Source organism: Columba livia, chromosome 2 (genome assembly GCF_036013475.1).
Source record: "Columba livia isolate bColLiv1 breed racing homer chromosome 2, bColLiv1.pat.W.v2, whole genome shotgun sequence".
Classification (NCBI taxonomy): domain Eukaryota; kingdom Metazoa; phylum Chordata; class Aves; order Columbiformes; family Columbidae; genus Columba; species Columba livia.
Genome location: NC_088603.1, coordinates 126,278,024 through 126,347,600, shown reverse-complemented (window position 1 = coordinate 126,347,600; position 69,577 = coordinate 126,278,024). Strand labels below are relative to the sequence as shown.

Below are 69,577 nucleotides of genomic sequence, written 5' to 3'. Positions count from 1 at the left end.
TCTTTCTGTCTTGCTGGTGCTCCTAGGTGAGCTGTTCAGACATTGACCTGTGTGTAGTTAAACAGATCAACCTGTCTGCAAGGATATGTGTAAGAAAAGAAAACAAATGATGGAGCAAACAGATGAGGGAACAAACGAGGCATGTCTGTTAGCTCTGTTTGTTCAGCAGCAGGGCTGAGATCGACCTTTTAGAGATTTTCTTGGTTTAGTGCTTCCTATATATGGATGATGTAGCATTAGGGACATTGAGTGTGTACTTATGTCCTCACAGCGGAATACCAGAGCAAGAGGAAAACACGCTGTTCTTACAGGGCAGTTATGATGGAAGACAAGAAAAGGGTGACTGTAGTGGCAAGTAATTGTTCCCTTTGTTCTTTTTTTTTCTTTCCTAAGGGGCTTTCACCTTAGGTGAACTTTATTTGAAGGGGAGAGTGGTTAAGATTCTCGCTGGTATTTAGGTCTTGCGCTGTGGCTGTACAGGAGCACAATAGCCAGAGTAGCAAGAGAAGAGTCTCTGCTGCAGAGAACTGAACTTGGGAAGAATGTGGATTTACAGCTGCCCAGGGGCTCCACCACCACAGCAATGTCACGGAGGGGCCAGGGCTGTGTATGCAGGTTGTGGTCTAGACTGGAAGCTTTTCCCAGGCTGTCAGCAAGCCAACCCATCACTTGCAGGAGAAACATGTCTTTCGCAAGCTGCCCAGTTTATGTCAAACTGCATGTGAAGCAGGAAAAATGGATTCTATCAGCTCAAAGAAAGATTTGTAGTGTTTTAACACACACACATGCAAAAAAAGGACTAGAAGAGACCTCCAATGGTTCAGCCTCCTCAGCTGTTAAAAGCTGCTGTTTATGGCTGTCCTTTTGTTATTATTCCTACTAGCTATCTCTTCTTTTCAAGTGGCAGAAAAACGCTAGAAATGGTTGCATATTATTGTTAGATAACTGAGGTGGGTTTCACTTAAAATGGATGCTTTTTACCATTTTAAATTTCAGACAAGGAACAAAGAATACAAGAATACCTTGTTAGAGCTTTGTCCATGTTCATGAGCAGGTTTCTGTCTCCAGGCACACAAATTCCCATTTTTTCAAACCAAGTTCCTGAAGGAATGATAAGGTTTGTCTTCAGGGTACTAGCTAAGCATTAATATTTTTAATAAGTGTAGGCCTTTACAAGGTATAAGTATTGAATTTACTTTCTTCCAGTAAGGTACAGTAGTACTTAGATGTTTTATTGAACATTTGAAACATGGACCAACGGCAATTAAGATGAAGGTTCAACTCAAATGCTAAATATAAAGAATCTTAAATGCTTTATTGAAGACCTGGAACTTGGTGGCCAGATCACATCTGGGGATCCCTATCTAACTACCATTGTGCCTCCAAGGAAAAATCATCTTCTCCAAAGCACGGCCATTAGGGTTTCATATCAATACCTAAATCAGAACAGGCAGAGGAGAGTGGAAGTCACCCTTCCCACAGCCACCATTTTAAGTTGGTTTCACTTGGTTATATTTCCTACAGTGTTGGATGCTTTGAATTCCATACTTTAGTTTGTACTTGTCAGTGTCATGAGTAAGTCTAAATCAGATTTTGCAGAATTGGAGCCCACCATACACAGATATTCAGGTGAGGTGCCCAGCCTCAGAGTGTAAACAGAGACATGTTCTCTCCCTCCTTCCAAAAACTAAATTGGTTATTCTTTTGTCATATCCTCTTACTCAACTGCTGTGGCAAATAATGCTACTGTTAAAGGTTTAAGTATGTTCTCCGTAAAGTTCAAGGTTAATTAGACCAGAAGGTTCACTGCCCTTCAGGTTTTGTTACTAGATACGATGTGAGGTTCATCCATTCACACCACAAGTCTGTTTAATGTTTGCTTGCAAAGCAGAGCCTATTTCTGCATTCAGGATCCCTGCTGCTATGATCTGCTCATCATATGGTCACCAGTCACGTTGGCTACAGCATCTAAAAGTCAACCTCTGCAAGCAGAATTAACTAAAATAATGGATATTCTTTAAATCAGTAAAAAATTATTTAAAAATAATAAAACTATCTTTAACATGTTAAATAACAATTTTCAAACATACACCCCAGAATTAGAATCTATTTCTCTACAAAAAGATGCAAGAAAAAAGGCAGTATGGCAAGTATTACGAGGGTGCTACATAATTATTACATCTAGATACCTTCAAACAGAAAACCAAAGGATACAGCAAAGAAAACATGAGAGGATATATAGTCATCCTACTCACTGCAACATGTAATAATTAAGCAGATCATAAGTTAGAGGCCCTAAGCAAAACCTTAAGTCTACTTTTGCTTCTTAAGATAGTTCTATAAAAGGGAATTGGGATTAAATTTTAGTGGTATAAGAAAAACATACATCATGTGATGTAACAATGAAAGTCTCCAAGAAGTTAAAATTGAATTAACTTACCAAAGTTTCAGTCTAAGAAAACATCAAACTTAGAAAATAGATATATTTAATGAAGTGGGGAGTTTTGTTTCTTCTCTCTTTTAATTTTCATTCCTGCTGTGGTTGCTGTTTTGGGGAACAAGAAAGTCCCTGCCTCAGATGTTTCCCATGAGTTATCAGGAAGTACCAAAGATGAGGCAACAGCTTTCCCAAAAATAAAATCTCAAAACATACCACAAATTCATGGAGGTGTTCTTATTTGTCTTAATATAGGAGTGTAATTTTTTAAAATAAGAGCATAAGCCTTTTGAGTGAGCAAGAGTAGAAGGAGGGATTAAGTGTGAAGTGAGGGGTTAATAAAGTTTGTATAAGTGAAGTCTTTTTTATATATGCATAAATCGGAAGTGTTGTTGCTTAATGCTCACTCTTCATTAACACAGGCACTCTTTTGACCCTGCTGATAGTAAGAGTACAACTTAAAAACTAAAATATTTTTAGAATTTTCCTTCTGCTTTCTCATCTTTACTGTCTCCTGTTCTATGAACTTTTCTTCACGGTAATGCAATACAGATGAAACCAGATTAAGGAACCTGATGAAGTCTCTTCTGTAGGGTAAACTGGGAAAGACCTGAAGTTACTAATATTTTTTGTTTGCTTGTTTGTTTGTTTTAAATAAATGTGCACACAGAAATAAACATAGTGAAATACAATGGGCATACAATGAAAGGATAACTGGACTGGGCAAGTGAAGGAGAGATACTCATGTTACTAAGCCCTGGGGTGTGCAACATGCTGTAACTCCATTCTAAAAACATCTGGTTTTCATCAACTCTTGCAGAGCTCCAGCAGGAAGGACAGAGCGAGTGTCCCAGATGTGCCAACCACCTGGTACATGGATCTGCTCTCAGCAGAGTGTGCTTCAAGCACCGGTAGTTACCTGCATCTGAGGTGGCTTCTTTGCTGGTTGGAACTGCTGGAAGTTTATCAGAAATCCTTTTACACACGATAGGAGGTAACTGCTCACACAAGCTCTATTTGAGAAGTGTCTGGGGTCCTAGGAAGTGACTGAGGCACAATATTTGAACTAGGGATTAGATAAACCTAAACCTATGTTAAACCAGTAGTAAAAATGCCATGGTCTCCACTCTAGAATGTTTTCAGACCCTATCCGTTTTTAGAGTTATTTGGAGAAACTATGCACTGTCTCTCCTACATCTAGACTTCAACGGGAAAGTTGTAGGCACAGTTGCGTATCCTCTAGTTTCTTCTCCATTTTATTCAGACAACTGTAGTAAAAGTCCCTGCCTGAGGCCTTCTTCCAGGGGTCTGTGGTGTGCAACAAGGAAGAGGGATTGCTTGGACTCCCCTTCTGTGGACCTGGGTTTTCCTACCTTGCCAGAGGCTGCTTGTGTTGTCTGTCCCACATCCATCTCTTTCCCCCTCCACTATCCCATTGGTTCACTTAATCTCTTTAGGCCCCTGATACTTCGATTCATTTTTCCTTCATGGATGTCAGAGAGCCAGTGAAGTGCTTTGGAAGAGCTGAGTTGGGAAAAACACTGTTGGAAGGGGTAATGGCTTCAGTCAAATATTCTTTGATCTGTAGGTTATTATAAAACTAGCTGAAACTCTCAGCTCTGCCAACGCACGTACAAGAAGGTGAGCTCTTTTTCTCAAATTCTCATTTTGCTTTTTTCTAGTTTCCAACATGTCTTTGTTTGTCTTTGTCAGGAACATTCCACCAAATTTCACAGTTCACCTTGAGCGCTGGTCTGCCTGCTCATGCTGCAAACAGGCAAGCAAAACTTAACTTTCACAGGGCTGGACTTAGCAGTCATAGACACAAACAGAAGGACAGCGAAGGGTTGGGAGTCAAGCAGATTATTTGAAGCAATATAATTTCTGACATATTTTTTCTTGTATCTTCTTGACTCTTACTTCCAATCTGTATGTGACTCAGTTACCATGCTCTTGCATGCTTAGATGAGCACACCCACTCTTTCATTCTTTCTCTCACATCTTTTTTTTTGTTTCTAGACCATGATTATTTTTGGTTCATCTAGCTTGGACTTCTCCCTGTTGGTTCACATGCTTCTTGAAATGAGGTACCAACACACACTGTGCTCGCTGCAAGTTGACATGTCTAACCTGTAATACTCATGCTCTGAATCCTTTAAAGCGCTTTACTTTTTCGTAACAATATGACATGGCTGACTCACAGTTTGTGATTCAGTGTATGCCCTGATCCTTTCTGAGGAACATTTCCAATAAATTTACTCCCTTATCTTGTGATTATAAGTGGGAATAAAGTATTATATATGCTAATTTCTAATCCTGTTTATTTCACCAGATAATTTCAAGATAATTTTGAACTATAAATTTCTCCCTCAAAGTGCTTGCAACTCTTTCCAGCTTAGTGTTTCCCATGCGTTCGAGAAGTATAATCTTACGTGTAATTAATTAATAGACTGAGGACAGATGCCCACATAACTTCATTTTGATATGCTTTTACAGTTTGGTAGTGACCAGCTGCTCTGTGTATGCCATAGTTACATAAGTATGCTATAATCACGGCTTTTCTATCTAGTACAGCAGTAGTCTATTGGTGTGTTTTCTGCTAGCTTGATCATAAGGTGTAATGTGAGAGGATACCCAAACCCATGGATGGATGCCAAGATAACACCACTAGCACTCACTCTTATGCGTATGGCCTGCTCTCACTGAGGGAAAACAGGTTGCTGTAATGGGCCGCCATTGTCAACCCTATAGTAACAACCTGTTTGCAGAACGTACTTCTTATATCCTTTTACTCGTGTTTTACTTTCTGCTCTGGCACTGTTGGATTTTTTTTTACCATACTGGGTTATTTGATTTAGGTTTTTTATTTTTGATACGGTTCTTTCTGAGTTTTGGTGACAATGCCATTGTTTAACCAAGTTGATTTTTCTGCACTTTACTGTTCCTTGGATTGAAATGGTTTGGGCACATCTAACCTCTGATTTTTTTCAGAATTATTTTTACTTGTACTTTTTTCCCATTAAATCTCGCCTAGCAATGTGGAAAGTTTAAACATGTTTTATTAAAGTCCATTGTCTTTCTTTATTGCTCTTGTCATTCCATGAACAGTTATGCAACTTGTTTGCTGCTTTTGTTCACTCAGCTAGATCTGTGCAGATTCAAACCTAGAAAGCCTTCCCTATATGATGTCTTATATCTTCTACGTCAACAGCATCTCACCCAAACATTCTACCTGTTAGCCAGCTTTCTCACGTTGCACCCATTTACCAGCAGATACCTGTTAATTTGAGTAGTGAACTTGGTGGTAATGATGGACCTTAGTAGGATGGTTTTTGAAATCCTCCTCTTAAAATTATATCCCCTGCATTTTCCTTACGCTGTGCTCCGCAGTAAAGTCATACCACAGCGGGCTCTTCCCTCTGCTTTCTCTTCACCCACATTTTGTAGCATCACACAGAATCACAGAATCACAGAATCGACTGGGTTGGAAAAGACCTCAGAGATCATCGAGTCCAACCCTTGGTCCAACTCTAGTCCGTTTACTAGATCATGGCACTAAGTGCCATGTCCAATCTCAGTTTAAAAACCTCCAGGGACGGCGAGTCCACCACCTCCCTGGGCAGGCCATTCCAATGCCTGACCACTCTCTCTGTAAAGAATTTCTTTCTAATATCCAGCCTAAATTTCCCCTGGCAGAGTTTAAGCCCAGGCCCCCTTGTCCTGTTGCTAACTGAAGATCTCCTTTTTAATTATCTTGATACTTCTTCTGTTGATGTCCTCGCTGCCAGCTTGGACTACTAACAGGGGATAGTAGTCTGAGGGCTGAATTAGCTCTGGAAGTCTTCTATTAATGTCCCTCACCCTGGCCCCAGGAAGGCAGCAGACCTCCCTGTGGGATGGGTCTGGGCGACATATAGGGCCCTCTGTTCCCCTCAGAAGAGAGTCGCCGACTACTACCACTCTTCTTTTTTTTTTTCCTCTTACAGCTGCAGTTATGATTCTTTTTGTTGATGAGGTCCATCCAGAGGGCTCTCCAGGTGGATCTTCTTGGCATGGTGGCGTATAATCATCACCACTCATCACTTGGACTCTCAGCTTTGCTTTTATTTGCTTAGTCAGATAAAAGGCAGCAGAGTGACGAAGCAGTTGTGCTAATTTATCCCTCGTGTGGCCTGGCAGCTCCTGGGCTCGGGGAGCAAGTTCCCTTGGTGAGCTGAGCTGCTGCTGACACCTACTGCCAGAGCTGAGTGCAGCAAAACAGCCCAGGAGAGGGCTCTGACACCAATCCCCGTGGTTCAAGGGATGGAGCTTTGCATTCAGACTACCAGTATTGTACGTAAAGAGAAAAATATCATCCATAGTTTAATAGAAATAAGAGTAATACAGATAAAAATTGGCAAAGTCTCCAGGAGAAATCTGGGGGATTTGTTGCTGGTTTTCTTGTAAAATTAGTCAAGAGTTAATTGAAAGTCACTTAATGCATTTTCCATGGTGGAAGCTATTGACTTTATGGCTAGAAGTAAATACAAAGGCAAAAAAGTTGCAATTTTTTTTTTTAATAGATAATACATCTTCATTGTGACTATGAAGGGGTTTATAATCAGGTTAAAGAAAAAGCTCCACAAAGCAATTCTTGCCCAGTAGTAGGAACCTGCTTGTTTGTCTTTGCAAACCTCCTTTCCACTTATTTCAATACCTAGAAATCACATACAGGATGAGGAACTGTGGTAGAAGATTCCACTTACTGGAAGGTAGGTAGTTTTTGTGAACCGCAATGAATGAATTCATTGCACTTAAGAGCTGTAGTTTAGACCTTTATAGGTGTAAAAAGGATTAAGAACCAAGCTTCTGAGCTATCAGAAAACTAGAAATTATTATAACATCTGGCTACTGGTGTTTGTGCATTTTGAAAGATGGGATATTATGTTCAGTTGCTAAAGGACAGGGCAACAAACCAGTTTGAAGGGTTCATCTAGTTTATATTTGAACTGTAATTACATCTAGGTTAAAACCCTCAGGAGAAAAATCTGAGGGTATAATAGATTTGTTTGGTTTTCCTTTTTTCAGACCATTGATCCACCGTTTCATATTTGTGTACCAGGTCCTCTCATGTGTCTTCAACTCTGAAAAATACAGGCTCTCAACCAGGCAAATGCTTTAAGCATAATCCCAAGACAGGCATCCCTCCTATATGTTTTCTTTAAGAAGCATTCAATGTTTTTGTAGCCCCTTTACATTCTTGACTTGGGAATTTTTCTGTACTGAAAATGGCTGCTCATTCTTCTCTACCAAACTGGGTATTTGAGGAGAGAATTTCACTGAGAACCAGACAGTAAATTGGGATGCTTAAATACACATGAATGTCATATAGATTTAAGTAGAGCTTTAACAGATCAGTGACTGCGCATATGCTGCCAACATATAAATCAATACGGGAGTGTGTTAGTTGCTCAACCTATTTTATTTTGAGGCATTTATCTTTTAGACTAATAGGATTGTACTGTTCCTTCAATTTGTATTTGACAGAGCACTATGGAAAACAGATACATATTCACAGTAATTGCCATTGAGACTTCCACGTAATCAGGTTACACATCTAAACTAATAACACTTACATTTTCCTCTTTTTTAACGGTCTATCGCCCTAAAGATTGATTTTCTATTGACAGTTGCTGGACACTGACAGTCCTGATGAATCCATTTTGTTTGCCAGTTGTGCTGGGATCAACTCTCAAAGAAGTGTTCAGAATAAGAAATGTGGGGCCTTAATTTTGCAGAGGAATTTACACGCAAAATCTATTCAAGTTCTTGCAAGATAGGGCCTCAGAACCCTTTTGAGCCAAGAAATAAAAGGAAAGCACAGGTAAAAAACCAACGGTGCATCTGTTGAGCAGCTTGTCTTGGATGCTGAGATTGTCCCTACATGGGACTCAGCTGTAGAGCTGTTCTTACCAGACAAGGCTGTACCCGAACAAACACTGGGAACGCTGGCTTTGCAGCAGCGAAGCTTTTGAGCAGGTTATTTGGATAGTTGTAATTAGTATTAGAGCCTCTGCCCTTTTCATGTTGTTTTCCTAATGTGCTGATGTTTTGCTGACACACATACCACATTTTGAGCAGCCCAAATTTGGCCTTGTGTGTAGGAATGACATCAGTGTTAACAAAGCGCAGCTATTAGTGGTGTGAAATGCAGAACCTGTTGCAATGGCAGCAGTTCAAGCTCCGACTCTTTGAAAGCACTGAAGGAAAACAGTTTTTCATTTTGGAGATCATTGTAAAGCAGCAGAAGAGGGACATGGGAATTATTCAGTGGGACGTATCCGGGAGAATAAGCCAGATGCTGTTTTCTAACCACCATCAACTAACTATTAATTAACCCAAAGGCTTATGAAATCTGCACCGAGGTTGCTCAGTGGTGATCCCTGCCCTTCCAGAACACTGTGCTGGGCGCACGCTGCCTCTGAGGACAAGGACACAAGGAGGTCTGTGACCAACACCATAACTTTGGCACACAGCAGTGAGCCTGCTGGTTGGTGCTCAGGCTTTTAGCAACACCTGGTTGAGTAAAGGGCGATGAAGTATGTACAGTTCTTCAGCAGCTTGGAAGTCAGTGCAGGATGGGTTTAACATGAGTGATAAATACAGAAGTCTTCACTGCATGGAACTCAAAGCTGCTGTGTGCAGGTGAAGCACATACTGTTGTTGACTCCTTGTAGACAGCTGGTACTACTAATAGTATTTATGACATTTTAAGTACTATCCCGTTGGGGGCCTACCCGTGCTTTTTAGGCACTAGGGTATCACATGCAAATAGAAAAAAGCTGCATTCATTGTGGGTTGTGATGGTAGTGCCATCTTCCCTCTAGCTCACACTTGTGTTTTTTCTCTCCTCTTTCTCTAGTGTAAGACTGAAATATAAAGTGCTTTTAAGGCCAGGTCAGGCAGAACTGCTAGTCTTGCAGGCTAGGCAGGATCAGCTCTGCTAGGGATCCAATGCAGATAACGCAGATAACTTCCTTTCTCCATAATGCATGGTATGGAGAGCACACTGAGCTGTAGCTGGAGGCTGATGATAACTTTCACTTCTTGACAAAATAGAGTATCTTCTGCTTTATCATGACCTGGTCTTTGGCACGCTGCACAAGCCTTTTGTTTCTGTTCAGCTGGAAACTTCTGTCATCGCTCTTCCAAAGAAACAAGTCCCTCTGAAAAATAATTGCTTTTCACCTGGGAATGACCCATTTCCTAAGGGTGAATGACAAAGAAGAGAGGCAATAGAACTGAGTGAAGATCAAGCTTAAAATTTTAGATCTTGCATCCTGGGCCTGAAATGAATGCCTGGTATTCTGCCTGGCAGTGCTCGGTTCTCATGAACAAAGCAGCATGGGCGCAGTTATATCCTGTTGCTGACAATTACTCTTCTGACCTATTATGAGTGGATTTAACTTTAATCGGTGTGATCTTCAAGTACGTGGTAGATTTGAAAGTAATCTTACTTCTCTGACTGTGAAGTTGCTGCTTGCATTGCCTGTGAAAACAGTGCGGTTATTGCACGATCTCTGGCAGGACCATTGCTGCATCTCTGCAGCATAAGCTACTCACAAGGCAGACACTGGATTTCCCGAATTTTCCTTTAAGGCTGCTTAAAGATTTAGCTACTTGTATGAACTGTATTCAGTGATATAACACGTAATTTTCTTATCCTGTTTGCCAGGTACAGTGTATAAAGCTTGTAAATAAATATGCATTTGATTTGCATAAATTATTAGCTTGCCAGAGAATTGTGATTTTTATCGACGTTTCTGTAATGGAAGTTTATTGTTGCAGAAATTGCTTGGGCAATCAATCATGATGATAAGTCTGCATGTAGCTGGAATGCTTGCAAATGTCATTCATTAAAAAAATTCATGTTAATTAGGGTCAAGTCATCATAGAAGATAGATTTCTCTATTGAATTTCATTTATCAGTGAAATTAATGTAGGGAATAGGAAGGAGAAATACTTTTGACTTTACAGTCATAGTTTATCAAGTGCTTTCATAAAAACATCTGGCTTGAGAAGTAAAGAAAACATCAAAATTTCTGTCGGTTTTGACAGTAAAAAGCTAATTATTTCACCAGGGTGCTACCTATTATTTAACACAAAGTACAATTAAACAATGACAGAAGTGTTTATCTCCCGTAAGTGAAGAAATGGATCGCTCCAGAGGCTGGCAGTGTTACAGAAAAATTATTTGATGTTCCTTCAAAACACAGGCTGGGTTAGCACAGGATTGTCACCATCCGATGCCCTGAATGGTGCCCATTCTCAAGAGCTTCCACACAGTTTCACAGAGGACAGAAGGTCCCCTATGTGCATTTTTACTGCGTTCCCGCTACTTATGAAGGGAAGAAAGGAATGAATGGCCAAAGACTGCTGATTTATCCCCAAGTACAAGGCACATTGGCAGGATTATGTAGCTGCTGCTGCTACCTTACTGTCATACACATAAAAAAGCATTAGTAGCAGGCAAGAATGAAAATCAGTCTCATAATTTTCACCTTTTCCTCTTCAAACCTGTCCCAGATTTTGAAAGATCAGATTAAAGATTATGCTGTGGCATACATACATTTACACACACATATGTATTTTCTGTACTTACTGTAACTGGGCGGGAATGAGCATGCACAGCTCGGCTGCTGTCACTGGAAGGTGGCAGTGCTCAGTCTGTTGCAGGGCCATGCCTGGAGCCATTTTTTTCCTCAAGCCTGTGATGAAGCACACAAACAGTATTTTTCTGCATGTATTAATCATCGGAATCTTTGTAACTTAAATGTCGGCTGCATAAATGGCTTTTCACAGATTAATGAAAATGAAGCATACTCTTTATATTGGAAAGTGCAAGCACAGTATGTTCTCTATGATTTTTATCATAATTTTAAAACTTTTGGGTGACTATAGAATAGGTAAGGCCTTGGGATGTAAATGCCAGGTGTTTGGTGGAACTGGGATGATTGAGGAGGGAGGAAGCCGTCGTTTTTGCCCTTTTATTTGTAGGGCTGGGTCACTTTGGTACTTGGCAATACCCATTGAAGTGCCACCTTGTCCTCCGTAAGTTCAGCTTTTGTTTTCCTTCTTTAGAGGATAAACCAGTGCCTGGAGAGACTTCCAGGCAACTTAAAAAACCCCATGTGCTGGTCCTCCATAAGTTCAGCTTTTGTTTTCCTTTATTAGAGGATAAACCACTGCCTGGAGAGACTTCTGGGCAACTTAAAAAACCCCATGTGCTGGAAGTAACTCTCCTTGAGCTCTCGGCACGAATATGCTGCCAGCCCACTATAATTAGGCTGGAAGTTGTGAACATTATTCCCTTTCATTTTTGTGAAGTATCATTTCAGACGGCCACTGGAGATAACATAAGTGTCATTCCCTCATTATCTCCTGTAGCACCAGCAGGAGGGATCACTTGTGTTAACAACTTGCTCTCGCGTCTCCTCGTGTGTGTTTCACACTATCAGCAGCCAGCAGCTGGGGAACACCTCTGTTTAGATAGCTCACCTCCCGCAGTACTGGCCTGGACAGAAAACCCCACCGAGCGGGTCTCGAGCTCCAGAAAGCCCGGGGAGTTCACAGAGCAGGCACAGCGCTGCCACCAACACCATCCCCGGCTGCGGTGATGGCCTGGGCAGGCACTGCGTGCTGGAGCCCGCTGCCCATGCCTGCATCCACGGCTGCCCAGGAGGACACGCTGCCAGCCATGCTGTCGGCAAACCTCCGTGCCCAGGGAGCCAGGCGCTCAGCCCTGGGCACTCAAACACCCCTGCGCAGCAGCGAGGGGCAGGCTGGGGCCCAGCCACCGGCTGTGCCCCGTTCTGTCAGCCCCTGGCTGGTGACAACCTGTTGGAGCTCGGCCAGGCAGCGCTGCGAGGAGACAGCGCTGAAGCCGGGGGACAAGGCCCGGCAGCAAGCACCGAGCTCCCAGTGCCCAGGCAGGGTGAGCAGCCTCCCTCCGGTGCCTGCCCAGAGGGACAGGTGACACAGGGGGAGCCTTGAGCCAGTGTTGGTGCTGGGGGGGGGCAGGAGAGGAGTGTACATCTCGCGTTGTCACCTCAAACATAGCAGCGTGCCCCTCCCCCACACCCCGCAGCGGGAAGCGCAACAAGCGCTTGCAGAGCGCCCTAAGTGTGTCCCTGCCGGCTCCCTCCCTCCTCCGCGGCCCGCCCGGGAGAACACTACACTTCCCAGAAACCCCGCGGGGCGGCGCAGCCGGCACGGCGCGCCCCGCCCCGCCCTCCGCGTACCGCAAGGCATCACGGTCCTTGTAGTCTTCGCGCTCTCCCCTCTCCCTTCCCCCGCCGGGCCTTGGCGGCGGAGCGGACTACCGCTCCCGGGCGCCCCCGCGGCGCCGCGCCTGCGTCGTTGGCGTGGAAGTGCGAGAGGCCGTTGCGTTGCGGGCAACGGCTCAGGCAGCGAAGAGGCAGTGAGCGGCGGCGCCGGCGGCTTCCGTGTTTGCCGGTGGGGGGGCAGGCGGGGGTGGGGGAGCGGAGCGGCGGCGGCGGCGGCTGCGGCGGGAGAGCGCTCGGTGGATGGGCGGCGGGCGGACGGCAGCGGCGGCATCTGTCAGGTGGCGGACGTTACCCGGGGCGTAGGGGATGAGCCTGTGAGGGCGGAGGAGCGCGGGTGGGGGTGCAGCCCGGCCGGAGCAGAGCCATGTCTCAGCCGCAGCAGCAGCAGCCACCGCCGCCGCCGCCGCCGTCTCCTCAGCAGCAGCCGCAGCCGCCGCCTCCGGCCGCCTCCAAGAAGCGGGACCGACGCATCTTCTCGGGCACCTGCCCCGACCCCAAATGCCAGGCGCGACTTTTCTTCCCGGCCCACGGGCCGCAGAGCAGCGGCAGCATCGAGTGCACGGACTGCGGGCAACGCCACGACCAGCGGCAGCTGCTGGCAGTGGAGGAGGTGACGGACCCCGACCTGGTGCTGCACAACCTGCTGCGGAATGCACTGTTGGGCGTCAGCGGTGCCGGGCCCCCCCGCAGGAACACCGAGCTCGTCAAAGTCATGGGCCTCTCCAACTACCACTGCAAGCTTCTGGCCCCCATCCTGGCCCGCTACGGCATGGATAAGCAAACTGGCAAAGCCAAGCTCCTCACGGAGATGAACCAGGGGGACATCTTTGACTGCTCCCTCTTGGGTGACCGTGCTTTCCTCATTGAGCCGGAGCACGTCGAAACCATTGGATACGGAAAGGACCGCTCTGGCAGCCTCCTCTACCTGCATGACACCCTGGAAGACATCAAGAAGGCAAACAACAGTCAGGAGTGCCTCATTCCTGTCCACGTGGATGGGGACGGCCACTGCCTCGTCCACGCTGTCTCGCGGGCACTTGTTGGCAGGGAACTGTTCTGGCATGCTCTGCGAGAGAATCTAAAGAAGCATTTTGAGGAGAATCTGAGTCACTACAAGGCGCTTTTCCATGACTTTATTGATGCAGCAGAGTGGGAGGACATCATCAACGAATGCGACCCTTTGTTTGTTCCTCCAGAAGGTGTGCCAATGGGCCTTAGGAATATTCACATCTTTGGTCTGGCCAACGTGCTTCACCGGCCTATCATCCTGTTAGACTCCTTGAGCGGAATGCGAAGCTCCGGCGATTATTCAGCAACGTTCCTCCCTGGTCTGGTACCTCTAGAAAAATGCATGGGAAAAGATGGCATGTTGAACAAGCCAATCTGCATTGCATGGAGTAGCTCAGGACGTAACCATTATATTCCTCTAGTTGGAATAAAAGGTGCTGCTTTACCTAAACTGCCTAGGAAGCTGCTTCCTAAAGCCTGGGGAGTTCCTCAAGACCTCATCAAAAAGTACATCAAGTTAGAGGAAGATGGTGGGTGTATTATTGGAGGAGACAGAAGTTTGCAAGATAAATACTTGATGAGGCTTGTTGCTGCCATGGAGGAGGTTTTCATGAGTAAACATGGGATCCATCCCAGTCTTGTGGCTGATGTACATCAGTATTTCTACAGAAGGACTGGTGTAATAGGAGTCCAGCCTGAAGAAGTCACCGCAGCTGCCAAAAAAGCAGTGATGGACAACCGCCTTCACCGGTGCCTCATCTGTGGGGCCCTTTCAGAGCATCATGTTCCTCTGGAGTGGCTGGCTCCTGGGGGGAAACTCTATAACCTGGCAAAAAGTACTCATGGCCAGCTGAGGCCTGACAAAAATTACAGTTTTCCTCTGAACAGTTTGGTGTGTTCTTACAACCCCGCAAAGGATGTCCTGGTACCAGACTACAGTCTGAGTAGTTTGACTGCTTGTAACTGGTGTCACAGTAACTTAGTGCGTCGTGTCAGAGAAGATGGATCCGTTTCATATTTGGATGGAGACAGAACTAATACTCGGTCTGCCGGTGGCAAATGTGGCTGTGGATTCAAGCACTACTGGGAAGGTAAAGAATATGATAATCTCCCTGAAGCTTTTCCTATTACTCTAGAGTGGAGTGGAAGAGTGGTGAGAGAGACAGTGTACTGGTTCCAGTATGAAAGTGACACATCTCTGAACAGCAATGTGTATGACGTAGCCATGAAACTCGTTACCAAGCACTTCCCTGGTGAATTTGGTAGTGAGATTCTTGTTCAGAAAGTTGTCAACACAATATTGCATCAAACTGCCAAAAAGAACCCTGACGATTATACTCCTGTAAATATTGATGGTGCTCATGCCCAAAGAGCTGATGATGTACAGCAAGGACAAGAATTAGAGTCACAACTTCCAACCAAAATTATTTTAACTGGACAGAAGACAAAAACTTTGCACAAGGAGGAGTTGAATATGAGCAAAACTGAAAGAACTGTTCAGCAGAACATTACAGACCAGGCTTCCATAATGCAAAAACGGAAAAGTGAAAAATTGAAACAAGAGCATAAAGGGCAGCCTAGGACTGCATCTCCTGGGGCTGTTCGTGAGGGGCCATCATCCGCACCTGCTACACCAACAAAAACCCCGTATTCTCCAACATCTACAAAGGAAAAGAAAATTCGAATAACCACAAATGATGGGAGGCAGTCAATGCTTACCCTGAAGTGCACTACCACCTTCTTGGAACTACAGGAAAGCATAGCGAGAGAATTTAATATTCCTCCGTATTTGCAATGTATTCGCTATGGCTTTCCTCCTAAAGAGCTTCTGCCTCCCAAAGAAGGCATGGAAAACAAGCCTGTTCCTTTGCAGCATGGTGACAGGGTCGCGATAGAAATCCTGAAAGGTAAGGAGGAAGGCAGGCAGTCTGCCTCAGCGCACTCGGCCCACGCCATGAAGCATGAAGATGTTGCTGTGACCAGTAAAATCTCATCGAAGGAACTGCAAGAGCAAGTCGATAAGGAGATGTATTCTCTCTGTCTTCTAGCAACACTAATGGGTAAGGTTGACTTCAAGTTATACTTTAAAATTGTATTTTTAAGTAGAAGATAAGATTTTACAAACTCTAGTTACACGCGTCTCTTTTTGCCTTAAATTTAGTGGTGGAGAAGGTTAGTTCCTTTATTCCTCTATTAGAAGAACATTTAACATGTTGTCAGTGATTCATTGAGTGCTGTGACTTTTTAAAATGTGTATATGAGATACATGTTCTTTCTTTGGTATGAAGGCCTCTTCTAAAAATTGCTGTTTAGAAGTTGTTGCATTTCCTCTTCTTTCTCTCTATTGTTTCTCCTGTCTCTCATTAAGCACACACATCTGATGTGTATGTATGTGAGCTACATACTCTCTTTTTTCCCTACATCTCCCTCAGGCTTCAGGAAATAAATTCAGAGCAGAGGTGAGCAGGGAACGCTGAATATCTGCTCACCTTTGTAATGAGATAAAATCCTAGCATTTCTCCCCACAGGGAGTTGCATTGGTTTAAGCATATCATCACAACATGGTATCCTTAGCTAATCAGCTAATTTTAAGTGAAGATCTGGTCTTTTTAAAGAGCTGTGAGAAGTATTGTTGCAGAATGTAAGCAGAAGAGAAACTGAAAGAAGCCAAGCACAGATTTGAATCCCAAAGGTAGACAACAGGGGCGTTGCAAAGCTATGCTTATGAATTGTCAGTCGTATAAACCTGGCCAACTGTTAATAATTGAAGACGAAAGGACTTTTCTCAGGTGCCTGTGGTTTCTCTTTTTGTATTTAGACTCAGGAGACTTGGACCTTCATTTGTGTACTCTCTTCATCAGGTTTCATAGTTCTTGCTGTTTACTGGCAGGAAGTAGGACAGTAATTATACATTAAGTCCTATGAACTAGTTGAATAGTAATGCTTACAGGTTGTTTTTTATTTTTTGTGGGAGCCTTCTCTTTTGCTGGAGGGATTTGGTGTGGCTGAAGCATGTGATGTTTTAGAAACAAAATAATTACATAATCACAGACTGGTATAATATGTCAGAAGTTCATAATGCAGAACTTTGCTTCTTTTCCCCACCTGATTGTTAACTCCCATGTCTCTTGCAAGATAGTGTGCTGAATCACTAGCCAACTTGTCACCCTGACATTTACACCGCGGTTCCAAAGTGCAGCAAGAGGTTAGGTTTAAAAGCTGTCTTAATTGTGAGATGAAGCTTAAAAGAGTGCTTTCCTGTTTTCAGAAAATGCTCCTGAAAATGTAGTTATTGGCTTACAAAAATCTCTGAGGTGCTTTAAAAGTATCTCAGTGACTTCAGCATTAAGGTGTCTTTTTTTTTTTTTTTTTCACAAGTATTTATCTATGAACTGTGAGCTGAGCATGTATTCAAGAATCATTTTTTGTCTTTCACTCTTGTTACCGTTAGACTCTGCTTTCAAAGCACAGGTTAGAATAGAATTTACCTCACCGTTCTCTGACTGCATCCTTTTTGCATTACTAATAGAAGTAAAAGTGTCAGCAAATGATAAACCAACCACTTACAACAGCTTTATGCAGCTACTGAATAAGATGCTATTTTTATATAATCACTTTTCTCATCAAGGCTTCGCTTTCTTTCAAAGATACTTATGGTAAAAATCTAGACAGTTGACTACTTACAATTGTGATTTTTTTCAATGGGGAAATGAACTCGAAGAAACTTCTTAAGTCTTTGCACTTTGTTAAGAGTGTTGGGGTGGCAGTTTCTCAAGGTGGCATATTCAGCCTTTCTGGGACAAGAAGCCTCAGCGTTTCTCAGTTATGTTTCTGTACTCCTAAAAACCAATGCTGCGAAGTTCTGAGAGTCAGCTTATCCTGAGTGTTTCTGCTGTAACTTTGTTCTGCTGAAAGCATTCATCTAATACAGTTAGATTAGAATGCGTAGAGGCAAGATGCTGTTGAAATAGCTCTCTCGGCCAGATATGTTTTGTTTTTTTCAAATGCCCATAGTGAAAGTGTGTCTTCCAACATCTATAATTGTTCATTCTGGATGCTTAAAAGTTTTTCTTTCATACAAGGTCTCCTGTAGGCTGACTTGATGCTTCTTTATTATTTCAGTTATTAGAATCTTTCTTTTCTGGTCTCAGCTAGTTAACATATTAAAAATTTAGACTATGTTCTTTAATTTTTATGTATACAACTTAAAAATAAGCCTTGGGAAATTAGAAACTGTAATTTCTGGACTACATAGCTTTACAAAAAAAATATGCATAATATGCTTTCTCCCCTGTTTTTATTTAGCTTCAAATACATAATTCAACAAAGAAATTACTAAAGGAATTTTAATTTTACATTTACATTAACATAGTTAAAACACTACATTTCTAAACTGATTTTTATATACACCCATGCAGAAGCACTCCAGATACATGCAAGACACGTACGAAGCTATTTTGATTGGTTTGCTTTGCATTGATGAATATGTCAGTACACAAGAAATCAAAATAGCCAGATTTAAATTAAATTTATTAATTGAAACCAGGTTTTGCTTGGATTTAAACAATTCGATTTTAAGCCAGTTGTATTTCCCTGTAACCTGTGTTTATCAACTGAGCTTTTGATTTGTTTTGCACTTCTCTGTGTCCTCTCTGCTGTACAAAGTGATGGTCTTGGGCTTCCCCTGCCGTAGGTTAGTCTGCACCTGTGGTTTTTCAGCAGTGTACGAGGTGTGTGGTTGGGTAGGATGGGCTTCATTTGTTGCTGTACCTTAATCTTGTGGGGCTGAGGTCTGGTCTGGGGGAGTGTGTACAGCTGTGGGAGTAGCATGGAGAACATTGTCTCTTTGATAAATTTAGTGTCTTGAGTGAGATTTTAATCTAAATGATCACCAGAATTAACTTGTGACCTATAAACATCTTACATCTTGTGATAAACAAACCCAAAACAAACAGTAAAACCTAACTAGCAATAAAAATGTGCAAACCTCATATGTAATTTGTTTGAATCAAACATGTTAATTCCTGTGGTCTGGGAAAGTCCAGTTGTAATTGTGGTGTTTTTTTTTTTTTTTGTTCCAATCTGAGATCTCTTTATGAAAACAGCATTGTTAGTTTGTATTTCTTTCAGTGGCTGATGCTTTTGTTTTGTGAGCCCTGCTCTCCACACTTCTCTGCATGTAGTCCTTGCTTAGGTTGCATAAAAGCCTCTAAGCAGCAATGCTGCTCTGGTGCAAGGCTTGAAATATCATGCTCTGAGTGAACAGGGAGTGCCATGAATGTGTGAAACTGGGCTTCTTCTAGAAGCCTGTGGTTGTCTTGTGTGAGGAAAGGGGACTCCTTCACCCGAGAATGGATTGCTGGGTGCAGCAGTATGGGAGCCCTTCATACGGAGCCAGATGCTGTGTGGCTGCTGGCTGTGGCATCCCCAGGCCTCAGTCAACTGATGACCGTATTCTGTTAGTTATCTGTGTAGTGGTTATTTTGATTCCGGTGGGCAGTATTTAAACCATCAGGAAGACTTCAGCTTGCTGCTGCTGGGGGGGAAATAAGGAGTCACAGCTGGGATGCTCTGGAGCCATGGACTATAGGGGTGTGTGTGTCAAAATGTAAATGAGAATAGGGGTGTGGGGATAGCAGTGAACCTTTTGAAATAGCAAAAATGTCAGAGTGTTATCAACTGTAATTGTCCTCCCTCCATGGATCTGTTTGAAGAAGAGGGAAAGCACAACAGTGGGGAGGTTTGTGCTGGTTTGACTGAGAACGAGTTCATTTCTTCATGCAGTTAGAAACCTTTCTTTTTCATAGCTAGCACAGTCTTTATTTGGAGTTAGTTTGAGAACAAGAGAGAACACCCCAGCACAGAGTTAATGTTTTTAATTGCACAGGTCTGAGAGCCCAGGGCGTTCTGAGTGCTCTGCCCACAGGTGTGAGGCATTGAGGAAGGAGACCATGGATGGGGCAGAGCTTGACTGACATCCAGACTGATCAATTAGAGTATTCCATCCCATTAGCTTCATGCTTCATATTTGAGAAAAGTCAGGACCTTTCGGGTCTCTGGCTCGCGCTTTCTCTTTCTTGCTCTTTTTGGGCGTTCTTGCTTGCTCTGGGGTGCAGCTGGGGGAATTTGATTCAGGACATTTAGTTCAGCCTTTTTCTGTTTTGCAGAGGCTTCTGGCCTTTCTGCCTTTTTTCTCTCTGAAATCAGCTGTGGGACCAGGTGCTGTTTCCTGGGATTGGCTGCTCAGTGTGTTCATGAGGAATTGCCTTGAGTATCTTTTATTTCTATTTCATATATATATGTATATTTACTAGTAGTGTATTAGTATTTTGATATTTTATTAAACTGTGTTTGTCTTAATCCAAGTTTCCCCCTTCCCTTTTGATTATTTCCCCTATTGGGGGTGGGTGAGGGAGGGGGTGAGTGAGCAGCTATCATTGTATTGCTAACTCAGGTTAAACCATGACAACATTTTTTTTTAGTGGATCAGTGAAAGATGGAGAGGAGCTCCAAATTTATTAGCAAGTCAGTAGAGAGGAGTTATCAGGATAAAGTCAAAAGAGAAGACCTCCTTGTTCGGTAGATCATGGAAAATAAGAAAGACCAGTGGTTGGTTTTAGCTGGATGTTCTTACTGGGAAGTGAAGGCCAAATCTGTGAGCTCGATGTGCAAATGAACACAATGAATCAGAGCATATATGGTTCAAGGGAATGCATTTTAAATGAATCAGGTTATGTAGGTCTCCTGTCTTTAAAGTATCTAAAGGCAAAACACGATGAAGATGCACTGCACCTTTTTGTAGAGAATGGAGACTTAAATAACACCTGAAGTGGAGAGGTGAGCGACAGAACCATGTGGTGGGGGGACAGATGAGCAGGGGAGTGTGCGGGGTCCTGTGCCTGTCGGGAGGGGAAACAGAAAAGTTGGCGAGTGGCTGGAAGGGTTTCAAAGCCTGACATGGCCCATAATGCCACTGTCACAAGGGTGAAACCCACAGGGTGGGATTTAGATGTGCCATATATTCAGTATGTGGAAACTGTTAAAAACAACTATTTACTTTTATTTTGCTGTCAACAGCAAGCAAAAAAATATTGGTAGGTAATATTTTATAGCCTTGCATATTCCAGCCATCTCTATTCCAAATAGTAAGTGCATCCAGTTGATTTTAGTTAATGATTTACATTCTCCAATTTTAATAGAAAATTGAGAGACATGGTTATTGAGATTTCAGTGCCTAAAGAAGGATGCGATTTCTGTTTGAAGCATCTCAGTATATTCCCTGAGTGTTTGATATAAAGTGGGAAAAACAATTTTATATGAAAATGTATACACTCAGTAGCTGTTTCTGCATCAGGAGAATGGAATTTATCAGTGCTTTTTGTTGACAGCTACATCACACGTCTTCTCCAAAGCAGGTAAGTGGTCAGCAAAATAAGGAAAAGGGTGCAGGTAAAAATAGAGATTTAGCAGATTCTGTTAGGTCACTGATATTCTGTCTTTGTAACACAATTTTTTAATTCTTTTTATTCCTTTCCTTATATACTCTTGTTTTTTTGTTTTGTTTTGTTTCTTTCTTCTCAATGGCATTTAAAGTTGTCATATTTCAATGCCATTTTTGGCATCTTTGAAAAATGCCCGTTACACAGAACCGCTGGGGCCTCACAGTTGGCATTTTGTTTGTAACTCTGAAGCGAAGCAAGGTGCAGACACAGCTTCTGCAGAGCTGCCTGCCTGGACGTTTGCGTCGCAGCTACAATATAAAGTCTCTTGTATGGCAGCTGTGAAGTGGAGATTTTTGAGAAGGTGTAGGGATATAGAATAGAGGTTTTATTTAATGTGCAAGGGTACTTGCTTGAATCTTGGAAGTGTGTTAGCAATTTCCTAGTTTTATGTTGAAAGCATAGGCTAGGAGGGGATTGGAGACTTGTGCGTCAGGCCTGGCAAAGAACCAAGAGCTGCAGCTTGGATCAAATCAGGTTCAGGAAACTTTGTACTAAGAAATGTAGGATATTTGACTGCAGACGGTGGTTATATTTTCCTGAAAGTTTCTCAATATCCTGGGCTCCTCTTCTGTAAATTTGCAATAAAAATTCAAATTCTTAATTGCATAGAAGAGAGTGAAGATTCATCTTTTAATTCAAGAAGTTACATTTTCAGTCATTGTCTATAATGTTCAAATATGTCTGTTTAATTCTAATGATTGTGTTTGATTTCTACAGGAGAAGATGTTTGGTCTTACGCAAAGGGGCTTCCTCAGTTGTTTCAGCAGGGTGGAGTATTCTACAGCATAATGAAGAAAACCACAGGTATTTTTTGGTTTTGTTTTTATTCTTTTCTTCATCTGTTTTCAAACCTTTCAAGTGGAAAATTTATATTAAGTCACTTGTAAGCATGAATATATATTTATTTTATTACCATGGTACATTTTCATAATATTGTAGAACTCCTTATGCTCCCTCAGAGAGCTTAAGACTGGGGAATCCGACCAAGACTAGTTAGTTAAACTTAAATGTTGTCTTTTCTGAAATTTTCTCTACAACCATACATCTCCATTTAAACTTATTGAAGTTGTTTTTACAATTCAGTAAGTCAACTGATTTTTTTTTTAATATTTTATTTCCCACCCCCTGGAAAGATCAAACAGAAGATCATAGGACCTATTCCTGTTATACTGTAAAACACTTACTGGAGAAGCAGTTCATCTTTCTAGTGTGCTTCTTAGGAGATATTTCATACAGGGGCACTGCAGGTTTTAAATTTAAATGTTTGGTTAATTTTATCTTTCATATTCCTAATACTGTTGTTCAAAAGCAAAGCTACCCCCTTCCTGCATTACTAAATGTTGCAGCTTGGACTGTGTGTGGGATAACCAAGCAAGCAGTTAGAGCGTATCTGATTTTTAGACAGCTGTACAAATACTACCTGCAAAGAATAACATCTGTTTCTTTAGAGAAAAAAGTACTATTCCGTTATTTTTCTCATTTAAAATTTATTTTCTTATTGAAGTCTTTGCATTCATAGTTTAGCTTTTGTGGTTTCATCTGTAATAATGATTCCTTTGCTGCTTTCTTACAGTTTTTTTTTTTTTCCTAGGCAATTTTATCAAACTTAACTTAATTTGGATTATTTCTGGAAACAGTTACTTTACCACGTAATTTCTGCTCTGTTTGCAGTAACTGAAGTGCGTGGTATACTCAGTGCCCGCTATCTCTCACTGAATTATTAGCCTGGGTAATAGAATTAGCATGCAAGTGTCCTATAGCAGATCTGTTTCCTTTTGGTTTTCTTGCTTTTACTATGCTTGTGCATTAAAGACTGGTGTGTTGTTTGTGGCAAGTGAATTAGCTTAAGCAGTGCCTGATGGAAAGGACATTTTGTCTGATTAATGATTGGCCAGAATGGAGAACCTGAAATTAATCCAAGGGATTTTAACCCACCCGGTCATTAGCGCACACGAAAAAGCCTGACTTAAAAGTCATTTCTACCAACTGACAATGTAAGAACTGAGACTGAGGGAGATGATATTCTGTATTTAAACATTATTGCATTTCTGTGCGTGCAGGTATTTTTTGCTACTCTGGTAGGTAGAATTACTTTTTTCAGCATTAACATATTTGTATGATTTTAACGTTTTATGAACTACTGAATTTCCACATTAAACAATTAGAGTGTGCAACATTTTTTTTCCCACTTAAAGAAGCTCCTTATGTATTTGTAATATTTTAATTAATGTAATAGCTATTATACTGGACTTCTGGAACAAAGCTTTCTTTCAAGCCTAGGTACTGTTAATCAGTTAAAATTTGATTTAGTAGATTTCATTTAAGATCTTATTTTGAGATTTCAGGATTGCAATTTCTGAGGCATTTTTGGTCTATCCTAGAAGCTGTTGCAGCACTCTCTTGTGAATGAAGGTTGAGCTGGTAAATGATGTATTTGAAATATATTCTTCAGGCTAAGTTAGACAGATAGGTGTGTGGGGTTAAATTTGGTTCTGTGTGTGTATTGGCTGTTTGGTTATTGGTTCCCATCGATAAGTAAAGAAAGGAGCTACATGTCTGAAGTCAAAATAAAATCTCGTCTGTAGATTCTCTTTCACTGTAGAAGTATGTGAATCAGAAGCTGTGGAGGATGAGAGAGATTGGTCAGTTGGTTCATTAGTATAAAACCAGTTTACTAATGTTTGAAACTGTTTGAGTGACCTTATTGATGCCCAGGATACTTGTTTTGACAGCATTGTATTTGATAACACAAATAGGATTTGCTTGTTGTGTTTCTTCCCTTCTGCACAATTTCTGGTGTTTTTCTTCAAGAATTGTAAGAAAATATGAAGAAAAAAATCCCATTAATTTATCTATTCCTGGCACTTAAAAAAAAGTGTTTTCTTTTTAATTGTAGCTCTCCTTGCATAGCTGAAAGGAGCTGAAGCGAAGCGGGTTGTTGCAGCCAAGTTTTCGTCTGCAAATAGATTTAACTCATAGAAACTTGTTGTCACTTAAGCAATACCTTACTGATTTTAGTGCAGCCTGTATGGGATAGAGTTGAAAGAGTTATTTTGTATTTTATGATGATAAACTGGAAAACCAGATGTTGCTCACTTTTGACACAGAGCAGCTTCAGAACTTAAATTTGTTTGTGAAGTCTCAATTTTAGCAGACAATGGGACAGTGGGGCAAGTAGCAGACAGTGGGACAATGAAACAGCAGATCAAAAATATTAAACCTCATGTTTGTTTTATAGTGGTTAATAGTTATAATCTCTGGGACTACTGAGCACAGTAAGCTTGAAACACTTCTGCTTGTCTAGCAACTGTTCCTCTCTGAGAAGACAAATAGCAAATTTGAAATTCCTCAGGCTTAGCAGCCGTTGTACACCCAGAAATCCTGCTACAGTTCTAACTAGTATGGAAGTGGCCTTTAATAGTACTGCTCCAGATAGATGTTGATTTGAAATGTGCCCTTCCACAGTTTTCTGGGGGTTTGTTTGGTTTTGTGTGGGTTTGGGGGGTGATGGTAGTGATGGGGTTTTGCTTGTTTTATGTTACTGCAAACATATACTATTTCTTTAACTTCTGTTGGATTATAACTTCAAGTCTCGGCAGAGTGGTTATTTTACGTAGGAGTACTACAGTCCTGTCTCTTCATTAGAATCACTGTAGAAAGCAGCAGCCTCTTAGAGGTATCCTGTGACTGCTATTGTATGGCATAGAAGCCTAAATTGTTTTCCTCCCACGGCAGAAAGTTTCAGTGTGTTTGTTTTTACAAACTTGATGCAATAAGTTGAAATACAACAATTACTGTGTATTCAGAGCATGCCTTAAAAGATGTTAGCACTTTGAATAACTTTTTCTGTCTTTATAGGTTTGGCTGATGGCAAGCACTGTACCTTTCCGCATCTGCCTGGTAAAAACTTTGTGTACAATGCAGCAGAAGACAGGCTGGAGCTGTGTGTAGATGCTGCCGGGCACTTCCCTATTGGTCCTGACGTCGAAGAGTTGGTTAAAGAGGCCTTAAGTCAAGTGCGAGCAGAAGCTACTTCCAGAAGCAGGGAAGCGAGCCCTTCACACGGAATGCTGAAGCTGGGTAGTGGTGGAGTAGTGAAAAAGAAATCGGAACAACTGCATAATGTAACTGCGTTTCAAGGAAAGGGCCATTCCCTAGGAACTGCATCTGGTAGTCAGCAGCACGATCAAAGAGCCAGGGAAACACCACTTTTAAGAAAGCATAGCACAGAAACGGACTTCAGTCCTTCTGCTAAAATTGAGCCTTCTGTATTTACAGCTGCTTCTGGTCACAGTGAGCTTATCCGAATCGCGCCGGGAGTTGTGACAATGAGAGACAGCAGGCAGCTTGACCCCACTTTGATTGAGGCGCAGAGAAAAAAGTTGCAGGAAATGGTCTCTTCTATTCAGGCTTCAATGGACAGACATTTGCGGGATCAGAATGCAGAGCAGTCAGCATCAGGTGATTTATCTCAGAGAAAAGTAGAGGCAGTGAGTTCAACTGCTAAAACTGGGAGCTTTCAGGCTGGCTTAACCGAACCGTTTTCTGCACCAGGTGGCACTGAACACTTGAATACCGAATCAACTGATGGTAATGTGGTGAATTCTGTGGGATCAACATTCCCTGCAAGGTCTAAAGCACAAAAGGGAAATTCTGTTGAGGAGCTTGAGGAGATGGATAGTCAAGATGCAGGAATCACTAATGCAACTGAGCCAATGGATCACTCTTGATAGGTTAAAATCTAATAAGGATAGAAGAAATTACTGTTCAAATGTCATGTTTATTGGCTGGGCCACACAAAGTGATTAGTTATTAAATCTTGTATGTATGTCAAAGATTATATCATCTTATTCAGTGCATGATAAGCGTGTGATTGGCAATAGCTTTCAATATTACCATACTGCTGCCCAGGCTGGCTCTGTTACCTGTAAATTAGTTATTAGGAAATGCACTGAGATGAATATCTGCTGTAAATGTGGGTTCTTGAAAATTCTTTTTAGTTCCTTAAAAGTCTTAAATTTTAAGCCCATGTAAAGTTCTTACCGTGCTAGTTTAAGGTTACTGGAAATGCTAGAACAGGTGAAACTAGAAAAGTGACAAAGTTAATCCTGTCCCAGGTACTTAATTCCACACAAAAATACACTATAAACATGAATGATACATAAATTTCAAAAAGCAACTGAAACTAAAGTAAATTTGATAATGCAGCATATACAGTAATTTAATTGCATTGTGCTGGCATGTCCTCTCATTTAAAAATTTTTTCATTCATACAGCAGGATAAACTTGTCAGAAACTTCAGAGTAAGTGTAACTTTAGTAAACTCTCTAATTCCTGCATATTGTCAGTTTAGGCAAGTTAGGAAAAAGGCCACTTAGTGTAGGATGAAGACAAAGTGAATGTGATGTGGTTGTGCATTGCTGGCTGAGCCAACACAACCATTTTGGTGCTCTGTTACTGAGTGGTAGCGTGGTTTTATTTCCTCCCAAAAACCGAGCTAGTCAGATGCTGTGCAACTTTTCATACAACTACATGAGAGAAGTTGGCAATTGCAAGAAACAACAAAAGTTCAATGGCAAATCCATTGCTTTTAAGAGACTTTGGTTACTAGTGTTGGTTAGTAATGGCAAAAATTAAATGACAGCTGTCCTCTTCAGAGCAAATTAACAATTTATTGGAAAGAAATGACTCTCTAACATACATTATCCTAAAGTGTTCAGTGATAACTGAGCTTTTGGAAGCTCGCTGTTGCCTCCATGGAAACAAGGAACACATGCTGTTTCAGTGTCTGTAGGACTAGCCACCCCTGTTAGCCTCACTTCAGCTGGTGATGCAGGTTTCCACTTCAGTAGCGTGTTCATCAGACCTGCAGTGCTAGTTTTTAAGAAGCAGCCGTTGTGCTTGCTCCCTAAGGATGGAATGTGTCTCTGATACTGCACTTTGCTTCCTATCTTCATAGTCATATTTAAGTGCACTATTGTTGCTTCCTCTAATGGTAAAATAACATTGAATGGATGAAAGATGTTAATACAGCTTCCAAGGAATTAAGAGCATTTAAATAGTGAAGTCTGTGTTTGTGCACTTGTGGGTTTCTACCAGTTCACAACTGTTGCTTGTATTGTATATGTTTGTATTCAGAAAAGCCTCCTCACTTTTTACATTTCTAATCACTTAAACAGTTCTAAGCACTAGTATGATAAAATGTCCCATGAGACTGAGAGAGGATTTATTTTTGTATGTAAAAATTAACTGAAGCAAGCCACTTAAAGAATAGCTCCCGTTTTGTCCAAGAAAATTAAAACACCTCTGATCATTAAGGTTTTATGTAGAGGGAAAAAATATTTTATGATTTAGTACACTCCTTATAGGTAAAAAATAAGAATAATCACCTTTTTACAAATAAATGAAACATTTTAAGATCTCAAATTGCTAACCTGTAAGTTACCATTTTGGAAGCTTGGAATGTATGAAGTACTTTGGCTGAGAAGATCTGACCTTGCAGAGGCACTGATGAACTGGCAGGGCTTATTCAATGAGAAACAGGTTGCACATGCAGCGGCTGGAAGCCTGCCATGACTGAAACGGAAAACATTTAGTCTCCTGTGAATCAGCCTGGCTCTCTGAAGGCTGCTTCTATATAGAAAATGTTGAGTAGAGGCTTGTGCTTTGTCACAGTGTGAGGTTTAGGAAAGTGTAGCAGCGGCGTGTTCCTGGGAAGGAGTTTAAGTCAGGAGGGGCTAAGGGGGAGGATTGTCCTGGGTCTCTTATATTTTAGACAAGGTAGCTATCACTTAGGCATTTTTAACCTTTTATTTAGAAAAAGTGTCTTCCTAGGCTGAAAAAAAATATGGGCAGTGTATATGAGAGAATTTTAAGTTTGAAATAAATGGAAATCTTTATTGCACATCATCTTTATTTCAAGGGAAGATGCTCACTTCTTTCATGCCTTTCTGGTAAGACTACAGAAGTTTGTGTGCCTTTTACTGTGTAAAGAGGAAGGCTTGGTTTAATTTTGACACACTTCCCATTTCAGCAGTAATTTGACATTTTCCCTCTTACCTAAACAGAAATAGACAGAGATAATAGTTCTGTTTGACTCACCCTTTGAGTCATCTCAGGTCCACTCAAGTCATGTAGATCAGAACTCTCCAGTTTCCAAAACAAAATTGTCACAAAAAGGAACGGTAAAATGATGTCAAAATCGCAAGATCCACTGATTGAATTCCTCTGGTGTAAAGCAGGATTGTGCATATTTCTTTGCAGTGTTCTTATTTCACGTCGCTTTCTCATGCATCTAAATATCAATGTTTTTGAGAAAGATGGCTTTGATACTCTCAAGCGAACCTGAACTTCATCTACATGCTGGTGAGATGTGTAACTGTACAGAAGTGAAATAAAGAACACTGAAGTGTAAGTTTGAACAGATCTTTCATTTGATTGCTGGCAGTGGGTGCAAATGTAAATTGAGGCAAATCTGTGTTTCTGTCTCGGGAGCACCCCTGTGCTTGTTAGATGTCCCTGTTAGAGTCAGGAAGATGGTGGTGGGGCTCCAGGGCAGGGAGGACTTTGACTCATTGTGGAGGTGAAGCTGTGTCAGTGGAACTTCTCAAATGAGGTGAGGAGTGTCCTTTCTCAAACCAAACCAAAACAACAAAACCTAACAAAAAAACCCCCACAATTTCTTGGTGCTTAATTGCCTGGGGACAGAGGCTGTGGTTCTAAATTATTTTTGAGTACCTGCCTTGATTGTTTTCTTGTCTAGGGGCCAACTACCTTCTACACAGTGTCTCCTGGCAACGAAGTCTTAATCATTTGAAAATCTGAAACTTTACTATGACTAAGCCCAGTTTAAAAAAACCAACCAACCAAACAAACAAACAAAAAAAAACAGCAACAACAAAAAAAACCCCAACTAGATTGCTGATGAGCATACAGGAAAACTCAAGAGAACAGATCAGTTTTCCAGGCAAATGCAAGATTTTTACTACTTCAAATGGCTGCTGAGTAAGGTTGACGTTTTCATACTGCCATTTCTCTGGGAATTGTTTGCACTGCGTTGAGAGAACATAAATAGCAGCTTTTCAAATAAGTTAGTATAAATATATTTGGGATGCTTGCACTGTTCTGGTCATAGAACAGCAATGTATATTGTTGTTTTTGTGAATTCCATATAGTTTACTTCTGATAGATATAAAATGTGAGCTAGACGTTACCTCCAACAGAACACTGCTGCAGCTTCCCAGAGGCGCAAGGCTGTGTGCTGACAACCGGCGCACTTCCAACACCAAAACACTTAATTTACAGTCTTTCGAAAGTAGAATGTATTGTCACTGTCACAAGGTGAGCACAGTCACTTGCTACTTTTTCAGTGCACTGAAAATGCCGGGTAATAAAATTCAAAGTATGTTTACAATTGGGAGAGTGATGCTTGATCTGAAATGTAGGTGAAAGGAATGACTGAAGAAGATGCCACTGTTACCTCTACATTTGTTTGGCTCCCATTTTCAAATAGCAGAATCTACATGCTTTTGTAAAATAATCATAATATTAAGTTGATCCTTATGTTAAAAAAAAAGAACAACAGCACACAACCAGTAAGTGGTTTATTTGTTTTGCTTGTGGATATCAGTTTAGTTTCTTACAACTGAAGAAGTTGCTTAGGATCCTTAGATGCAGGATTCCCTCTGAGCCCTTATGCCTGCGGTTGAGCAATAAAAGGTTGAAACAAGAGTGGTATTTTCAGAATTATTTTATGTTTAATGAGGATTATTGCCAAGAAATGAAAGAGTGCACTTTTAGGAGGGAATGCTATTTAAAATGTATAAATAAGAATTAAAATAGTGTATATATTTAGGAAACAAATCTTTTTAAACAGTAAGTGCTTTACATGTTGAATTAAAAATAAATTAGCATAGAAACTATACCATCTTCACAGCACTAGCTGTTATCCAGCACAGTTTGATTTGTTTTATTTGTGATTGCTGTACTAATTATATTTGATTTTTTTATCTGTAATGTAACAATAGTGTATTATAACAGTATATAGTGTACTATACTACACTTCACTGTACAGTATTTGGAATTTTCTTTGATTGCTATATTAAACCTATGAGTTAAAACATCTACTTTGGCTTTATAAGGTGCAACTTTTATCTAGCCTTTCACACATTAGCCTGTTTAATTAACACTGATTTGGCTACAAAGTAATGAGTTGTAATTATATTAACTTCTGCATTCTACATATAAATTGTGTTGTACTTATATACACGAATGCTACTAGTTGAAAAACTGGTATGAATCTTAGAAAAGTAAGCTCTGTCATTTGTTTTGCTTTAGTTCTGTTGCTGTTTAACAGAAACTTTTTTGAAAGAAAAACGCTTTATGGAAAAGCTTTTTGACCTCATACATGTTCTGAATATTTCATGAAACAAAAATTTGAGAGATTTTTATAAAAAGCCAGGTTTTTAGATATTTGAGACCAAAATGTGAGATCTGGATATTTTTTCAAAGGTGGCACCAAGAAGGAGGTGTAGGAAAATGCTGACCAAATTATACATGACATTTAAGGCATCTCGCAATCTGTGGTTTGAAACGTTGGTCGAGATGTATTTCAAAGTAAAATTCTAATGCATGCATGTAGTATGCAAGTATGAATAGCATAATTTGGAAGAACTAAGCTTTTGAAGATTTGGCAATACTCAAAGGTGAACATATTGGCAACTACTTAAATTGTCTCTCTGCTTTTTCCACCAGCTACACATGGCACTTTGTGTCAAAAATTGGCTGTAATCATAACTTTTGAGCCTAAAAAGAAGGCATAAAACGCATCTACAAAACTGCGTTACTTCTTCCTGTAGTTATTGAAAGGCTTTAATTGAAAGTGTGCTAGCATTAAAGCATTCTTTAAAATGACGGGTTTAAATACATAGAGTTAATTTTGATTGCATGTCATATGATGAAGAATTGAAAATTATACTTTGGAAGATTGGTATTTCAAAGGCTTAAATGCTTAATGCTAAGCTAGAAATTTTCTCATCCTTAGTAATGTAGTGTTTATAATCTGAGTCAAACACAGTACTGAATGTGTGTAGCAACCAAATTGAGCACTTTCAAAGTATTTTTCATTTATCTTCTGCTATTAATTGTACAGACTTAATATCTCTCTATTTTTTTATTATTATTTTAGATTGGAGTTGTTTGGTTTGCTTTCTCTTTTTTAAGGTACATCCATAGTAAATCTGTTCTGACATCCTGGAAAACCCACCTTCCTTCCAGAACAAGGCCCCTAAATACCATCATTTTCTCCCTAGGATCAGGGTGTGGGTGAACCTTGGATGTTCATGAGCATGTAGAGCGAGTTGTGGAAGATGCTTTTGGTGTTATGAAGAGTCAATTCAGACACATATCTTGATGCAGAAGTTAATAGAAACTGTGTCGCTTTACTAGATGTGGAGTTTATTGAGGCTTTCATACATGTTGGCTTCTACTGATCTGTGATGTTTTCAATATTTACTTCTTGAAGAAAAATAGTAGTGTTTGGATCCACAGTGGACTTGATGGCTAAGCTGACCTTAGAGAAACCTGGTTGCCACAACTGATTTGAAATGGGGTATTCTGATCTGAATTCCTTAAACTGAGGTACACTGGGTGATTCTGAACATTGAATATGAATATCGTATGATATGAATACATATGAAAACATATGAATATCGTCAGAGGCATCCGGCTTCAGTGTAAGCATGACATCTGTTGCAGTAACTTGCAGACACTCTAAGAAGCTTCAGAAAATACTGTTATTCTTTGTTCTGTTAATGAAAGACATTGATTTGATGATTAAGAGATAGCTGCACAGACTTGGTTTTGGACTTTATCCACCTCTGGTTTTTTAAATGACTACCTAATTTTGTTTCCTGCTGGAAATAATACTTCTAGTGGCCTGTCTTGCTGGTAGCAAATCTAATTTCACTTCTAAAGTGATCCTGTAGATCTGGACTGGGTCTGTGCTGCTTGGAAACTTGCATTCAATAAGTGAAAAATTAAAAGAAACATGGCAGGTGGAAGGAAGTGACCAGAAATTAGAAGAAGGTTTAGAAGGTGCTGTGGTTCTTATTAGTCAATAGTCTGTGGAGCCTGGCTGCGTGGAATGCACAGTCATTTCTTGCAGACCTTTAACCCATAGTTCAAGCAGCTTCTTTCAGAATAAGAAAACTTGATTTTATAGGCTATTTTGTCAGCTCGGTATACAAGATTTTATTGAAAATTGCGCTTCTTCAGATTGTCACATTATTGTATAAATGTGAAGAGATACTTGCCAGACATTACCTCCTAATCCTGACCTCTCCCTTCTTTCCCGTATGCATTTGTGCAGACTCTGCAAACCCTAAAGAGGTCTCTTCTCATCTGCTAGCTTTCCTGTTTGCTTTTTGTCCGCCATTTGGACTTATATACCGAATAATTTTTACCATGGACATTTTCGTAAGCTTATTGTCCTCTGTTTATACTGCTGCTCTTAGAGACAGTAAGAGAGAGTCATAAATAATCCAATTTCACACAAATGAGACTCATAGAAATGAAAACCTTGTTTGACTTCCTCAGAGATCCATATGTATGGAGCAGAAAGGCATGAACGGAGATTCCTCAGGGAGCAGAAGACTTGTGGGCACATTTAGGAGAGAGTAGATACATAAGGATTTATCATTTATTCTAAGGATCACCTAGTAGTTCTGCAGGGCAACCGTGTTTCGTGTTGCTCCACCTCCAGGGTGATAAGTTTGAGAAGCTGCAGAGGCTCACTCTAAATCTGGGGAGTTCCCTGAGATCCACCTTTCTTTTCTCCTAGGAGTAAAAGCTGCCCAATACAAGGTTTTTCACCCAGTGAGAGAGAAGAGGTGAGACCTCACCAGTTTTTGCCTCATGATGGTTTGTGGCAGCAATAAGAAAGCCAAAACACACAGAAAAGACAAGGGTAGGATATGAAATAACTCGTAACTATTTGTATGTTCAAATCTGCTCAGTTATTGCTCAGTACATACCCAAGTTCTACACCTGAACATTGCACATACAAGAATACTACTTTTTCCCCCCACTATGTCCTTCTTAAAATAAGGTCCTTTTCAGCTTCTGAAGACAGAGGCTGGAAGGAGCAGCTATTTTTGCAGACAGCAGGAGGGATGCAGGAAAAAAGGCTCAGGAGTACCTGCTTCCTTATACTTTCAAAATAAGAAAATTCAAGGCATGGTACAATGGAAGAAACTAAATACCAGTATTTATTTCTTTGCTCTCTCTGTTTCTCCTCACCTTAACTTCTTCTTTACCCTTCCATATTCACTAAAATATTTTGTTTTCTTCCCTGCATTTGAAGTCAACCGAAATAGCCCATTCCCTTCTTAGCTGGGAAACTTCGAGCCATCTCAGGTCTCTAGTAAGCCGGCAGCCCAAATAACCCCAGTTATTTATTGTCTACTCTGAAAGTTGTCTATTTAGCATTTTGGATCTTTCCAACCCTAACCCTGGGGTTCTACATTTGATACTCTCACACACTCGCATCCTTGCACAAACTCAGAAAATACGTTTGCAATAACTAAGGAACTTTCATGGGCGCTCATTGCGGAGGTGGAGCCAGGATGGAGGTGTGCAGGCTTTTGCATCTCCAAGCCCTCTCTGCTCTCTCCTCTCCTCCTGCTGGAATTCTGCAGGGCACAGGAGCAACACCACCTTGGAAAAAGAGCTAAACCGCAGTTGTGCAAGCAGCGAGCGGCTCTGGGATCGCAGGTTGTGATACTGGCAGATTAGTTGCTGTGACTCCTGTTACGGTAATCAGTGTTAGGAGTGGGAGGGAGAGAGTCTTGTGGGTTCTTTTTATAGTCATTTTCATTTTGGGGGTAGACACTCAGGCCAGAGATTTCCATTTATCACCAGGACACTATCAAACAGACTGCTTGGTTGAATCTAGCTCAGGCTGCTCCTGGGACACGATCACTGCTGCCTGACTGCTGTTTACCCACCTGAACGTCGGGGTTGTCTCAGTCTGGCTCCAGCTGCTCCACAAAGCCCTTGCATTAGGGCTAATTGTTTGCTCCTGGGGTTGTGGAAATGTAAGGATTAAGGACTTCTCTTGTATTTGTAGCGATGACTTTCTAGGGCATAATTCCAGAACAGCGTGTGAAAATGTGTACTGCTAATATGCCATTACCAGGTGACTTCCAAACGGTACCCATGCTTGTGAAAGGAGTAAATCTATTTTTAAAAAACATTTGCATGGCTGACTAGAGCTACAACAATCATCCCTTCCTGATTTCCAAAATAAACAAGTTGCATTTGAGAAATTAGTGAAGCCTGTTAATTGAGATTAATATTATAATCTAATATTGCAGCAGCAGCATTATTATTTATTGGGAGAACTAACGGCGAGATCATAGGTCATGTCTGAGTGTTAATTTGGAAATGTTTTTTCCCCCTTTTGATTGATTCAAAGCTGTTCTACTTTTAGCCCCTGAAATAATCTGTTTGCCTATATAGTGCCTCATGTGAAACCACAGGTGAAGTGGTTGCCAGCCTGAAATTTGTCTCTTCAGAGCAGTGCTACCAGTGCAGCTGCCACTGTACTTGTGTAAGCAGCTGATGTGAGGCTGCAGACTTGGTTCCTAAGCGACGGTGTCCATCAGAGCTGTGCACTGACACCGGTTCCTCACGCTCCGTGCAGAGACACTGTGATCTCAGTGTGGACCCCAGTTTCTTCTCAGCTGAGGATTGCCAGAAGCAGGGATACAGAGCAGCTCATGGGATCTGAAATATAATCTCAGCCCTGAGAACTACAATTGTTCTAGAGTAACCAATTTGTTCTTTGTGTACGTGCCTGAGTGGATCCCAGTGTAGGTGTCTGGCAGGGCTATATCCCTGGAGCTGCTTTATTGATCTTTTTAGGAGAACTCGGAGACTGTGGTTGTTTTGTTCGGTCTAAGGCTTGATCCAAAGGCCACCTCTGAATTCTTTGAGCAGTCGTACAGCCTCCTTGAGAACTTGATAGAGGCTGCTTTGGGAATGTGCAAGAGGATATTTTTTGTGCACAGTTGTCACAGAGGTTAACGTACTAGTATAAATCCAGATATATTCATTTATATTGATACTTTTGTGATAAGGTAGCCTTTAGCCCTTACATTTCCACCCCCCCTACACTAGCCTGAATAAAGTAGACCTATCAATATAGGAAAGTGAAATTCATGAAATCACAAAGCACACACAATTCTTCTCTGTCACAGTTAACAGAACACAGGCTAATTGAGTTAAGCAGAAGTATCAGCACTTTTTCCCCTCTCTGAAAGGCTGTATGAATAGACTGAGTCAAAGTGTGCAGTGCTTGCTAACTCTTCAGGGTGAAGTGATTGACCAAATAAAACTTAGCATCTCAGGAAAATGTTGTAAGGAGCATTTAGAGAGAATTTCAGCAGAAGCAGATAATTTTCAAAAGCCATGAATAGAATATCGCCCTTCAGAAACTTTGATACCAATAAGTTTAAAAAAAGAAAAAGACCAAAAAGAAGGTTAAGTATGACTCTGAAGGCACACAGGAAGCTGAGATTGCTCTGAACTGCAGCTTCACTGAACTGACTGTGACATGACTCAAGTACGGACTTTCAGTACTGAGACATGGAGCAGATGCAGATAATAATGTGCTGTCCATATGGAGAACTATTTTAATTTAAGAGTATCTGGTGAGTATCCTTGTGCTCTTCACTGGGAACATCTCCAAACACAGGGAAGAAGCTCAGCCCCCACAGGGCTGATGCAAGCAGGATCACCTTGGGCAGTGCTGAATGAGTGATACCGTGACATTGAACCTAGGCAAGTCAAGTAGCTGGGCTGAAGACTGGATGGATGCATGTGGTTTTGATTGACATTTTGATGTTTCTGCCAGTGTAGAGCTCTGAAGCTTACAGTCACTAGAGGAACACGTGATAAGGCATTGAAGGCTACTAAAAGGAAAATATCTGGTAAAAAGCTGTAAGCTTGCCTGTGCTGCTTGATGTTGGTGATCATTATATGTTTCTTTTACTTTATAGGCCTTAGTTCTGTGAGACTGGCAGCAGTTGCTTTTGAGTTGGGAAACTGTTTGCTGTGGAAATAAGCCACTTGTTTTCCACAATTCAAAAACTAATTCCTGAGTTAATCTTGTAGGAATTTTGCTAGATTCAAAGGTTGAAGCTCTTGTAGCAAGAAGTCAGTTGCATGCCTTGTTGATTGATTGTGTTGAGAGTCATCTTCACAAATACTCTGGGTTCCTCCGTTGAAAGGTTTCCAAACATCTTACAGGGAGATCATTTAGGATAGACTGATTATTCTTAACTTCATGTCAGTGGTGTTAAGCCCTGTGCCTTCCAGGGAATATCCTTGTACTGGTTAGTTGTCCAGATAAATGTTAAACTGGCTGCCTGAATTCACAATGAGATTCTGATGAGCACATTAGCAAAGAATTACAAACTTCTGCACATGACATCAGAGTTTTTCCATCATTTCTGCTCTGTGACAATATGAAATGGGATCATGACTGGTGCTTTTTCATTCGTTAAAGGCTTTGCCAGGGAATAGATGGAACTCCCACAGAATTGGAGCAGTAACAAATGATTCTGGTAATACACATATGGACTTAACATATGGCCTAATAGTGTGGTACCTCTATGTCAGTGCAGCTGGGTGAAATTTTTTGAAGTATCAGCATTGCACAGAAGGGGACCTGTTTCCATGCAGGAACAGTTGCTCATCTGTTGTTGATCAGGGGCATAATGAATGCTTCATAGTTTTTTTTTTCCTTCCCCCACCTCCTTGCCGATCAGCAGGAAGCTTAGCAAGGAGGAATAAATAACAGGGCAAATTACAGGATCATTGCTGTCTCTTCCAGGGCACTTGGCCCATCAGGTCATCTGAGTAAGGGTGTGAGTGTCCTGTCTTTGGAATTGGGATGTTGACTGCTGCTGGCGCTTGGGGAACACCACAAAAACCAGGCAGGATCCAAATGACAATAGGTGGTTCTAGTGATGTTTGGTTCTTATCTTTTTAGGAGGCCCGATGAAGCAGTCCTAAGGCAATGGGGAAGTGGTAGAGTGCCACTGGAAGTCTGCCCCCTGTCACACGACATCCGTGAGCTCAGAGTGATGGTGACACTGTCCTCATCCTGCCACCCTGAACCTGCAGCACTGTCTTGAGGTCTAGGCTGGAACTGAGCTCTCTTTTGTCACAAGGGAGTCTTGAGAAGGACAAGCAAAGGTGGAAAGCAGGTCTCGCATGGTGGGACTCGCATTGCAGGCTGCTGAGTGTCCTACCAGAGCTCTGTTGAAGCTGAGCCTGCTGGCTTGTGGGACCTGACAGCCCGGATGGGACACGGTGCGATGGGATGGTCCTTGAAAATGGTGGCATTTGGGGGAGATGTTCTGTGTCCCACTACAGAAATGAACTGCTGGTTTGTGCCTTCTGTCTTAGGGATGCTCTTAAATGGAAAAAATATCTTGTTGTAAAGTCTCTGAAGAGAAGAGTAGCTAGACCTCTGGCTTAGTTTTGTGAAGATGCTAGAATCTGAGAAGAGGTGGAGCGGGAATGCATCTCCAGCCTCTTTTTGTCACGTAGGGGCACAAGAAACTTGGAACATTAGACCTTGTCACACGGGACAGTAATACATACAGAATTAAAAAAAAAAGTGAGTCGCATATGTGCTTACTGATGCATTCCAAGGAGAATGTTTACTGGATCTCATAACAAACTGCATCTTTAGTGTTGTGGGTTTTTTGTTTGTTTGTTTGTTTTTTAACAACGGGACCATCAGTGCTAATTTAGTAGTTTGACTCAGCTAATGCTTTCAGGATCTGTTTCCTACAAATGAAGAACACATATGTTACTATAGAACTGTAGAAGAAGGTACTTATTTAAACAACAAAATTTTTATTCCAGACTCCTTTCACTTTGAATTAAATATAAATGAATGCTAAAAGGTGGCATTTCATGCCATGTGAGGCTGACAACACAAATCCTGTCTCAGGGTGGTTTTTATTCCACATACTTTCTGATTATAGCTTTTGTAGTTCAAAGGCTCCTGTCAGAGCTTTGATGCAGGGAAACCTGCTGTGTTGTCATGGCTGGGTTCACTAAAAGCGAATCACAGTGAATGCAGGTTGGTGCCGAACACCTGTTAGTAAGCACAGGCTTCTTGTTAAGAAACAAATGAAAACCCCAAGGAATTAGATTTTTTTTTTTTTTTTTTTCTGTGAAAGATGCAACAATAGGAGTTCTCTCTTGAAATAATAGGTTTGTAATGCAGGTAAACTGGGATTTTGTGCCTTTTTTCTCCTCTTATGCCAAGGCCTGAGGTCCCTGTGTGCCTACGCAGAGGGCGCTGCTCCCTCGCAGGCTGTACATCTATGAGCATATGTATGTGCATGTATGTATGTGCAAACTCTATACGTACAAGTCTTCAGTTGTACAAATAACTTCTGGCTTAAGACTTTCGTCTAGGACAGGGGCGTCAAACTCGTTTTCACCGGGGGCCACATCAGCCTTCAAAGGGCCGACGGCCCTTTGAAGGCTGATGTGGCCCCCGGTGAAAACGAGTTTGACGCCCCTGTCCTAGAAGCTCTGCAGAGCTCATGGGTTTGTCAGAGCAGCCACATGAGGATGGGCTGCCATGTTTGGGGTGCTTTTTTAAAAAATCTAACAGTGTAGGGGCCAGAACGGGTGCCCCATGGCGGGCTGGTGGGGTGCGATGATACCGGCGCTTCTGGAGCATCACAGGGGATGGGTGTTTTGGAGCCGGGCAGGAGGGCAGGACAGCGGCGTGAGGGGCTGCGGGCACCGTCCCCGCCCCTGCGCTACCGGCCCGCCGGTAGCAGGGAGGAGGCCCAGGGCGCGGGAATCCTCATCTGGGCGCTCGCCCTGTCACCCCCCAGCTGCCTGCGGTTTGCAGAGCTCGGTCTGACCCGGGTCTTTACGACCGGGCTCTTCCCGGGGAAGGGGCAGCGGCTGAAGCCGCCGTGCGGACAGAAGGCTGTGTGCCGCGGGATGTGTGCTGCGCGCAGCTCCCTTCGATAGCTCAGCTGGTAGAGCGGAGGACTGTAGAGGCGCGGCCCGCGGGAATCCTTAGGTCGCTGGTTCGATTCCGGCTCGAAGGAGATGCTCAGTTTTGCCGCGCGGCCGCCGGTTTTTTTCTCGTCGGGAGCCCCGCCCCCGTTGCCGCTGGCGCTGGCGGCGCGCGGGTGCTCGCGCCGGGGCGTTACGGGGCGGGGGGGCGGCAGAGAGCCGGGGTACCTCCCCCCCCCCCCCCCCGCCGGCCGGGAAACTCGCTCCCCCGTCATGCCTCGCCCCTCCGCCCCTCCCCCTGCCCGCCCGCGGCTGGCGCGAGACCCCGCCCCCCGCCCGGGTCGCGTGCGGCGGCGGCGGCCAATGGGGCGGCAGTCCGCCTGCGCAGATTCAAACGGTGGCTCTGGAAGGAGGCTGGGCGCGAGATTCGGCGGTACCGACCGAGCCCGCGAGCGCGGCGGTGGCGGTGCAGCCGGGGCGGCGGTGGCCGGGCCGGCAGCCGGGGCAGCCGGGCGGGGCAGCGCAGCGCAGGGCAGCGCAGCGCGGCAGCACAGCTGCCCAGGGTAGGAAGGCGCCGCCGGAGCCCGCGGCAGCTCTGACAGGAGGGGGGAGGCACAGCTGGGCGAGAAAGGGGCCGCTGCGCGCTCCGTCCTGCGGGCAGGGGCCAGGCCGAGCCATGCCTGACGCGCCGGGGGCCGGGCCGGGCCGCGGCTGAGGGCGGCCGCCGGGGCGCTGTGGGGACCGCGAACCTCCGCGGGGAGGAGGGGGCTGTCAAAGGAGCCCTGTCCGCCTCCAGCCTTCCCGAGACGCCAGTGCCCCTGTCCGCCCCCCGCCCGCCCTGCCACGCCGCCCGGCTGTGAGAGAAGGAGCCCGGGCGAGGGCTCCGCGCTGCGCCCCGCTGCCGTGGCGGTTCCCCCTTATGGTGCGCCCCGAGGATGGCGAAGAGACTGCGCAGGTGAGTGTGGCCGCGGCCCCGCGCCGGGGTCTCTGCGCGTTCTGCCCGCCGCCCTGTCCCGGGCAGCCGCTCGCTGCCTCCCACGCCGCTGTCCCGCGCCCAGGTTCCCCCCCGCGCCCCGGGATCCCTGCCAGGTGCCGCCGCCGGCCCGCCCCGCCCCGGCCCCGCCGCCACGCACCCCCCGCCGAGCTGTGCTGGCGCTGCCCTCGGCCTCGGGTGTCACTGCCCACCGCCCTCCCTCCCTCCCTCCGCCCTCTGATTCCTCCCTCGGCCGGCACCCGCACAGGTATCTGTCTTCCCTCCGGCTTGCGAGCCCCAGCGCTCCGGTATACATCTCGCCTCTTACTTTGAAGCTGCTCTCACTTCTGTGCTTTCCCTCGGACAATCGTTGTTGTAGCTTACTTAGGCAACTCTCTGCTTTGCTTTTCTGTGGCCACCGAGCCTGTCAGTGATAAGTGCATTGCCTCCGCAGTAGCTTTTCCTGCTGGTTACTTTTCCTGTTGCTGGAGTAATGCTTCTTGTTTTTCTACTCCCGAGTGGCTTTGGCACAGCCTTGCTGTAAGGTTTCGGGCTGTTTTGTTAATGTTCAGCCTTGCTGATGCTTCCAATATCTTAAATGCACCTACTTTCTCTGATTTGGCATGTTCTTTGATCGAGGATGCTGTAATCTGGCCTGAAATCTTCCTGAGAGCAATCTTCCTGAAATCTTCCTCAAGAGCTTCAGCAGCAGCCCCATATGGTTTAGATACGCCTTTTGTTTTATTGATAGGAAAATGGGTGTGTCTTTACTTTGTATTCAGAAGGTGCGTCTTGGAGAACTGTTGCTGCTATGGTTATTTTTGTTCTAAATAGAAAATCAGTTTCTGGAAAGTGATGAAGAAATGTAAAAGAAGGATTAGGATTGAGAAAGGAAAGGATGCTCAGTGAGTAATTTTTGATGTGTGAGTTACCTATGACACCAGGGGTTTACTGTGGGTACTTAACTTTTCATGAAATTTGGGGTGGTTTCACAGTTACGGATATTAGAACTGCTTCTGGATTTTCCTCTGATATGGAAGGAGTTATATTATTTTGTTTGTTTGTTTCGGCAAAACTGCAACTAAAACAAGAAAGCAATGCTTTGGGGTTCTTATGTAGGAAGCAAAAATCAACTGAGGGGCTCTGCTTGCAGAGGCTGACTGCTGGAGCTGTCTATACTTACCTATCTGCAAGAATCAGCTCAGAGAGAATGCTTCTTGTTACTCGGAAGCGGCACTTTGTAATTGAAGATACTTTCATCTGTGGTATTGCAAACAGTAATTTCATCTTCGCAAAGCTTTAGCTTGTATTATATCTCATGGCTAAGGAGTGCTTTGATGTTGTAATTGAAAATATAATGGGTTGTAGATAGCGGGGGAACATTTAGTTAGAGATCAGTTGCCCTAGATGAATGCTGTGTCAATGTGTGGTGATGATATCTCCAAAACTAAATCATTATAGTTACGAGTTTACTTAAAGGTGATTTCAGGATTGTTAATCTAGTTGCAAAATACAGAGAAAGCATAGTTGTTTTGCACCAAGTGGGATTAAGCTTAATTTCATTAAACTGCTCTTTTTTTTTTTTTCTTTGCATTTGGAAGCCTAATTTTTTCCTTTAATGATTGTCTACTCAGAATTACAAAGGCAGTTATCACAGAAGTAGTGAAATACTTCCTTTATTGTTCCAGATTTCTTATTTGATGAAATTTGGTGGCCACTTTCCACTTCTGTGCAGTATTTTAGCACAATTTCCTAACTGTAGAAGAATTGACAAATGTTTGAAAATATTTTCTTTTTAATCAAAAACTTAAGTTAGTAGTCCCAGCCACTCACGTGTATTTAATTTATAGTCTGCTGGTGTACTATTCTACACAAGACCAAAGACTGGATGGTTATTCATGTGGAATCAAGTGCAAGAGAGCTTGTTGACTGCTCGGCTGGCCCCTGTGCCTGTGAAGTGCATGGAGGTGGCTGGTGGCTGTGCTGGTTTGGCCATGGGTCACATGTGCCACTGGAGAGCTCTGGGTGCAGGGTTCTTAACCAGCGCTGCTGGCCAGGACCAATGTTGTCTAGTACCTGCGCTCTCATCAGTATCACTGCTGTGTACATGGAGCCCTTCCTTTCTTTTAAAATCCCCACTATTCTTCACATAGCTGAAGACTCTGTTCTTGAACTACTGTGCTGTGCAGTGGGTGAGTAGGGAGCCTGTGCTGACAAACAGCTTAATCACAGGACTAAATTGTATGGCTTGTTTGGTGTGAAGTAGAGTTATAATATCAAGATATACTCCTTATAATACCAAGATATACTTCTGAAATTTGCTGAGAACCTGTGTATAAGAGAAAAAAAAAAAAAAAAAAGAAGACGTAGGAGCAGAAGAGAGAACTCTTGGTTAACTGTGAATTTAAGTCCTGTTTTCTGAAGTCCTAAGCCACTTAATGCAAAACTCTTACAATCATTGTGTTTGCAGCTTATTTTTTTTTAAGTACTGTGAAGAACTTGCTGTTGACCTTTAGACAAGCTTACTGCTTTGTATTTCACTGGCTCCAAAAAGTTTTAGTATGTTAATGTGTTACTATTTCTACTGCATCATGAAGTGGAGCAAATCCAGATGTGCTGTAGGATGTAAAAGCAGTGTGAAATACACTGGGTCTGCAAGAGCTGGGTACATACTGTCTTGCAGTAATGGTTTCAGTGAAGTAGTGCTCTTCTTGTATGACCATGTATTTGTGTTAGCCACAGAGGATATACTTCATGGGAAATAACAAATGTACATACATGGTTGATCAGCATGCTGTGTGGGTAATTTGCATGTTCTGGAAAATAATGTAGAGATCTGACATCTGATTGGTTCTGAGGACACCAGCACAGGTTCATTCCATTACTGGGAAAGGATGTCTTTTACCTTTGGTTGAAAAAAGGAAGTAATTTCAAGGCTAGACAGAACTAATACATATTTTTGAACATGAATTTATTATATTTATATTCTGCTTTATACTGATAGTGGAGAAAAGTAAAGACTGCAGTGTGAAACTGCTTTTAATTAAAGATGTGTATTTGGATGGGAGTAATTTCTTTGTGTCTTTGCTATCACTAATGCAGAGGAACTGCTCATCTTGTTGTTGGGCCTAGGTTTCCACGTGTTTGAATTTATGCCGTCGACCATGAGTCACTGACATACAAGTAGCAGTGGTATTTCCATGAAACGTTTCCCCGTGGTGCTGGTTTGTAAGGCAGTTTGTCAAGGCCGTGCAGTCCGATTTTCCCCAGTAGATGGAGTGTGATCTACACGGAGTCACAGAGGTTACCTGCCTTCCCGCCCCTCCAACTCTTAACTTACAGACCCAGCACTGATCTGCTAGTCATTTCTTGCTGGAATACGTCTGTTTTTGAAGATTTGTATCTTATTCCTGTAACATTTAGGCGGCGCTTTTATTCAAGGCAGGAGCTCGGTGAAGTTCTCAAGTTGGCACTAAATTATTTGGCACACTCGTATTTGTTGTTTGAGTTATATAGGTGGAACATGAATGTATTTTTCAGACTAGAAAACCACTTTATCTCACAAGCTCATCTGTGTACAATAAAGATTCATAAATTTGTTACAAAACCATGATCTTAAACAATAGCTATTGCTTCAAATTAAGTCTTGATTTGGGATGAATTATCTGTCTGTGTCCCAGTACATGGCCTTGAAATTAAAATTAATTCTGTTCCTTTGACATGGTGAATGTAGGCCACTGCTGGAGGCAGATCTTATGTTCATGCAAGTTCCATATATCATTTTAGAACAATATGTACAATTGGAAAAAAGATACAAGTAGTTAGAAAAAAAGTTATTCAGAGTTATTTTAAACTCCATCTTTTTCACTCTTCTGTTGGACTCTACAGTGAGGAAGATGATGACCTTCAATATGTGGATCATGACTATGAAGTACCACAGCAAAAAGGTTTGAAGAAGATATGTAACAGGGTGAAATGGACACGTGATGAGGTAATGATTTTTTTTTTTTGTTTGCTTTAGTTTCATTCCTATATTATATTGGTAGCACATGAAATATGGTATTATTTAGTATCGTATTGGGATAGTGTGTAACATTTATTGGCTGGCTATGTCTTAACAGGATGAAAGGCTAAAGAAGTTGGTGGAACAAAATGGTACAGATGATTGGGCTTTCATTGCTAGTCATCTACAAGTAAGTTGAATCTCAGTTTCAGTTAAGTTCCTTTTTAATATTTATTTAGTTTTGTCATCTCTAGTTTAGAAATGAGGTAAAACAGAAATTGGAAAGGTGTAATAGTAAAAAATATTTTGAGAGATGCTTGTAAATTGGACTTGAGATGTAGCTTAGACCTTGGAGAATCTTATCACCTTAGACTGAGGCTCACGTGATGGTCTGAAATGACCAAAAATAATCAATGCCTTCTGTCCACATTTGCTATTTGTTTTCATTCTGGAATGTATTCCTGCTTTCTATTAATTGTACCACTTGTGGTGGTTATATCTGCAGTTTATGGGTTGCTTTTGAAGTAGTTAGGAGAGGTGTTCATTGGGCTTTTTGTTGTTGTTGTTTTAAGTTGTTTTGTTTGTTTTACAGTCATATCTGCTTCGCTAAAATATGTAATTTTTTCCACTCTTCTGTTGCAACAAATAGAACCTTAGCAAGTTTCTAAGAAAGTTTCCTACTTACAATTAAAGTTTCTTGTTCTATTCTAGTGGTCAGGTGGAATGAATAAAGGAGCTGTTGGTTCAGACATTAAATAACTCCTCAGCTGTATGAGCTGCACTGGTAGAAAATACCTGCACCTAGAGTTGATGATGATTGTTTCTTTTCTGATTAAATGCTTTAAAATGCCTTCTATAAAAACATAGCTAAGATCTAAGGCTGAACTCACTACCTAGAAGTGGAATTGAATACTCAAATGTTAGAAATAAAAAAAAAAAAAAAAAACGCTGCTCTTTCTCCACCTTAGTGGTTCTCATAATATTGAGTGGGATGATATGGTTGTCTGAAATACCTGTGTAACTACGTAAAAATAGACTTGAATTCTAAATGCTCAACAACTGTAACTTTTCATTGTTCTTACCATATTTGTGCAACTATGGTACTTGTGATTTTTTTTACAGGTGGCAAAGTATAAATATCAGGGAACAAGCTCAAAGCTTTGAAATTTAAGGACTGCATAAGCAAATCATTATTCCTTACATGTGCATTATCCTCTTCCAAAAGCCGGTGAATGGCAGAGGAGTAAGAGATAATATAAAAAAGCTTTAGTATAAAACTGTTTAAAAATGCAATGCTTGGTGATACTGATCTGCAGGTGTAGTATGGAGTTGCATTTAACAAACCTGGCAGTTTAATAAAAACATTCTGCAGCTGAAAACAAATGCTGCTGGAGACAGAAAGCTATTTTTCAGCTAGGCCCAAGTGAGGCTGAAAAGAGGCTCCCCAGCTATCATGGGAAACATGCATGGAGGATCAGGCTGCTCATTGCAGGATCACTAGTGTTGGAAGGAACCTCTTGACATCAGCTAGTCTGAGTGCCCTGTTCAAGTAAGGGCGGCTGGAACAGGCTGCCTGGGACGGTGTCCAGTTTGGTTTTGAATATCTCTATTGATGGAGACTGCACAGCCTCTTTGGGTGACCTACTGCAGTGTTCAAACTACAAAGCCAAATATTAGAGGCTGTTGTAATTGGCACTTACCTTGTTGCTGATTGTCTTTTGGTAGGAAAATCAAGCATATCTTGAGTAGCTAACATGTAAAGACACTCAAACTGCCATGTTTTCAGAACCCCATTTCACTATTGGGCTGGGCACAAGTAAACCCTCCCTCTATTCTGCCCAAAAAAGTGAAGATGGCTTAAAAGTAACTCTGGAGAGGGAACACAGCTTCTTTTCTCTTTCAATTTATTGTGGCTAAGGCTATCTGAAATTATTTTACTGTTCCCATCATTTGTTTTGTTCTTCTATGCCAAATATATCATGACTTGAGAAATGTCTGAAAGGTAAAAACACTAAAAGGCCACAATTTAAAAATTTCATAGAAAATGGCAACAGCTGTCCTGTGTTGAGTCTGTATTTTACAGCGTATTGCCTCCAGGAAATGATGATTTGTAACAAACTCAAGTGTGCTTTTAATTATACAGTGTCTACTTGTGATTAACTTGAAGGTACTGTGATCAATGTAATTTTAGATGTAACAGTGTTTTTTGGGTGTTTTTTCTGTCGTGCAGACTTTTTCTTGTTTAACTTCATCTGAATGCAGTAACACCATTACTTGGTAGACAAGCCCAGCAAAACCTTGAAATCAGTACCTGCTATCTAGCAGCTTGCACTGAAGAAAGTAAATTGTTGTGTCCCAGTGTTATAAAAGGTGTACTGGTATGCGATGCTGTGACAAGCTCTTCTCTGTGTATTTCTGAGGACTGAACCAACTACCCCGAGAGTCCCAAACTTTCGTACAGACAGTTTTTAGGAGGCAAAGTGAAAGCTTACTTCTCCTTCATAACTGGGAACAGTATTTCAAAAGATCCTTCGTGAAGCTTCAGAAAAGCACCATCTGTCCTGATCAGAAAAAGCATTGTAGTTTAATTAGTGTGTGTTAGCTAAACTTGATATAGTTTTCTTTAACGCTCTAGTAAAGAGCTGCAATTATATTCGAGACTTCAAAAAAAGCTTATTCTTTTATTTGAAAGAAAAAATAAATTTCTTTCCTTATATAGGTTATTGATAATGTCAAAAGCATGTCAATGCTATAAAGTTCAAAGAAAGTATGGAGGAATGAGGACAAAAATAATTCTAAGTTTTTCTCTAAAGAAGAGTAAGTTCTGAATTTGATTACCGAGTAAGAACATTGAAGTCAATTAGAACTTTCTGTGAGGCTGCTTTTTCTGGAGTTTTTGTAAGCAAATGGAAGAAGAAACGATAAGGGAGAATTTAACTGTTAGAACAAAGGTCTGAATAAGTATTTTAATTTGAAATAAGCTAATAATTCTGGCTAGTTAATATCTACAGTTTTATGTGTTGAAGAGTTTAACACCTACACCGGTCTTCTAAAACTGTTTCAGAATCGTTCAGATTTTCAGTGCCAGCATCGATGGCAGAAGGTACTAAACCCAGAACTCATTAAAGGTCCCTGGACTAAAGAAGAAGATCAGAGGGTAATAAAAACTAATTGATACTGTACTGTTTTACTGTAATAAAACTGGCATATGACTGCTAAGAGTGTGTACTTTTTCTTAGGTTTCATCCCCACAAAGGTGATGTCTGATGCATCTTCTGACATAGATAATTTCTCACATAGCATAATGTAATGTAGAAAAAAAAAAAAGCAGCTGCTCTTATGTAAATGGAATGTCTGATCTGCTCAAGCGTTTCATTTCCCTTTGCTCAGATTGCTAGCTGAACTACTCTAGATTACCATGTAGAGATCTCTTTACAGCACTAAAGATCAAAGGTCTCATTTGCGTCTTTTGTTCCTCAAACCCACTAGACTTAAAGAGGTTGTGAATAAGGGAAGTGATTTCATACTCTACTGTTAAAGAAGCTAGCAATGGTGTTTTAGACTCCTTTTCCCTGTCTCTGTTAATCCACACTGCAGCTTTTTGCCTGCAAAACCTGTCCTGTCCTGTAGGGAGGTGCATGTATAGCTCTCACATACGTTATTTCAAATCAGCTGCTTATTCCCCCTGTTTAAAACTGTTTAAGATGTTTAAAACTAATATTTGTCAATTTGTGAATATGGTCTTCCTAATCAATTATTTTACAGTTCTCATCAGTCTTTTAAGAAAATTCTTCTAATGTATAAAAACATGTAGAAGTGGGATGAAGGTTGGGAGTAGAAGTGTGGGTTTTTTCTCATATGTATGTTGTTGAAGAATGTCAAACCAAGCATCTATACCAGCTTCTTTTTTCGTCTTTCCTAATGTCAAATTATGCAATGGGTGACCAAAAGGAAACTTGCAAATTTATGTTTTCGTCGGTATATACTTACATTCTAAACACTGTGAATCTGCAGTTAATAAGCAATGTTTTGATTTCTTGTTTTTAAAAGTCCAAGTCACTGTCTGATTCCGTAGGTCTAGTATCTTATCAACTTGACTATTAGAATACTGTCCTGAAATGTGAGTTTATCAGTGTTCTCGGTCTTTGATGAGGAAAATTAGGTTTTGGAATTATAATGTGCTTTCATCTGTGTTCCAGGTTATTGAATTAGTTCAGAAGTATGGTCCAAAGCGCTGGTCTCTAATTGCGAAACACCTGAAAGGAAGAATAGGCAAGCAATGCAGAGAGAGATGGCATAACCATCTCAATCCTGAGGTAAAAAAGTCTTCATGGACAGAAGAAGAGGACAGAATAATCTATGAAGCTCACAAGCGTTTGGGAAACCGATGGGCTGAAATAGCAAAACTTCTTCCTGGAAGGTGCTTTTCAACTCTATTTGTGTTAATTATTGGAATATTGAAAGTGCACAACTCTTTCCATTGTAATTTGTTAGTCAGAGAACATCTGTTGAAACCTATGTCACATCTTTATCTTGATAGATACTGACATTTTGAAGATCTTTTGTCTTTGATTATGTATTCTTAAAAAGCTATCAAACCAATAAAGACCTCTAATGCTCTGCAGGTTCCTTCAAAAATCTTCCTGTTACTTAGAAAAAACTGTAGTAGAGCAGAAGAGTAACTACAAGTAATAGTGGAAGTATGCATTAACATCCTGTGACTTGATACCAGTGTCTTCATTAATATGCAGTTGGTAGTGACTTTCTTTTTGGTTTTAGATCAGTTTTTTTTTTTTTTTTTAATATATTCTTTGTAGAACACTTCTTGTTAAACAGAACACTCGAAAGAGAGTCTCAGTAACCTTTGAAAGTTCAGGCTTAGGAGTCATGCATTGCAAAGGTAGTTGGTTACCATGTAGTCTCTAAGTTAAGAATGAATTGTATGCAATGTTCTCGTTATCTTTGTTTCAAGTGTAAATGCCAACCTACATGCTTGTGGAAAACAAAATACTAGTGTATAAAGAGTTTAATGAAATAAATTTTTTACCTTGTACTGTTAATTGAAGTTCAATGTTAAAATGTCCCTCTCTGAATTCAATCTGTGTGTTCAGGAGGTGACTGTCTAGCTATGCCCAAGGAATGTCAGACTTCTTAATGCTGGGAGAATGAGTCCTTAGACATGTGTGTTTAAAAAAACTTGATGTTTTGATTAAGTACACAATCCATGAATCACAGGAAAGCCTTTGTAGGAATGAGAAGGAAATAGGTTGCATCTTAATAGAATTTCAGGGTGGAGAAGATGAGTTTGTAAGGACAGAGGCATTTCTAATTCACTAACTTATTTCTTGAAATAAATCCAAGATGAGACTCTGAGCTAAAGATTGTATCCTAGACTTAGAAGTTTTGTAAGGAGCCTGACACTAGTGGGATGAAAAAAGGGAATACTTCTTGGAGTTAGGCTTAAATGAAGAATGGGCTTTCAAGCAGTTTTTATTTCTATGTACCTCTCTCTAAAGCTAGTAATAATATTGCTAGTGTTTTAGACTGTAATACTCTTCTCTGTAATACTCTGCTCTTACCTTAATGCTTGTCTAGTGTTAAAAGTGATTTCAGCCTGCTTGTCAAATTGCAGGCGTTTTCTGTCCAAGGGGTGTAACAGTGAACACTGGTCTCCTGCCAGGCCTGCTTTCCCATACAAGATGAAGGGCACCAAGGGGTAGTGGGATATTCTTCCACAAAGCTGCACATCAAACTCAGAGCTGGGAATGCAGGCTGTCACTTGTGTTAAAGAGATGTCTGCCAGTGGCAAACACTACCCACAGTGCCCTTAGGGTGATTGTCTTAGCTTTATGTTCTGCAAATTTGTAGCAGGGGGTAAATAATATAGTGACAGAGAACACATGGTTGTTCCAAGTGTCCAAGAAAAAGGGTTCTCATACATGATAATAGCCAGAACCAAGGCTTTCTCTTTTGCCACTTCTAATTTCCTGTGGAGTTAAAGCTTAGTAGAAGGACATTTTGAAAAGAATAGCTTTCTGGCTATTGTGCCAAAACCCCACTGATGATAAAAATTTCTGTCCAAGATGCTGGAGCTTTCTGGATTTGCAGCTTTGGGTGAACCTACTGTACAAACCCTCTAAATCATGCTGTATATTAAGCTCTGAGATGTGGAAATGAGTCACTGTTGTACATTTTCATTTTAGGACTGATAATTCGATTAAAAATCACTGGAATTCAACAATGCGAAGAAAGGTGGAACAGGAAGGGTATTTACAAGACGGTATAAAGTCTGAAAGAGATAGTTCATCCAAACTTCAGCCCCAACCTTGTCTGACTATGGAACACTTGCACACTCAGAATCAATTTTACATACCTGTTCAGACACATGTAAGTTCAAAATTTAGAATAACTAGTATTTACTAGTTTCAAATCATTTATATGGTTTGGACTGAGAAACAAATCTGAAAGAATGAAGATCTCTTGAGTATTTTTGTGATTTTTATGGTAACTGAGAATTTGTAAACCATAATAAATAGTTTATGTATGATCAACTAGTGATCATTTTATAGCCTCATTTTCTTTAGGGTTTGTAAAATGATTTATGTCTTTTTAGATTCCAGCATACCAGTATGCCTCACCAGAAGGCAGCTATTTAGAACATGTTTCAGCTTCTTCCAACTTAGTTCAGGTAAATTGTTGACCAGCATTGTAAATGAAGATAATGTACTGTGTATTATGCTGTAGAACGAAGAGTTTAAAAACCTGTAACTTCAAAATCTCTGTGTCTTTATCATTTGCCTAAATTCCTGGAAGTGTTCCTCTGTAAGCTGGCTTGATAGCTTAATGGGTCTAGGTAGGAGGAAAGGAGCTGTCTTCACACATCCCAGAAACAAAATGTCCTTATTTCTGATGGAAACATGGCTTAAAACATAGACTGCTAGTTAAATCTTTAGGTTAAAATTGTGACCTATTAGTATTATCTAGCTTCTGAGAAATTTAAATACAAGATTTTACTAATTTATATATGTAATAAATATAACCCTATCTGAAATACTCTGTTCAAATAACTTATGTGACTGATACTTATGGGTGTGCTTTTTTGTTCTCAAGAGGTTCTAGTTTTTTCTGGCTGATACACATCTGTCAATCAGTTGAAGATGCTTTTTTGGAACAGTCTAAATGCTGAAGTATGGAGAAACTTTAAAACAAACAAACAAAAATGGATATGTTTATTTTCTTTTGCTCCTTTGGGCTCACTTAGAATATATCTGGAATTCGTCTTGTGTTGCGGACTGAATGTAGCTCTTGGTTTGTAATATGACTTCCTGGAATAATTATTGTGAATTTGAAATTAGTAAAAAAAATTATTTTGACACCTATTTTGTTTGTGCTAGATGTGCTAGAGGCACTCTGCAGAACTCTGTTCCTAAACTTAAGTTTCCCTGTGTGGGTCATCTGTTTGATGTTGCATTTTCTTCCCTGATCTCAGTATAAGAATACAAATTATAACAAAGCCTCACATGGCCTTTGGCACTCAGGATTGCCCTATACAGAAAAGTATAAGATACTTTCTGCTCCTCAAAGTCCTTCCTAAATTGAGGAGTATAACTAGTTTTGAAACTCGTGGCATATGCCCTCACCTATATTTATAACAATAATAAAAAGTTTTAAGGAGGTTAAAACTCAACCAACCAAAGCCAGTAGTTAATTTTCTTTTCTGTTAGTAGTGATAGAATTGCTTCTGTAGACACTGTCAGCAAATGCTGATTTGAAACACTTTTCTTGCACACTTAGTAGGGATAAATAACTCAAAATTCTAGAGAACATGTGAAAACACAAACACATCTAGCAAGGTGCCAACATTGTTGCTTCTATTAAAGACAGAACTGAGTGACTTTTGGTTAAAAAGTGCTATAGTGTACTGAGCAATTATGGGCCATACTAGAAACCTGGTAAAATATTAGCTTGTTTACCACTTTAACATAGGATCCATCTCCTGGTAATGGCTGGAGTTGTTTCACTTGTGGCCACTGTATTATGGAATAAGATACATCTTGAACAGCTCTGTTCCCACTTGGTGTGGATTTCTGTTCAAAATGTAGCTGTATTATAATGTAGAATCTTTACTGTGGAGGGGTGGTAGAAGTGGAAAATAGTAATGTCTTCTTTCTTAATTTTTTTCAGCAGTCATTTATTGATGATGATCCTGATAAAGAGCAGAAAATAAAGGAACTTGAGTTGCTGCTGATGTCAGCAGAGAATGAAATCAGAAGAAAGAGAGTGTCTTCTGTAAGGACTGTAGATCTCTGTAAATATTCGGATATGCTTTACTGAGACTGATCCTCAGCAATTTAGAAGTGGATGTTTGGTTCTGTGTGGTGTTTTTTTCACCTGACCTTCTAAAATCAAACCTGTGGCTGTTGGGTTGTAAAACAAAATCTACATATTAGAATTGAGGCAAATTATTTTTAGTGTCATTTCCTAATCTGTGAAAACAGCAGAAATATGACCTTCAATGTGGCAGTTCCTAAAACCTATCATTTTGATAGTCTTCAAGAAGTAGCACATTTGTTGATATCACTGCCATTCAGTTTTATAGATCAGCAATGCTGATCATCTATTCAACAGAGAAACGAGAAAAATACGTAGGTTTTGCCCTATTTGATTTCAAAACATCCTGTAGATTATATTTGTATGAAACTTTTTTGCGAGTGCTTGCAATACTTAATATCCTCATTTGGACAAACAGTATGTAAATTTGCACTGTACAAAATCTACACATATATAAGTGGAATGAAGGAAACTTGCAGATGACAGTCACTTATTTCCTCATGAACAAAGGGCTGAGAACATCAGACAACTAACCAGATACCTAACCAACCAAACCATGTTGATCACTAATTTAGATTACAGGTGAACTTCCAGTTTTCTGTGATGGGGCCATTCGTAGCATTCTCTTGAAACAGTGCAATGCTCTGTTTATCTAGTGGAATCTGCTTTGCTTTTCAATTTCAAGTGGAAATTAAAATCTGTTTCTTGAGTACTACACAGTGTACTAAAATAGGATAAGCATTTAGAAGTCAAGTAAACTATCAATGCAGAATCTGCATTAAAAAAAAATCAGATCAAACTATCTAGAAACAGTTTCTAGTCTTCAAATGTACCTGTGTTCTGTAGTGAAGATGACTTTGTAATATACTGATGTTCAGGAACACAGGAAACTTACATCAGAGATGGCATCCAATACAACTCAAAATTATCTAAGCATGTGTAAGATATGAATGAGAGGTGAGATAAAAATTTTACACAATTCGAGAATTTTGAGTGTGTTAATGTAAGGAGAAGACTAACTGCATTAGTGCAAACAAATAATTAGGATTTGAAAAAGCAAAAATGAATAGTTATGCTTAGTCTTTCCACATGCTACCGTTTTTTTTTTTTTTCTTCCCCATGGTCACATAATTGACTCTTTTCACCTTCTAGGTTGAATAAGATAAATATGTTTTTTCATACCTTATAGCAAGCTGCAAACTTACCTTGTTGGCCTGGAAATTTTGTCACAGAAGATTGTGTATCTAATGCACTAAATAGCCTTGGGGAGCAAACGAGTGAATTCTACAGCATGGATGAGACCCATGGCACATCTGTTCAGCAAAATTCACCACCTAAGTATTTGGCTGTGGAAGCAAATACAGTACTATCATCTCTACAAACTATTCCAGAATTTGCAGAGACACTAGAGCTTATTGAATCTGTAAGTCTTCATTTATTCTAAAAAAAGAAAATGTTTATTTAGGAACATAAATTTACACAATATGTGCAAAATATTATTAAAATCACCTTATTCTGTACTTGTCTGTAGTTTCACCCATATTGAGTGAGTTGGTTTATTGCCTGTTTTAAAATAGCTGAGTTTTGAAATATTAGTGTTTTAGGACTGCATGAAAGATATAGGGAGATTAATTCAACATATGGCTTCTGGAGGTAGAGAGCTGTTAGATTGGCTTGGATGTTGTGAAATAATCTTGGGTAAGCCGGCTAGTGTTTGAGTGTTTTGCATCTTGCTTCATAGGATCCTGTAGCATGGAGTGATGTCACCAGTTTTGAGCTTTCAGAGGCAGTTGCATCTCCTGTCAAGCCAGCTCCAGTAAAACTAATGCGGATTCAACACAACGAAGAGGCTGCTGAGTGCCCGTATAATGTCAGCGTTGTGCTCGATGGCCAAAAACACAGTAGCATCAGTGCCGAGGAAGAAGCAGGTTTTCCAACAACCTCAAACGTAACTAAATTCAGCACTCCACCAACTATCCTAAGAAAGAAAAAGAGATTGCGTGTTGGGCAATCGCCAGTTAATGAACTGAATGATGGCTTGTGTAATGATGCCATCAATGTTGCACTAAAGCATACCCCAGTGAAAACACTACCATTTTCTCCATCACAGGTGAGTTTAAATAGGGCTAAACTATGAAGACTGCAGTGGGTGGATTATAAATTATGAGTGCTTCCATCCCTAGTCATACATTATAGCCTAAACAAATATGTCCAGAAGATTTTTTAAACATCTGCATAAGAGTAGATATATTAAAAATAAATTGTTAAATAACCTATTTCCTCTGTTTTGGATACTAACTGGGAGGGAAGGGTGTGGCAACTTACATCCCAGTTCATGCTTTCTCATGCAAATAATTGTTGATAGAGACCCATTGTCTCTGTGGTTTAATTAAGCAGTAGGGATTTTAAGGTAAAAAGGTTTCAGCGATAAATATCGCAAACGTATTGGAGTATAAGTCAAGAACAGATTACTGGGGTTTGTCAGTAAAAGCCCTACAGATATATACGTATAACTTTTTTACTGCTCAGTACTGTGGCGAGTTTATGTACTTTAATGTTTCTCAGATTTGTTGTTTTTTGTGGGTTTTTTTTGTTTGTTTGTTTGTTTTTTCCTCATGCTTAGTTTTTCAACACTTGCTCTGGAAATGAACAATTTAACCTTGAAAATCCTGCATTTACTTCAACTCCAATCTGTGGGCAGAAGGTTCTTATTACGACTCCCCTACACAAGGAAATGACACCAAAAGATCAAAAGGAAAATGTGGGGTAGGATTATTATATTAGATATCTGGTAGTGTTGCTTTAATAATAATAAAAAAAAAAAATCCAAACATTGAAAAATTAGTCTACCTGTGTGCATACCGTGAATGAGTTTTACTCTCCAGCATCTAAATACTTGTGTACAAACAAACCAGCTTTCTGTTTTTAACTTAAAAGAAAGTGACTTGTACTCAGTTAAATTTTTTCCTTTTTTAAAATGCTGAACAAAATCCAGTTAAAGTTTAATATATTTGGGGTAATGCTGTGGTGATCTTAATACCTTCATATTCATGGTGGCGATATCTGTTGCATAAAATAAGGTATATTCAAATGTTTCTTAGATTCATTTTATTACATTACTGTTGACAGAGTAAAATATTAAAATGCATGTGTGAACAATTTTCTATGCTTGAATAGTTTTAGAACTCCCACAATTAGAAGATCTCTTTTGGGCTCAACTCCAAGGACTCCAACTCCTTTTAAAAATGCTTTGGCTGCTCAGGAAAAGAAGTATGGTCCCCTCAAACTTACGGTATGTGATGATATTGTTTATTTTCTTCTTTGTTAAAGTCTAAATACACTCTTGTTTTTGAGATATTCCATATAATCCTAGAGAACAGCTGTAATGTGAATAAAAACGATTCAGATTTTGTATGTTAAACTAGAATCCTTCAGTGTAGTACAGAGGCATTGCCTTTTTTGAATGCTATTCAGTACATATAACCATTTGATGCATAGTAATCTCAAACATGTTGATTCTGCATTTGTGAGTTGTTTTAAATTTGTGTAGCCTTGCTAACACTGGACCTGTTACAAGGTGGTAACATCATTGTCTGAGATATTAATATTTCAGCATTATGTTTTCTCAAAAGAAAAAGTCAGAGACTGAATGGGGCTGGGTCCTCCAACTGGATAATCTAGTAAGAGCAAACTAGTGCACACAAATGTGACAAACTTTGTTATTTTAAGCAGCTTTCACATTTGACTTGAAAAACTGCATTCTTTGAATCCTCTGGACTATGTAAGAACCAAGTTGTTTTCTGGTTTTGGTTCCTCTACACTGCTAAGACTGAAACTAGGTGTTTACCCCAGCATGGTAGTATTCTGAGCATTTTTCTGATGCAAAGATTTGGAAGTGTTTTATCCTTCGTAGGGGTTTATTTGAATGAAATCTACAATTTTTTTTTAATCCTGAAAACCAAAATGTTAATATACCAATTGATGATTCGTCTGATTCTTCTGGCTGTCACAGGAGACTTTTTTTGGGTTGACTATGGATTATGTTACTTGTTTGTTTGTTCCAACTGAATTTAATTTTTGCTCTCTTCCTAGCCTAGCTAAGGTATGTTAATGCGTAATAACTTTTGGAATTCAGTAGACATATGCTTTTCAAGTTCTGAACAAATTCCAGCCAATATATATTGACTACTTCTTTTCTGCAAACACAGAAGGTAGCTCAGACTTTGCCACAGGGCTTGGCACCATCTGTGTTACCCTATGGATTCACAGTCTCTCACTATGCAAATGGAGTGGTTTGGCATTCCTGTTTCTGTCCACTATTAACCTCCTGTTCAAAATCAAATTTTGAGGGCTTAGGGGAATTCTTCTCCTGTTGGTACACAAAGGAGCCATCTGTATGGCTTCTGTGAAATTCGGTACTGTACTTGGGACTATCAATGTCTTATTCAAAGACTTGCGTTAAGATTGATATAAATTCCTTTCCCAACAACAGTCATACTTTTATAGTACAGGTTTTTAGTATGTTTGTATGCATGTACATATACACGTATGTGTTTAGTACATATAAAGTATTTCTATCCCTTTTGCCAGTGGATAATCATGGCTAATGAATAAAAACAAGTAGGTTGCATGTCTTTTTCAATGCTGCCTTGCATTTTTTGAAGCTCTGTGTGCATGTATATATTTTATCTGGCTAGAAATAATCTGGAGTGAGATGAGTTAAAAAATCTCATACCCTTGAAATGTTGATCTGTAGTTGTTAACTACAATAGCTTAAATCCTTTTATCTGTTGCTATATTTTGCAAGATCTCTTTTCTGTCCTACATTAGCTGAAAGTAGAATATGGTAAAAACTAGCAACTAATAGACTTCCTGTATTTTCTCCTCCAATTTTAATTAACTCAGTCGCAACCACTTGCCTTCTTGGAGGAAGACATTAGGGAAGTTTTGAAAGAGGAAACTGGAACAGATATATTTCTCAAGGAGGAAGATGACACTGTGTATAAAAGCTGCAAGCAGGAGGTAACATTACAATAATAATTTCAAATAGGAAATAACTGCTTTTAAATAATATTTTACAATTTTTCTCTGCAAAATGTTCATTGCAGAACAGCACTTCTAAAAAAGTCAGAAAATCACTGGTCCTAGATCCATGGGAAAAAGAAGAGGTTGGTGCCCAGGTCTTCACAGAAGATAATAGTTTAGATGTACAGGTAAGTATTAAACTACTTAAGAGCATCACTGGGAGCAATATTAATATAGAAGTGAGAATCTTTCACTTTATCAATGCAAATAAAGTGCTTGGATTGAAGCTAGATTAATAAATCTAGAAAGTGAAAATCATCCTCAGTTTAAAATTCTACTTTAAGTGCTTAAGCAATACTTGAATATTGGGCTTGAATTCATGCATGAATTCTTCCTTTCAAGCCTTCAGAGCGGCACTGGTAAAGTAATGTGGATGCTTTGCAGATTTGCTGTTATAGCAAAGCTGCTTCCATGCTGATTACCTGTAAACTTTAGCATATAATGGCACGCTGAAGCTCTCTATAATACACCAGGAAGATGGCATTTGCCCTGGTGTTTTGCATGTTTGACAGTCTGGCAGGTGCATTTTGAAGATACCTAATTGCATATTGGGCAGCATGTTTTCCCTTTTCCTGCTTCACATAGTAGGGAAAAAGCAAGCATGTAGAAGTTGAGGTTTGTGGCCTTCCTTGGCCTGAAGGAATTTGAATACTTCTGCCTCAAAAACCAAGACATTGAGAGTTCAGAGATGGGGCTGTTTTGGTCCTTCATTCCCAATATTTTTCCACTTGAATGATTGTATTGGTTAATCTTTAGTCTTGTAGTTTTCAGGAAAACTTTATTCTAATCTGGTTCTTAAAATGATGTATGTATGTGTTTAATTCTGAAAGAGCAAATGTCTGTGACTCTCGATCAGGTATAAAGCTATATTCAAGACACAGGAGCCAAAATCCTTAAAAAGAACAGGTGATTAAGTCATACCCCTTTCTGTTTATTGTAGCTGTTTTTCTAAATTCCCTTCAACGCCTCCTAGACTCCATGCCAAGCCTAACAAGCATAACTCTCTGCCACCTCATGGAATCTCCCCACTTCTCCAAGAACATCTCTGTCTCATGACAATGGCTGCATTGCTGCAGCCATTCAAAACAGACACAAAATGCCTGGTGTTTTCTTGCTAATGTCTTGTTATGACATGGTATATTGTGCATCACTGACGTTCAGTTGATTAAACCAAAGTCAAGATACACTGTCCATGGTCTTGTGGTACACTGAAGGCAGTGGAGTGGGAAAAAAGTGCTTTTCCTCCATTTTAATGAGGGATGCTGGTGCAACAGGAACATTACAGCTTGGCAAGAGACATAGTGGTAGTGTCTGATTTAAAAATGAAAAATGTACCAATCCTTGAGTAGAAATTGTGTGTCCATGTGGTGGTAAATTAGGAGTAAGGCCCAAGGTAGAATAAATATGTAAAGGCAGTTCAACACAATGTAATGGGGTGTTTTTGTAAGGAAGCAAGTACATATGCTGCTGTTACTCATCTATTTTTGCTCTCTAAAATTGCTATATACCTTTCTTCTACTTTGCTATAGTGAAGCTGGATTAATTTCTTTTTATTTCTATAAACATTATCAGCATATAAAACTCTTCTGGAGTGATCAGTTCAGTGTTTATTTCAGTTCTTAAAGCAGTTCCTCCCCCTGATACTGAAGTGATCTTAATTTTGTTACTCCTGTCTCCTTGTGCTTACTTTCACGAGGCTTGTACTGTTATAGAAGCGAATTGCAAGCCTATTTCTTTAAAACTGTTCTGTAGTTGCCACTTGATAAAGTCTTGTTCTTAACAAATGTAATCAGCTGTGGCCTGGCTTTGTATAAAAGAAACTTGCTTCTCAGTAATACCCACATCATGCAAACAGCTTCTTGTTTCACTGTGCTCAGTATTGACTATGAATCTCAGTATAGACCAGGCTAGTTCTTCGTATACTGTTCATTACTTTATCTTTTCAGATTCTTCCCTAGGGTTTTTTCTGCTATTATTTGCTTTGTTTGCATTTTTCTCTGATCACAGCAGTTGAAGACTTTTAAAAAATTAAATACTAATTATTATTCCTGTTCCCTACCCTCTTTTTTGTCAATAGTCAGAAAATGCATATACCACATCTTTATTAATGCTACCGTTGTTGGAAATACATGACAACAGATGTAACCTGACATCAGAAAACCAGGATACAAATCCAGCAAACAAATCAAATGCAGTAATTAAGAAGAAACCGAATGCATGTGCTTCAAAAAATGTCAAAATGGAGAAGGCTCTTCAGGTCTGGATGCAAAGAATTCTGTTAGTTTTGTTAGCAGATTAACAAATAATTTCTTTTTGGTTTCTGGCTTGTACTAATGTCTATAATTGTTTGATTTGGTGATCTAGTTTTGGTCAGAGTGTCCATGATGCTTATTTCTTCTAAGTTGGTCATTTGTCCACCAAGTGTTCATTCATAGCTAAGTTCTTTAAATACAACCCTGATGTTTCACTGAGTGGCCTCTAAGATTTAAATGTGGAGGAAAAACAAAACAAAACAAACAGGGTAGGGTAGACCTATTAAACAGGTTTGGGTACCGAAATCTAGCAGTAAGAAAGCCTGACTTGTTGCAAACTAAACCTCTATAGCAATTAAGTTTCTCAAATTTCACTGGTGCTTACTTCATAATAAGCCCAGTGGGATTCATTAAGCAGAGGTCATCCACAGGCTTTGTTTGGTAATTGTTCTTGTAACATGCCTGTTCTTATAAATCTGTATATTTTCTATACGGTTAAAACTGTGGAACCTAGTTTTCTTTCTGTGTGTCTTGACCACCAGGTTTAGGGAGAGATTCTCTTTGGCCTGACTTGGTTCCTGTTCCAGTTTGCCCCATAGGGAGTTCATGTATAAAGTTTTTGTGTCTTCTGAGAACATCTCCAGCTTTGCATTAATTTAAAAAAAAAAAAAAAAAAAAAAAAGACAGGGCACCTGGAGCCTGATTTTTCCATGTCCCACTTAATTGCTTTAATGATGATGTGTTTTGAAGTTCAGAGACAACAGTATTACTTTCTGATCCTTTCTTATGAGAAGAAAGAACAAACCTCATTTAATTGTAATATTCCAAAAAAATAATTAAGTGCTGTGAATTGGAACAAAGGTGAATGTATCGATCTGGCCCAGAACTATGATCTTAAGAATACTTTAAAGTGCAGCTTAGTCATACTATACTCACAAATATTCTCATTGAACCATCTTTATCTTTTGCTCTTTCCCCTGAGAGATTCCCTCTTAGTTTAGTGGCCTCTCTAACTGCAAATGCCTTCCATGAATCAAGTCCTGCTAAATTTATAGAGAAACTCAAATGGCAAACTTCCCCTGTGCATCTCTATGTGGAAGTGATCCTTTGGATCCGTTTCTAGCTCCATGTGGGAGGGAAAGAATCTTGCATTCTTCATTATGCTACAATCTGCTAGTGTCAGGTCCAATTTAGAGCTGCTGCAAATCAACTGGAGTTTCAATAAATCATGTAAATGTGCAGGGTTTGCTTCATGGAAGAAGCAGGACTAGTGGCATAATTATTCTTCCATTCATTTTTATTTCTAATTCCTTTGCCATTTGTAATATATTCCCCAAACATCTGACCGTTCTTCCACAGCTGCCACTTTGGTTCAGTGAAGTCCCTCACAATATTCTTTTTCAGCTGCCAAACCACTTTGCCTTTCTTGGTGTTTCCAGACAGCTGTCAATAATGTATTTTTCTGCTTCTTGAACATAGCACATTTAAAGGGGAAGATATCCAAAGAGAAGATGACTTAATTAACTTTCCCTTTATGTATCAATTGTTGAACTAGTCTCTTCTTAAGAGTGTTTTTCACTTTGTGTGTTAAGACTTAAAGCGTAACACAGATGCACTGCTGGGGAGCGGGAATAAGGGGTGGAGAGGGAACTTTGTCACAGGTTTTAGGTATTGTATTGTAGAACTGAATCCTTCTCAGTAAATACAGTATTGCTAGACTTTGATCATTTATTATTATTCTGAAAGGCTGGATGAGAATCGCTCAAATATTGTATTTAGTTAAAAGAACCTTTTGAACTGAATTTTGTTTTATGCAGTCAAATTGTGAATGGGAGGCAGTCGTTTACGGAAAAACAGAAGACCAGCTTATCATGACTGAGCAAGCAAGAAGATATCTGAGCACATACACAGCTACCAACAGCACTTCAAGGGCTCTGATACTGTGATGGTCACTGCAACTGACAACCATCTCCTTCCACTGAAGCTGACACAATGTTGAAGGCGATTTCAGCACAATACTTGTGAATTAAGTCTTTACTTTGAGACAGCCTGCCAAGGGAAACCTTAAAGCTACCTTAAAGCTTCCTTTCTTCTTTTGACTGACAATGAACAGACATGAAACTCTCAGATTCTCTACAAAGGGATAGTACAGAGTTCTGCAATGAATTTCTTAAATATTAAAAAAGCAACACCTTAAAATATGATAAAGAATGGTAAAATACATTGCAGTACTGACAACATACAGTTTTTAGGTCTATTTTTCATATTTATTCTTTTGACTTGCATTGCTTTTTTCTGTTAGTGCATTTTCAATATAGAGTAGGTTCATAGGTTGTTACTGGTTTCCAAATGAGCAACATACATGACTGAATGTGCTTTTGCTTATGTAGCATTTTTCTAGTATATAAAGAAACACAATGGAAAGGAGTACAAAGGAAGGATAGAAAGTTGCACTACTAATTTTTTGGTATGCTGCAAAACAATGAAATTAACTACAGTGTTAAATATATTTATTTGCAAATGGTACTAGAAGTAGGCAGAGGGGGGTGAATTAGGTTTTAGTGTAAAGCATCAGTATTTTCTTCAGAAATCTCAAAATGAGATGATTGTTGAATGTATTGTACAGTATGTAGGAACAGGGAAAATTTTGTAAATTGGAAAGGAGTCTGTTTTTATAATTTATTTTCGTTTTAAAGCTTAAATGTAGATATTTATATGTATGCAGGTCGTCTAGAAGCCAATGTTGTTTCCTGTTAAAACAGCTAAAATGAAAAAAGGACAAGTTTAAAGTATGGAGTAGCAGAAGAATTACAGTGGTGAAGCGTACCAATCTATACTGTGTGTTACATCTACAAAGAGATTGCACTATAACCCTTAAATCATGTTGGTCTACAAAATAATTACAAGGTATACCTGTACTATACAGCAACTGTTCGTGTACCTTGTTTAAATATATTTAGAAAGGAATGGTGGGGTCCTGTATGTGACCCAGGAGTACTTTGTCCTGCATAGGAACTAAAAACTAATGCATTTTAAATATATATTTATATTTTATTAAAAAAAAAGAAACTTGGCACCTTGGATCTCAAACCAATTGTATCTGCACTTAAGTTTGACCATTATATACTTACTAACTATTTGAAGAGCACAGAGAACATTCTTTTATTTATGAAAAATCTTTGTCCTTATTTAAAGGTATACAGGTCACAACAGTTGCTTTAGTTGCCTATTTTAGGTATTTGCACTTATTTTATACCTTTTTTTTTTCTTCTGAAGGAATGTTTTGGTTTGCTTGTGTTGTAGAGATTTCTATGTAGTTAATTTTGAGCAAGTTATAATGGTGTGCCATCAACAAATACTGACAGGTAAATAGAATTGTACACTGTAGTTGTAGTTATTTATAATTCAGACACTCTTCCTCTCCACTCCCGGGTGTGCTGCTACAGATAGTGGCAGAATCGGCTTGCTGCTATGAGAGATGGAAAGAGCGAGCATCATATGCACTGTATGTAAAATTACAAAAATGAGGTCAGGTTCTCTAGTTAACTTTATGAGATCAACCAGTACTATGCAGGGTGTGGGAAGTATTTCTATCACTTTAATATCAAAGATGGTAGAGAATAATTTATTAATGCAGAATTTTAACACATGGTGAGCGGCACAAGGAAGGTCATGGGTTATTCAACCTTTTTAAACATCTCAAAGCTTATACAATCTTTATTTTTAAGAGTTTTTGATATTTGGTAATTTGCCTGGCTATGATAGTAGTAGGCATAAACGTTTTTAGCAGCTTTTAATTCACATCAAAATTTTAAGGGGGGGAATCCTATATAAACCAAGGGGATCAGAAAATACCCATCATGCCAGGATTACTCCTCACCTGTGAAAACAGAGAGGCGGCAACTGGAATGCTTGGCAGTACTAGATTTAGGTGTGTGTTACCAGAATGGATTTAACGACAACACTTAACAGTGGGCACAGGATTTAATTCACTAAAAAAATGAAATAAGACATCGAGAGAGAATAAATATCTATAATCTGGATGATACATTTCAGTAGAAGTGGTATCACCAGAACTGCCTATACCAAGTTTAAGCATAGGTTTGTGCTAAGTAGTATTAATTTGTTTTGGTATTGGTTGGATCGTTTAGTTAACTCCTACTTTGTTGCTTTAGCTGAAAGGTTTTAATCTTTCATATGTCAGGCATCTTTGTTACTTTTTGAATGTTGTGTGCATTTGCATTTCTTTCAGTTTATAAGTAGATTGTACATGCAGCCGCCAAACTTGCATGAAACCTAAACACATATTACTCCATATTTTTGTTTTAAGGTTTGACATAATGTGCAACAAATGCCTTGTTTATCTTAGTTTTTGTTGTACTACAAACTTTTCGTTTATGTAAGAGAATCTCACATACAATACAGACCATATTAATGTCAGAAATAAAGCATCTATGTACCAGCTTACTCTAAGTGCGTTTTATTTGAGAACTTAAACACTTGTTGCTCCTTGAAGCAACATGTATGCATGTGTGCCTGTGAAACTGCAGGAAACGTGCCTGTTCTGGAGTGGGCAGAGACAAATGGCAGGAGTGGGAGTGGGTGGGTCACACAGCGGGATGGAGTCCTTCAACAACACCTGCTTCAGCCCATCCGGCTTGTATTTGATTAACAGCTTGTATTTGACTTTCAAAGCTTTAACACCTATACCTATAGGACACAATTTGAGGGATGAAGAATGTTGCTAGTGGAAAGCTTTTTTTATCTTCCTTTCTTTTGTATGGTAGAAGTGATATTTTAGTATGTTTGCCTGGATAAGTGTTAGACTTCAACTCTCATTTTGCTAGAAACGTGGGTGTTCAATAGATAGTATCTATTGCCTTTCCCAGTTTTGTAACAAAATCTAAACGGCAAACAATTAAAATAAGATAATCTGTTGAAGGAAAAGGACAAGAGAGGCTAACACAAGCCAGTTCTTCAGAAATATGTCCTGGTCACTTGTATCACCCAGGTTTAAGCTTGGCAAACTGACTGCTACAGGGGCTTTGCTGGGGTTCTGGCTGTTGTAGCCAGACTGCTGTACGCATCCTGCAGATCTCCTCGTGTTTGCGTGTGTGAAGATTTCCATCGCTTGGGACAAGTGAGGTGGGCTGACTGTGGGGCGTTGGTTCCTGTCACGGCTGGGTGCTGATGTCTGAGATCCAGACGAAGTGCAGGCAGGTGCGAGCGAAGTCTCTGATGATGCAACTAGTTCATTATTCTATATCAGCTTTGCTCAGTGAGAGAAAGCAGAGCTGATGGAACTACAGCCCTAAGTTTGATTATATGAAGATTCTGGAACTCATGGGCCTGGCTTTGACTTGGAAGAAACGGTGTTTGAGGAATTGGTTGGTGAGAATAAGCCCAGTTCCTACTACTATTCTGGTTTTACATGAGAGTAACTCTACTGTAGAGTTGCAACAAACTAAACCTGATGCAAGGCTGTGGGTGAATCAAGCTTCATGAAATAAGGGTTTTAACACTGAATATTAACTGACCACTGTTGCACCACACCTGTGACCAGGGTCCAACACTATGCAAACAACAACAATTCTGAAATGAATTGATTCTTGCATTTGGTTCTGTGACAAACAGCTAAAGTTCAGTACCCAAGCAGAAAATACACAAATGTCTTCTAATGCTAGACCTAATTTAATTTTTTTTTTTTTTTAATAATTTTCCTTCACCTTGGATAAGCTGAAGCTTTACAGGCTTAAATGCTGACTTTCATGAGGAAGCTGTGGATTCCTGTTTCTGTGCCAGCTGAGCCAAAAGATTGGTCCCTCTTGAAGCTGCAGCATGCTGGTCTGTGTAGCTTCCCCTGGAGACAGCCAGCTTAGCCCTGCAGTGGGCTGGATTCTTGCCCTGCAGCTGAAGGGAACAATGGGATCCTTGTAGTTGTGCCAGCTTGATGTGTTGGAAGAACAGGTAAGCTTTGGACATTCGTACATAATCTTGCATTTTTGTATAAAGTAAAAATCTGAATACTCAGATCCACTGTATTCCACCTTAATGATGATGAAGAAACCTCAACAGTGAAGCTTCTGTTTGCATCTGGAGTAAGAGATGTGCAATATGGCACTTTTCAGCATCAACTCATGTTGGTGGTTTGGTTTTCTTTTTTAATTTCGTTTTCTCTTCTGCTTCATTGCTGTGTGTGTTTTTTGTGAAGTATAGAACTGGAAGGAGTCCTCTGAGGATGCCCGCTGTTGGACTGCCTGACCCCAGTGATACAGTTGCTATTGCAAAGGGAATTCTGTCTACCTGCTGGTTTTAAACGCATTTACAGTATCACAGTATCACAGTATGTTTGGGGTTGGAAGGGACCTCAAAAGATCATCTAGTCCAATCCCCCTGCTGGAGCAGGAACGCCTAGGTGAGGTCGCACAGGAACGTGTCCAGGTGGGTTTTGAATGTCTCCAGAGAAGGAGACTCCACAACCTCCCTGGGCAGCCTGTTCCAGTGCTCTGTCACCCTTACTGAGAAGAAGTTTTTTCTCAAATTTAAGTGGAACCTCCTGTGTTCCAGTTTAAACCCATTACCCCTTGTCCTGTCATTGTTTGCCACCGAGAAGAGCCTGGCTCCATCCTTGTGGCACTCACCCTTTATATATTTATAAACATTAATAAGGTCACCCCTCAGTCTCCTCCAAGCTAAAGAGCCCCAGCTCCCTCAGCCTTTCCTCATAAGGGAGATGCTCCACTCCCTTAATCATCTTCGTTGCCCTACGCTGGACCCTCTCCAGCAGTTCCCTGTCCTTCTGGAACTGAGGGGCCCAGAACTGGACACAATATTCCAGATGTGGTCTCACCAGGGCGGAGTAGAGGGGAAGGAGGACCTCTCTCGACCTACTAACCACCCCCCTTCTAATACACCCCAGGATGCCATTGGCCTTCCTGGCCACAAGGGCACAGTGCTGGCTCATGGTCATCCTGCTGTCCACCAGGACCCACAGGTCCCTTTCCCCTACACTGCTCTCTAATATGTAATTTCCCAACCTATACTGGAACCTGGGGTTGTTCCTGCCCAGATGCAGGACTCTACACTTTCCCTTGTTAAATTTCATTAGGTTATTCCCCGCCCAACTCTCCAGCCTGTCCAGGTCTCTCTGGATGTCAGCACAGCCTTCTGGTGTGTCAGCCGCTCCTCCCAGCTTAGTGTCATCAGCAAACTTGCTGATAGTACACTCTATTCCCTCGTCTAAATCGTTAATGAATATATTGAATAATATTGGCCCCAGTACTGACCCCTGAGGCACTCCACTAGATACTGGCCTCCAACTAGACTCCGCACCATTGACTACCACTCTCCGGCTTCTCTCCTTAAGCCAGTTTGCAACCCACCTCCACTACTCTATTGTCCAGACCACACCTCCTCAACTTAGCTGTGAGGATGCTGTGGGAGACTGTGTCAAAGGCTTTACTGAAGTCAAGGTAGACCACATCCACCGCTCTGCCATCCTCCATCCACCTTGTTATATTCTCATAAAAGGCTATGAGGTTGGTCAAGCATGACTTACCCTTGGCAAAGCCATGCTGACTGCCCCTAATAACCCTCTTATCCTTGATATGCCTTGAGATGGCACCAAGGATTAGCTGTTCCATTACTTTCCCAGGGACAGAGGTGAGGCTGACCGGTCTATAATTACCCGGGTCCTCCTTCTTGCCCTTTTTGAAGACTGGAGTAACGTTTGCTTTCCTCCAATTCTCAGGCACCTCCCCCGTTTCCCAAGACTTGGCAAAGATGATGGAGAGCGGTCCAGCAATGACTTCAGCCAGCTCCCTCAGCACCCGCGGATGCATCCCATCTGGACCCATGGATTTATGGATGTCCAGACTATTTAATTGCTCCCTAACCCAGTCCTCATTGACTAAAGCAAACTCCTCCATTGACCTGGCTTCATCCGGGGTCTCAGGGGTACAGGGCTCCCCAGGGCAGCCTCCGGCAGAGTAGACAGAGACAAAGAAGGCATTCAGTAATTCTGCCTTCTCTGTATCTTCTGCCACCAGGGCACCCACCCCATTCATCAGTGGGCCTACATTGCCTCTGGTATTAGTTTTATCTGCTATACATTTGAAAAAGTTCTTTTTGCTGTCCTTGACCCCTCTCGCCAGCTGTAATTCTAAGGAGGCCTTGGCTATCCTAGCTGCCTTCCTACATCCTCTAACAGCAGCCTTATATTCTTCCCAAGTGGCCAGCCCCTGCTTCCATGACCTGTAAACTCTCCTCTTCTGCTTGAGCATACCCAACAGATCCCTATTCAACCACGCAGGCCTCCTGGCTCCCTTCCTTGACTTCCTTCGCGTGGGGATGCTCTGATCCTGAGCGTGGAAGAAGCAATCTCTGAATGCAATCCAGCTATCTTGGGCCCCTTTTCCTTCAAGCAGTCTTGCCCATGGGATTTCCCCCAGCAATTGCTTGAAAAGGCCAAAGTTAGCCATGCTAAAGTCCAGGGTTGCAATTCTACTTGCTATTCTGTTCCTGCCACACAAGATGCTGAACTCCACCATCTCGTGATCACTGCAACCCAGGCAGCCCTCAACCTTTACTGCTTCAACCAGACCCTCCTTGTTAGTGAGGATGAGATCCAGCAGTGCACCTCTCCTAGTCGGCTCCTCCACCATCTGCATGAGGAAGTTATCATCAATGCACTGGAGGAACCTCCTGGACTGTGTCTGGCTGGCTGAATGGTCCTTCCAGCAAACATCAGGGAAGTTAAAATCCCCCACAACAACCAGGGCCTGTGACTGTGAGGCCACTCTCAGCTGCCCACAGAAGGCCTCATCAACTTCCTCAGCCTGATCTGGTGGCCTGTAACAGATGCCCACAACAGTGTCACCCCTGCCAGCCTGACCCTTGATCCTGACCCATACACTCTCAACTCGCTCATCATCCACTCCTGGGCAGAATTTAGTACATTGTAGTTGCTCTCTCACATAGAGAGCAACTCCACCACCACGCCTGGCTGGCCTGTCTTTCCTGAAAAGGGCATAGCCATCCATGACCACATTCCAGTCATGTGAACTGTCCCACCATGTTTCTGTAATTGCCACCAGATCATAATCTCCCGACCGAACATAGGATTCTAACTCCTCCTCCTGGAGTTGTTATTTGGGTTTATTTATAGAGAGTCCTCTGGATTCTTTACCTGACTTAAGACTGTCTGTGTCGTCACACCCTCTGACTTCAGAGAAGACAGATGTTAATGGCCTTAGCACATACAAGATGGGAATGGGCTGTGTACTGGCTGGCAGGATGTATGTCTGCGGCCGTCCTGTGTCACTCTGAGGGGAAAGGGTGTTTTGTCTCTTGGGTTGGTAGAATTCTTCTTACGCAGCACTTACTTCCTTGCTGACTGTTGGCCAGTTGCTTGATCTTAATTACTCCTTGTTAAAGTGGTGTTTGGTGGTTGCGCAACCAACAGAACTTTGGTAGTGCGTATTGTGCGCTCTGGTTTAAAATGGTCTGTCCCATAGGTTAAGAAGTCTTTCCTCAGTTTTGTGAGGGTATCAAGACCTTACTACAGTAGGCATTAAATATATATATATATATAAAGAAAAAA

At 40.8% G+C, this 69,577-nt stretch overlaps 2 protein-coding genes and 1 non-coding gene across 9 annotated transcripts; all 3 read left to right on the top strand.

Annotated features, from left to right (window-relative positions):
- The first annotated feature begins 12,975 nt into the window (after nt 1–12,975).
- On the top strand, nt 12,976–28,697 carry VCPIP1 (valosin containing protein interacting protein 1). The gene is made up of 3 exons (XM_005506515.3): nt 12,976–15,830; nt 21,990–22,076; nt 25,131–28,697. Exons 1-3 carry the CDS (start codon nt 13,127–13,129, stop codon nt 26,000–26,002), a joined length of 3,663 nt encoding a protein of 1,220 aa, XP_005506572.2. The 5' UTR covers nt 12,976–13,126; the 3' UTR covers nt 26,003–28,697.
- Nucleotides 28,698–39,334: 10,637 nt separating this feature from the next.
- Nucleotides 39,335–39,424, top strand: TRNAY-GUA (transfer RNA tyrosine (anticodon GUA)). The gene is given in 2 exon segments: nt 39,335–39,371; nt 39,389–39,424. It is a non-coding gene; the product is annotated as a tRNA-Tyr (tRNA).
- A 280-nt stretch (nt 39,425–39,704) lies between these two features.
- MYBL1 (MYB proto-oncogene like 1) lies at nt 39,705–64,443 on the top strand. 7 transcript variants are annotated; one of them, XM_065053691.1, is made up of 16 exons: nt 39,705–40,287; nt 44,194–44,296; nt 44,427–44,498; nt 47,373–47,465; nt 48,508–48,728; nt 50,512–50,695; nt 50,922–50,996; nt 52,496–52,597; nt 53,829–54,062; nt 54,381–54,749; nt 55,263–55,405; nt 55,817–55,931; nt 57,545–57,661; nt 57,748–57,852; nt 59,802–59,981; nt 61,794–64,443. In XM_065053691.1, exons 1-16 carry the CDS (start codon nt 40,268–40,270, stop codon nt 61,920–61,922), a joined length of 2,262 nt encoding a protein of 753 aa, XP_064909763.1. In that variant the 5' UTR covers nt 39,705–40,267; the 3' UTR covers nt 61,923–64,443. The 7 variants fall into 7 exon arrangements, with proteins under 7 accessions (XP_064909763.1, XP_064909762.1, XP_021148633.2 ...); XM_065053690.1 differs by having other exon boundaries at nt 52,493–52,597; XM_021292958.2 differs by lacking the exon at nt 39,705–40,287 and adding an exon at nt 40,630–41,090.
- Nucleotides 64,444–69,577: the final 5,134 nt, after the last annotated feature.

Excerpts from the sequence above, each read along its gene's own strand:
- VCPIP1 (XM_005506515.3), top strand. The coding sequence starts at position 13,127 with ATGTCTCAGCCGCAGCAGCAGCAGCCACCGCCGCCGCCGCCGCCGTCT. Across the intron at positions 15,831-21,989 it reads TCTTCTAGCAACACTAATGG|GAGAAGATGTTTGGTCTTAC; the intron begins GTAAGGTTGACT and ends TGATTTCTACAG. Across the intron at positions 22,077-25,130 it reads CATAATGAAGAAAACCACAG|GTTTGGCTGATGGCAAGCAC; the intron begins GTATTTTTTGGT and ends CTGTCTTTATAG.
- MYBL1 (XM_013368344.3), top strand. The coding sequence starts at position 40,870 with ATGTTCAGCCTTGCTGATGCTTCCAATATCTTAAATGCACCTACTTTC. Across the intron at positions 44,297-44,426 it reads TGAAATGGACACGTGATGAG|GATGAAAGGCTAAAGAAGTT; the intron begins GTAATGATTTTT and ends ATGTCTTAACAG. Across the intron at positions 54,063-54,380 it reads CACTAGAGCTTATTGAATCT|GATCCTGTAGCATGGAGTGA; the intron begins GTAAGTCTTCAT and ends CTTGCTTCATAG.